General features: G+C 45.5%; 1 protein-coding gene across 1 annotated transcript; it reads right to left on the bottom strand.

The window, feature by feature from the left end:
- Positions 1 to 42,828: 42,828 nt before the first annotated feature.
- On the bottom strand, positions 42,829 to 67,406 carry HAPSTR1 (HUWE1 associated protein modifying stress responses). Its single transcript, XM_060031729.1, has 4 exons — positions 66,629 to 67,406; positions 65,948 to 66,028; positions 55,966 to 56,241; positions 42,829 to 43,737 (listed from the first exon to the last, which is right to left on the bottom strand). The coding sequence occupies exons 1-4, from the start codon at positions 66,852 to 66,854 to the stop codon at positions 43,493 to 43,495; spliced, it is 828 nt and encodes a 275-aa protein (XP_059887712.1). The 5' UTR covers positions 66,855 to 67,406; the 3' UTR covers positions 42,829 to 43,492.
- Positions 67,407 to 72,089: the final 4,683 nt, after the last annotated feature.

Raw genomic sequence — 72,089 nt, 5'->3', positions numbered from 1 at the left:
ACACAGGATCTTAGTTGTGGCATGCAGCCTTCTTAGTTGTGGCATGCGGACACTAAGCTGCGGCATGCAGACTCTTAGTTGTGGCATGCATGCGGGATCTAGTTCCCCCACCAGGGATCGAACCCCGGCCCCCCTGCATTGGGAGCGCAGAGTTTTACCCACTGGACAACCAGGGAAATCCCGGCAATTCCTTTTTTAACTTTTTCATATTTATCTAATGGTCAAAAGGTTTACAAATATGTGTTTTAATTGTTTGCCCCCCTTTTTATGGGTATTTTGTCACACACACACAAAGACAGAAACTCATAGAAAAGCCAAGGGGTAAAAAGTAAACTGTCAAATGTTTCTAAACCATTGTATTTATTTTTACACTTAATGTTTATTTATTGTTTGTGATGTTGGGTTTCCATTTACAATAGTGTTATAAAGTTTCCTGTTTAAAATTGAATTGATGTGTTCCTTTAATTGATATATATTAGATATGTTATAAAGGTTCTTGTATAAATTAAATTAAGATATTAATTTCATTTTTTAAAAGAGTCGGATTCATATTAAGGAAATCATAGCATATGGATATGGCAAAAACTACACAGGTGGTAAGTGAATGACTCAATTTCATGCAAGACTGGGAAGCTTAATTCATTTTTTAACATTTGGCTTCTTGAATTTTAACTTTTGGAAACAAGAGCCACATTCCCCTCTCAGGACAGGAGGCCCCAAAGGCAGCTGTGGCTGGCGTGGAGCTGGAAGGGGTGCCGGGTGAGCAGAGCTGCAGAGGACAGCAGAATGCATTGCCACAAGACTCCCAAGTAAGTTTCTAGCACCTTGGAGTCAGCAGCCAGCTTGTCAAGGTCCCTCCCCTTGGCTAATAAGCCGGGAACAGATGGAGAGCTATTGTATAGACCAAGATGGGATATTTTAAAGGAGGCTGTTTAACGAGCAGTGGTTTGAATTGAGACCAATTTTAATGTCTTTTTTGTTTTCCACCAACCGTCATAGAAATTGCCACAAATGATGTGTTAATTCTGTTCCCTAGTGGGTCTCTGATATGGCGAAGGATGAATTTTAAATTGTTTGATCAGAATTAGCAACATTAGTCACTGCAAATAGCCTTTTAATTTCCACAGAGCTGCCAAGGGGAGCAAAAATAGAATTGGCGAGGAAGGTTCCAGCAGGCGGATGTGTTGGTGGTGGATGAGGCCACGTGACTTTGCTGCTGGGGGTGGGGGTGGGGGGTCCTGCAGGGCATCTCCAGGTGCCCCGGCTGGGTCTGAGCCCCAGCTTTTGACTTCCTGTGGGTGGGAAGGGGGTGCCCTCCCAGCAGCTCTGGAATCTGACTGTGATGCCCTCATTCCTCCTCGGAGCTGCAGTGGTCCAACCACTCCTGCCCGAAGACCAACCCCCTCCTCCCAGCTCTGGCTGCATCTTCTCAGGTCCCCAGCTCCTAACAGGAATGCTCCATTCCCACCCAGTGCCACCAGAGTGCCACCTTTTAATTCCTAAAACAGACAAAACACTCCTCTGCTTAAAAGTCTCCAAATGGTTCTCCTTGCACTCAGACTAAAAACTAAGTTCCAAAAAAAGTTGTTTTAATTTAAACACTTTTTAAAAATAAGATAAAATAAATAAACAAAAACTAAGCTCCTTGTCTTGGCCCACAAGGCACTCTCCTCCTCGCTCTCTCCACTCCCCCACTCTCTGACCTCCCTGTCCCTTCTAGAACACTCCAAGTCATTCCTGCTAGAAAGACTTTTCTCTGTAGAATACACCCCCTACCTCAAGTTTCCCCAGGCTGGCACTCAGCTCAACAGCCGCCACCTCAGAGAGTCCCCACCACCCGACCTAGAACAGGGACCCTTCACTCCATCTGCCTCGATGTCCCCTCATTTCCTACCTAGAATTCATCATCATATCTAAGCGTTTCTGTGGTTGGTTTGCATGATGGCATAATTGCTGTTTTGTTGTATTTTTTTTGTTTGTCCATCTCCTCCCACTAGATTATAAACTCTACCAGGGGAGTTACAGTACCAAGCCTGGTGCCTAGAACAGCATCAGGCACCGTAGAAATCCTCAGTAAATAACCGTGAAACGAACCAGTGAATGAATGGAGGAAGGAAGGAACAGCCCCATTTTTCCAGGCAACTTGCTTCTTGGTCTGGGTTGCTGTAGCTCCTTCCTCCAGAGCTGGATTCTGCATCAGTTTTGCCTCCAGCCTCGCTGGTCCACTGCAGATTCATCCTCCACCCTGGCCTCAAGTGTCACTCTTACTATGTGCAAATCTCGCCTGTCGCTTCCTTCTTCTTCTTCTTCTTCTTCTTTTTTAATATTTATTTATTTATTTATTTGGCTTAGTTGCGGCACGCGGGATCTTCATTGCCTCATTCAGGATATTTTTGTTGCAGCACGTGGGATCTAGTTCCCTAACCAGGGATCGAACCTGGGGCTCCTGCATTGGGAGCGCAGAGCCTTAGCCACTGGACCACCAGGGAAGTCCCTGTGCTTCCGTCTTAATACCACTCAGTGCTCACCACTGCCTTTAGGGTTAGAACAAGCCCTTGAGCACAACAGGGTTCGGATCTTGTTTATAACTTAGCATCTGTGAACCCGGCTGAACTTCTTAACCTCTCTGTGCCTCTGTTTATTCTTCTGTAAAATGGGGGTAATAATGAAACCTACACTGTGAGGCTGTTGAGAGGATAAAGGGGCTTAGAACAGTGTCTGACACAGTAACCCCAGCCAATGTCAGCTCTAAGAATGATTATGTTATCATTATCATTATTGTCATTATCTGAGCCACACAGAGCAAAGCCCAGCTCCAGCTCAAAGCTACCATGTAATCCCAGGGCCAAGGGCAAGGTCATGGTCTTTGATTTTGATAATGCAGGTTAGTGGTTCTCCACCAGAGGCAATGTCCCCCTCCCCAACCCCAGGGACAACTGGCAATGTCTGAAGACATTTTTGGTTGTCACAACTGTGGGGGGCTGTGCTCCTGGCATGAAAGCTAGGATGCTGCTACACTTCCCGCAGTGCACAGGACACCCTCCCAACAGAGGATGATCCAGCCCCAAGTGTCATACATCAAAACCTTGATGTAAGGACTTCCCTCGTGGTGCAGTGGTTAAGAATCCGCCTGCCAATGCAGCGGACATGGGTTTGAGCCCTGGTCCGGGAAGATCCCACATGCCACGGAGCAACTAAGCCCGTGCGCCACAACTACTGAGCCTGCGCTCTAGAGCCCGTGAGCCACAACTACTGAAGCCCGCGCGCCCCCAGAGCCCATACTCCACAACAAGAGAAGCCACGGCAACGAAAAACCTGCTCACTGCAACAAAGAGTAGGCCCCGCACGCCGCAAATAGAGAAAGCCCGCGTGCAGCAACGAAGACCCAACGCAGCCAAAATAAATAAATAATTTTTAAAAAAAAACAAAAAAACCCGTGATGTATGACAAGAAGAAGGTGCTGGGGAGACCTCAGCACGGAGAATGTGGGACTTAAGACACATTTCTTAATAGTGACGTGTACCTTTTTAAGACCATATATGATAAAATTAAGACCAACCTGTTACTGAAAAGAAAGGAATCGGTACACAATCATCCGATTGATTCCCCCTCTAAAACACGCCTGCATCTTTTTTTAAATAAATTTATTTATTTACTTATTCATTTATTTTTGGCTCTTCCCTCCTTTTCCTGCTTCATCTTACACCCTGTCTCCCCGCTCGCTGCTTTTCATCCATCCCTAGAATAAGCGCATGTCTTCCCAGCCCCAGGACCTTTGCACATGCTGTCTCCATGCCCCCCACTTCCCCATGACTGACTACTTCTCACCCTCCAGGTTTCACCTTAAATCTCCCCTCATGAAAGAGACCTTTCCTGACCATCTTTGCAAAAGTCAGTTCCCACCCCCTAGACTCTAACAGTGCATGTCATGCCCTAGAGAGCACTTTTTGCAATTGAGTGTTTCTCTGTGTTTATTCGCTTTTTCTGTGTTTAGTCTGTCTCCCATGCTAGACCATGAGCTACTTGGCACAGAGCTTCGTCTCACCACAGCATCCCCGCACCTTGTATATCACTAGTCACTTCACACTCGGACTCACAGAGCCCTCTCACGCCCTGTGAGTTGGGTAGTGTCCTCCCTACCCTGCAGATGAGAAGACTGAGGCCCAGAGAGGGTAAGGAAGCTGTGTGGTGCCCTTGGCAAAGCCAGAATTCAAACTCAGGTCTCTTTGACTTCAAAGCCCAAAACTTTTTTCTCTCTGTCTTTTCTCCACCACGCAGCCATACTTTGGTGGGAATGAAAAAGTTGCCAAGGAACCACAGCAGGACAGACAGGTCCTCTGGGGCTCGCCTCCCAGTGTTGGTAAAGAAAACCCCCGATCTGATTTCCAGAGTCCTGCTGACTGCCGGCCTGAAAAAGTTAATACTACAGTATTTCCAGCCTCAGCTCTGGCCCTAGAAAAGAGAGAGATGTAGCAAAGAATTCAAGGGTTAATATCCTTCTGTCTGTTCGTTATTATTGTTATGGTGCATCTGACCAGTGCATTGTGTTTTTTAATCAGACACCTGACAGTTGCCCAGCCTGGGCCCAGTAAAGACAGTTGTCATGTTGGAGATCATACAGGAAGTGATTGCAAGAAGAGAAAGATGCAGAAAGAGAATGAAGGCACACACTCTGGAATGAGGAAATAATTATTCATAGGCAAAAAAAAAAAAAAAAAGAAAAGGTGCATCCTTCTTTGGGTCTCAAGGAACTGTCCTCTGGTCTCTAACCAGGATGAATGGGTGTAGCAGAACAAATGTGGTTTTGTACTCAGAAGAATTGGGATCTGTATTAATCACATCTTTTTATTCTGTATGTTTGATGCTTTGATATCTTAAAGGCTGGCTGCTCCAGGAAGGACTGCCCTTCCCAGGGTTAGCTGACACCTAAAGGAAGCAAACAGCTCCCTGGAAAATACATGTTTCAGATGCAAACCAGCCCAGTCAGAGCCCACACCACAATCACCTCCTGAGTCAGGGTCTTACATGCCCTCTGGGCCACTCTCCCCTTGCCCGAAGAGCCCCAGGGCCAGGCACCGGACTACTAGGGGCTGCAGAGCCCACTGAAAGTATTCCAACTAGCCAACCCTAAGCCTGCTTAGCCTGCCTCGAAACCACAATAAAAGCTCACGCCCACACTCTCCCCTCGCTCCCTCTGCCTCCTGACCAACCCTGGTGCTTCCCTATGTGGCCCTGCATGACATGCCCTGCCTCCAGTTTCTAAGGAGTATAAAAAGATTTTTCCAAGTCATTTCTGTGCCTGTGTATCTTACCATACTGGATTAAAACAAATCCCAGATACCCTTAAAACCGGTTCTAATCCAGTTAAGTGACTGGACAAGCACCTTCTTCTACAGCTGCCTCAATCTCCCCGTCTACAAATTAGAAATAACAGCTCCTTCCTGTTGCTGATGTGCTGAGGTTTAACATGGAAATGAAGTGTTACGCAGTGGGCCTGGCACATGGGGGATTGGGGTGGGTAATTCCCCAGAGCCCCACTAAGGGAAGGGATGTGAGGAGGTGTGGAAGAAAAAAAAAAAGGTGGTAAGAAAAAAATGAAGAGCTTCTTTGACAGGAGGTGCTGACTGGCTGGAAAGAGGTACCTGAAATGTGATGCCAACACAGGAAGTGATCCTCCTGCCAGGGCAGCCCTGGAATGCCCTGAATCTGTGACAAAGAGGGGTCCTCCCTGTGAGCCTAATCTGAGAACCACAATTGACACCTCTTACCACTCTGGAAGAAGGAGCCCCAGGCCCACAGTCAGGGCATGGAAAGGAGGACCCCTGGGCTCACTGCTTGGCTCTGGAGTAAATGCCCCATAGAATCACTTAGAGAAGTCCTAACATTCTACGACATTGCCTCTCTGGGTCTCAGTTTTCTCGTCCCTGGAGTGAATCATAAAATATGCAACTACTTATATTGCAGAGATGCTGCAGGGCTCAAGGGGGGAATGTGCAAAGTCGATGTCTTTGTCATCCTCAAAATGCCATACAAATGGGGGCAAATGCCAGTGCCTGGTTGTCAAACACTCTGCTTCCCCCAGATGATCCTCAGGTTTGAAAAGTTCCAGACACTTGACTCAACACTCCAAATGCAACTATCTTTTCTATGCACTGTCTCAGGCCCATAAATGCTCCAGAAACCATCTACCCATGCTTGGAACTCATTTACTTTCAGGTCATCTGAATCACTTTGCTGTACACCTGAAACTAACAAAACATTGTAAATCAACTATACTTCAATTTTTTTTCTTTTTTTTTTGCGGTACACGGGCCTCTCACTGTTGTGGCCTCACCCGCCGCGGAGCACAGGCTCCGGCCGCACAGGCTCAGCGGCCATGGCTCATGGGCCCAGCCACTCCGCGGCATGTGGGATCTTCCCGGACCGGAGCACGAACCCGTGTCCCCTGCATCGGCAGGCGGACTCTCAACCACCGCGCCACCAGGGAAGCCCCAGAGTCCTTTTTAATATTAAAATTCAATTACTCTGGGGGCAGAAATTGGTTCAACCTTTTTGGAGGGCAGTTGGATAGCACCTCCCCAAATTTGAAATGTGCTTCCGTTTGAACTCAGGAATTCTCCCTCCTACAGAAAGACTTGCACAAATACATAAAGACCTAAGAGTTTGTTAAAATGTGTTTGTTGCAGCATTGTATGGGAAAGCTGGGAAAGAAATGGGAGCGACTTGATTGCCAATTCACAGGGGACTGGCTGAAAAGAATGAGGTGGGTATAAATGTGCTTGGTCCAGAAAACTTTCTAGACCATCATCTAGGGATAAGAGAAAGCCACATAACCACCCAGACAACACAATGGCATTAGTATTTAAAAATACACTCTCTGTATCTATTTATACCTATAGATATGTCTACACCTTTATCTATATCTGTGTCTTTATCCAAATCTGTATCTACATATATAGAGATGTCCACATCTAAGCTATAGCTATCTATCTATATCTACATCTGTTTATATCTATCTGTGTCTAGATCTATATTCACACTTATATAATAGTCTGAGGAAGAAAATACCATCAAGGCACAAAGTGAAAGGAAACGTTCACGGATCACTCCAAATATTTCTGTGTTGTTGGAGTTTTTTCATCTATTTGTATGTTACTGGTGTAATTTTCAAATTCACATGGCCCTGAGTCATGTCCTATACCCCAGTGAGGAGGTCTTTCTTCCTGCCCCAGGGACCCCAAGCCACGATTGCACCAGGAATGCCAGTCCCGGTCAGTGTCACGGGAGAGGAAAATGGGGCCATGCAGTGGCCTGTCCAGGGGCACACTGCCATGAGGCCAGCCACGCGCAGCCCAGGGCCAGCTCCATCTCCTGAAGGAAGATACCCACCAGGGGCACAGAGCGCGTGGTAGCTTTGCTCATGCTCCTGGAAGGAGCTCAGAAGTGGGGGACCCCTTCAGAGAGCAACAGGCCTCTCTGCACCGCGGCGAAGCTGCTGAGGTTGGCCCCTGCAGTGACCAAGACAGAGCTGGACCAGAAAAACGTTGCCACCTTGACTTGCAGGAACCAGACCCAAGGACCAGAAAAACCAGGTCATCTCAGCCCAGAAAGGTGGTGGCACACAGCCGTGACCCCATCAGGCCTCAGCTCACAGAGCCCCCAGTCCCAGGGGGAGGAGCTGGCGAGGACCCCACAGACGAAGGTGATGGCCAGTCTACAAGGCAACAGGCTGAGGGCTCAATTCAGGCATGAAGTTACCTTGCTCACACAGCGGAAATTGTGAGCCGAGATCTTTACACTGCACAATGCGCACACACACACACACACACACGTGCACATGTGCGTGCCAGTGGTCAAGACTCGCTCGCCAAGGCCTGTCTCAGAAGCAGACCCTGAGATGGAAATTCAAGTGCCAGGTGCTTACCTGGGACAGGACCCCAGGAAACACAGGCAGGGGATGAGAAATGAGACCGGGCAGGGCAGCCAGTACAGGATGTGCTTGTCACAGGTGATCACCATGGCAAACCGGGCTCCACCTCACCAGGGCCCTCTGGGAGACAGAGTACCCCACCAGGGAGCCAGGGACTTATCCACCAGCTCCCATCTATCACCGGTGGAAGGATGTTCCCTGCATGTGGGAGTGTGTGTTAGGCCCCTGTGTTAGTTTCCTGTGGCTGCTGAACAAAGTAGCAAACACTGGGCAGTTTCAACAACAGACGCGTACTGTCTCCCAGTCCTGGAGGCTGGAAGTCCAGGGTCAAAGTGTCAGCAGAGTCGGTTGCTTCTGAGGGTCGGGAGGGAGACTGCATGCCATAGTGTCTCCTAGCGTCTGGGGGGTTTGCTGGTGATCACTGGAATTCCTAGGCTTGTAGGTACATCATCTTGATCTCTGCTTTCATCTTCACAAAGTGTTTTTCCCATGTGCATGTCCAAATTTCCCTTTTTCATAAGATCAAAATCGTATTGAATGAGGGCCCACATTAATAACCTCATCTTAACTTGGTTATCTGCAAAGTCCCTATTTCCAACAGTCACAGGTACAGGGATAGGACTTCAACACAATTCAACTCATAACATCTGCCCAGCTCTCCCAGCCATGCAAAGGCCCCCAAGGAAAGCCCTAGGCAGAGTCTCAGGTGTCACAGGTGCTCAAAGACTGAAGATCCTGGGACCAAGGGGACATGGGACACCAAGAGCATCTGCTCCTGCCTCGAAGCTTGTGAGGCATATTCTCCTGGCCGCCTTTACAAAGCAGAGCAAATTGGGTTAGAGCCGAAAAGGCCATCAAAGCCCTCAAGCATGACTAAAAGAGTAAGCGTAGTGCCTTCAAACCAAAACCCAAGTGTTTGTTCATCTCAGCTGCCAAGCGGTTGTCTGCGCAGTGACGGGAAGTGTCTCCTAATGGCCCTTCAAATCATTTTATTAAAAGTTGCAGTGATGCCTACAGCTGAATCCGAGTCGTGCCGGGAAGGCCATTAGGTTAATCAAAGTACGAGGACAGCTCACCATCTACTCTTAATTAACAAATTAGGTCCCACTGCCAACTCAGCAAAACAGAGAGCTGGCCGACGACCCTTGGGGCGGTCAAGATGCTCAGAGCAGCCTCCCATCACTGACAGCCGGTCAGAATGTAAAGGGGGACCTCAGTGCCTGGGTAGGTGAGTTGGAAGACCTCCAAGACAGCTTTTTTACCACCAAATACCTACCATCCTCTAATATTTGTTTATCTGTCTCCCCCATGCTAAAATGCAAGCTCCAGAGGGTGACCACCCATCTTAGTTTGCACAGGACTGGGGAGTTTCCTGCAACAATGGAACTTCACCGCTAAAACCAGGGCACTCCAGGGCACACACCAGGACACTTGGTCACTCCAGCTGCATGAAAGAGCAATTTAGTCTGTTTTGTTCATGGCTGTATCCCCAGGGCTACAATGCCTGACACGCAGCAGACCTTAAATCAATATTAATTGAATGAAAACATGAATGAGCAAATGAATGAATGACATTATGAACAAATGAATGAATGAGTTTCTCCCGCTCACCAATCCCACAAAGAAACCAATTCAAACAGCCTGGAATGTATTCTTTCACGCTTTGCTTTTCTTTATGCACACAGACACAGACACACGCATACACACAGATGGGTACACATATTATAGTGCTAGGGAACTGTTGACCAAAACCACCTGCTGTGGCCAGGCCTGCTTGCCTGAGTTGTCTCACAGCAGGAGGTCCTGATAAGGAATAGGGTGTTGCTGAAAACTAACCAGGAGAATTCAGGAGGGGCCAAAAGAGGGAGGAGACGACCAACCTCCCAGAAGCCCTCACCCTGGAATCCATCTTGGCTGAGAGATGCATGCGCCACCAGGAAGGACCCTGAGTCAGACTATGGGCCAAGCAAGACAACTGGCCAGAGACAACCCAGAAACTAACCCCATCGCCATAAAACCCGAGACTGCGAGCCACGTGGCAGAGCAGGTCTCCTGGGTTCCCTTACCTTGCTGCTCTCCGCCTGCTCGCTCCTTCCCAATAAAGTCTGTCGCTTTGTCAGCACGTGTGTCTCTTCAGACAATTCATTTCCAAGTGTTAGACAACAGCCCACTCTGGGGCCCTGGAAGGGGCCCCCCTTCCTGCAACAATAGGAGGACTTTTTCCTAAAAAGAAAAACAAAAAGAAATCACGTCACAGGCATGAATCAGCAATTTGCTCTTTCACTTAATAATATATAGTACAACTCTCTCCAGATCAATACATATAGATCTACCTAATTCTTTTTAATGGTTTGTGATGCACCATAATACTGAATGCACAATAATTTATTCTATTATTCACCTATTGGAAAAGTTACGTTTCCAATTTTTTCCAGGGCAAACAATGCACCAGTAAACATCTTTGCACCCATATCCTAGCACGCTGGCAATTTTTTTGTATCGGGCTAGAGTCCTAAAGGTCAAGGGGACGGTGCATTTAAACAGACATCAGGGCTGACCTGGGTTAAGACAAAGCAGAGAAAGGTCACCCCAGCCTGGTCCCAGCAAGAGTGTAAGATAAGAAATCCCGTAGCTAAACCTCTCAGATGTTCACTTCCCCAGCCCTCACGCAGTACCGAGGTATACATAAGGGATTGATAATGCCCTGGGGATGCAAATAAAATATAATGTGGGGGCTTCCCTGGTGGCGCAGTGGTTGGGAGTCCGCCTGCCGATGCAGGGGACACGGGTTCGTGCCCCAGTCCGGGAAGATCCCACATGCCGCGGAGCGGCTGGGCCCGTGAGCCATGGCCGCTGAGCCTGCGCGTCTGGAGCCTGTGCTCTGCAATATATATATAATGTGGTCCTTGCTCTAAAAAATTCCACTGTCCAAGAAAAGGGAGCAGGGAAGGAGCGCTATCATGTGCTGAACCTCCACTGGGAGCCAGTGCTTGTTCTAGGTGCTTCTATACACAGGATGCTTACTGCAACATTCATTCCATCTTTAAACAATCCTGCAAGGGAGGGAAGATTATCTCAATTCTACAGACTAGGAACTGTGGGCCAGAGAAGTGATATGCTTTGCCCAGGGACAAACAGCTAGTAAGTGATAAAACTGAGATTTGAACTTGGGTCTGGCTAACCCCAGAACTACTTTAGACTACACCAGTGGGTGCGACCTTGGATATCCTGGAATCACCTGGGGAGTCTTAACAAACCACAGAAGCTGGCTCCAACCCTAAGGGGCCTGATGTCATGGGTCTGGCTGTGGCGCCCACTTAAGGCTTTAAAAAGCCGGGTGAACGGTTCCAATGTGTGGCTGAGGCTGAAAACAGCTACGGACCCCACTGGTCCTCACACTTGGGCGTGCATCACACCCGCCTGGAGGGCTTGTTAGGGGCCAACTGCAACCCCCAACCCCATTGTCTGATTCAGGGGATTGGGGGTGGCTCCCCAGAATATGCATTTCTAAGAAGCTTCCAGGTGATGCTGCTGCTGCTGGTCTGAAGTCCATGCTTTGGAAACACTGCCCTGCACCATGGACCTGTCTGTGATATTTCTCCATCCCGTCTCCACGGATGGAATCATCACCGACCAAGACAACACGGGCAGCCCTTGGGGGCAGTCATTCAGTCTCGCCTCGCAGGTTTCTTTGAGGTTTTAGAGGCTAAGAGAGTGGCATTTGTAGGTCCTTGGTGCCCACTCCCAGCTTAATCTTACCATTTTCTTTCTACCTGGTATCTGTCATGCGCTTAACGGGCCTGCCTTTAATTAAAGAAAGCCCTGGCTTTTTTTTCACCATTAATTCCTCTATAAACACATACGTTTTTTTCTTTATCACTCCTAACCACAAGGAGTGATAAAGGGAACACGCTGAAACTCCAGAATGACAGCCACCGCAACGAGGGGAAGATTTTCATTTTATTTCATCTCCAGGGAAAGGGGGCTGCTCTACCAAGCTCCCGGTTGCTGACTGCTAGTTCCGGGCAGCTCATCCCCGAGTCTCCCTCTGCAAAACAGAGCTGAGATTCACCGGGCAGAAAAGACCCTCGGAAGTCATCTCGTCCATCTCCCCGCAGTCTCCCATCTCCTGGCAGGGCGCAGCTACAACACTTCCCACCACCCAGACGAAAGCGGTCCCCGGCGCCCCCTGCTGGCTGAGTTGGGAATGGCTGCACAGCCGCAATTAACAGGGACTTCCAAGCTCTCAGCTACCCGGGCTCCCAGCTCTCCCTGCCTCCTCTTGAAGGATGCAAATTCCCCTTGGAAGGGGCTTCATTCTTTCCAAAAGCACCTTGAGCACCTGCAATATGCCTGCCTGATCACATACCTATTTACAACTATTTCCCACAATTGTATCTCTAAGACAGAGATAGACATTCATTACCTCACTGGAGGCTACAAAGGTCCAGCCTTCCGTGAGGCACTCAGGATATAAAGGAAATTACACATGTTTTGGAGACATTCACAGTCCAACACAGGGGTTGGCAAACTATGGTCAACTGGCCACATCCAGCCCGTTGTGTTTTTGTGCAACCCACAAGTAAGAATTGTTTTTACATCTTCAATTTGTTTTAAAAATCAAAAGAATATTTTGTGACATAAAAATGATAGGAAATTCAACTCTCCGAGTGCACACTGTTGAATCGGATGAACACAGCACGTTCATTTGTTTGCATACTCTCTGTGGCTGCTTTCCTGCTGTAACAGCAGAGTTGAACAGCTGCAGCAGAGATTGTGTGGCCCGCAGAGTCTAAAATATTTACTCTCTGTCCCTTTCCAGAAAAAGTGTGCCAATCCCTGGCATACTAGAAAGAAAGGAGAGTTAATAGAGAACTGGGTTTAGTTGAGCACCTGCTATATGTCAATTTCTGGGCCAGGCGCTCTACAGACATGATCTTCTGAATCATGATCTTCTGAATCCCCAGTATAACCGAGCAGGACCCTATGAGGTCTTCCCAGAATAGACCTCCACCCATGTCCTCTGCCTGCCTTTTGTCTGTAGAAAAGCTTTAGTCAACGAATAAATTTAATCAGAGAAGTGAGAAAATGCAGAAAGAAAGAAAACAGTCAAGCAAGACAAAATGATACTTTAGCCATTAAACCAAGTCAAGGACCTTTAGTTCCTCCTCAAGGACTACAGATAATATTCTGAGCCATGTCCTTTGAGCTGTTCTGCAGATACTGAAACCCAGGTGGAAGAAGTTAACTGCATGCTGCCCACCAGCACATAGACCCCAGACCGGTTGGAACCAGTAGGTTGATAATTCCTGATTACCTCACTACCAACCAATCAGAAGAATATGCACAAGCAGATCACGCGCTGCTCCTTGAACACTCTAAGACTCCTCACTACCCCCCTCCAGGGCGGAACACACAGGCTTGAGGGCATTAGCCCGCCGTGGCCTCCTTTGCCTGGCAAAGCAATAAGGCTATTTCTTTCTACTTCACCCAAAACTCTGCCTCCGAGATTTAATCTGGCACCAAATTTCGGCAACACCAGGACAACCCTAGAGGCTGCCCTGATTACCCACATGTTACAGGTAAGGAAACTGAGAGAGGGGACTCCAGGTACCCAAGGCCACACAGCTAAGAGGTGGCAGAGCTGAATTCACACTCAGGTCTCTCTGACTCCAAAACTCGTGTTTATTCTACTCCCCTAAGCTGTCTCCCAGCTCACAAATCTTAGCATCGATTCCCGCTTTACAGATGAGAAATCTGTGGCTCACAGAGGTCAGGGGACTAGCTCGCAGGGCACCCAGCTAGTGGTGGAGGAGGGCCTTGAACCCCAGCATCCGACTGCAATCCGACTGCAGCGTTTCATCCTAGACCGAGTCTCCGAACATGTGATTGGGAATCAGTATATCAAGAATGTTACAGATTCTCTGTAATAATGCAACCTTGAAACATAAGAGTAGACACCAAGATGGAAAGAAGTGACAGATTTCACATTATTACTGCCAGCCCCAGACGGACAGTTCTTCTGCAAAATGGGTATAACCCTCCGGTGCCGTGGTTCATAACCTGTGCTCTAGGGAAAGCACCAAGGGCCGACAGGTTAGGTGAAAATAAGGATGTCAAAATAGTGGATGCAGGCAGCTCCTCCCTCCCCTTCAATCAACTGGAATAATCCTGATTTTCTGTTTGGTACACTAAGCTGTCAGATAAGGCTTCATTTGGAAAAGACAGCTGGGTGGTTAAGGAAATAAAGCTTGAAAACGACCCCTTGCACGAGTCATTCCGAGCTGGCTCAGGGGTCCCGGAGCAGAGTGGGAGTGCACATTAGTCCCAGGGGCTGCACAGCAAAGTACTGCTGACTACGGGGCAGCTTCAGCAACAGATATGTATCCTCTCACAGTCCTGGAGGCTGGACGTCCACGATCAAGGTGTTGGCTGGTTGGTTTCTTCTGAGGTCTCTCTCTCTTCGGCTTGCAGGTGGCCGCCTGTGTGTTTACATGGTGTTTTCCCTCTCTCCGTGTCTATGTCCAAATCTCCTCTACTCATAAGGACACCAGTCGTATTAGATTACGGCCCACTCTTAGGACCTCATTTTAGCGTAATTCCCTCTCCACAGACCCCATCTCCAAATAGAGTCACATTCTGAGGTTCCGGGGTGGGGAGGACATTTTAGCTCATAACAGAGTATATTAGGGCAATCAGGGTCACCTGACTCCTCTCTCCCACGGGGTCCATCCAAAGGGACGGGAGGGATTGCAAAGCAGGGGAAAGGCCCAGAGGGTCCACTCAGCGGGCAGGGCTGCTAACGGCCAGAGCAGGGTCCGGCATGGCTGCATCCGATGCTCAGCCTGCCAGGCACCCAGACTTAGGTGAATAGGATTTATCACCACAGTCACCAGGGTAATTAGCGAGAAGGAGGCTGTCAGGGGCAGGTCCCAAGGACAGTACTTCAGCCACGACTCCCTTGCCCAAGCCCCCCCATACTCCATGAGTTATCACTCCGCACCCCCAGGCCTCACCTCCCATCCCAGGCTGTGCAGAGACGGGTATGTGACTTTACGAAGGGCTTTTCAAGGTCGTCTATTTGAGCAGCCTGCCCTGGTCACTCTCTCTGAGGGTGCCCCTACCTGACGGGCCTCCAGCTCAGCTGCACCTCCACAGGTCTGAGTTAATGGATCTGCGGTACAGGGCTAAGAATGACACAGCCCTTCCCTCAGGGCCCCAACTCCAGATCTGAGCAGAGAACTGCCCAAGTTCAGATCCCGCCTAGCTGGCTCCAAGTTCTCTCTCTCTCCGTCTCTCTCTCTCATCGCAAGCAGGAAGCCACATTAAAAAGTGTCTTCGCCTGCCCTGCTGGGCTCCCGTCCTAGCCCTGGAGCCCCTCCCCTTCCCCCAACCTCTCCTTTTTGCATCCCCTCCCCAGGTGAGAGGCCACCTCCCTGGTCCCGTGCACCACAAGACTCAGACAGCCCCTCTGGGAAGGTATCTCATCTGGGCCCTTCGCCCTGATGGATCACCAAGAAGATGTGAGCTGTGAATCAGGAAGAGATGGGGGCCCTCATGTCCACCTGGAACCTCAAAAGGTGACCTTATGTAGAAATAGTGTCTTTACAGATGCAATAGTTAAGATGAGGTCATATTGGATTGGGGGAGGGGAAGGCCCTCAATCAAATGATTGGTTTCTTTATAAGAAATGGGAAATTTGGACGCAGAACACAGGGAGAGCACCATGTGAAAACAGGCAGAGATGGAGCGAGGCCACTACCAGTCCAGGAGCACCCAGGATTGCCGGCACCCCCGGAAGCCGGGAGCGAGCCGGGGGATAGATTCTCCCTTAGAGCCCCCCAGAAGGAACCCACCCTGTGGACACCCCGATTTTGATTTTCTGGCCTCCAGAACTGCAAGAGAATGAATTCCTGTTGTTTGAAGCCCCTCAGTCTGTGGTCTTTTGTTACGGCAGCGCCAGGAAACTGATACAGGGCCCAAGAGGAGGTGCAACCAGAAAACCCCAAACAGACCTGGAACAAAGCTGACCTCAGACTTTGACAGCCAAGGGGTGGGAACAGTCCCAGAGAAACTGGCCTGCGTGGTACCAAGTGAGAGGTGCCAGGGATGCCCCCCCCAACAAAGAGACACACGATTCAGGGGAGTCCTGGTGTCCAGACGTGGGGCTAAGAAGGACGTTGCGGCTGGGAGGTTTGCATGAGATCCGGATGCTCGCTCAGCCTCAGGTCTTCCTCCCCGAATTGGGTGTGAGCATCTGCCCCACCGGCTGTGGCATGGTTGGCAGGCAGCTCAGCGTGTAGTTGATGCCCAGACCTCAAGGATGACGTGAGGCGCAGCTCTGGGACCGGGGAGGAGGGGCTGGGAGGACAGTGTCAGGATTTCATCCGGTATTAAATCACTCTAGGACACAGCTAACACGGGAACCCTCTGCCCCCAGCCCATCTTTAAATACCTGGCAGTTCCGTTACTGTCTGTACCAGGCGGACACCTCATAGGTGGAATTGACTTTGAGGGTTTTAATAAAAAGGGATCTTACGTGAGCTTCAACTAATATCCCCAAAGCAGAAAGCTCAGAGCAACGTGGGTTACCCAGAAAATTACATAGAAAAACATCATGAAGTTCGATTGCTGGACTTCCCTGGTGGTCCAGTGGTTAAGAATCTGCCTGCCAGTGCAGGGGACAAGGGTTCAATCCCTAGTCGGGGAAGATCCCACATGCCATGGAGCAACTAAGCCCGAGCACCACCACTAGTAAGCCCACACGCCGCAACTACTGAAGCCCGCGTGCTCTAGGGCCCACATGCTGCAACAAGAGAAGCCACCGCAATGAGAGGCCGGAGCACAGCAACGAAGAGTAGCCCCCGCTCGCCGCAACTAGAGAAAGCCCGCACGCAGCTACAAAGCCCCAGCACAGCCCAAAATCATAAATAAATAAATAAAAAGTTCGATTGCTGACAATTCCATATTCCTTGGCCTCTTGGAGAAGAGTTTCAGTGGGAACACAGTGATTTATGCCTGAGTGAGAGCCACACCCCAGATTAGAAAAATTCCTAAGTGCGAGGTAGAGACCTGTCAGTGGCAAGAGCAGCATCGGCCTATATCGATCATGATGGGGCATCAGGTAGGTATCAGAGCCCATGACGCAGGATGAGCTGGAGAGCGTGCTGGGTTCCTTTCTGCACCTGAACTCTAAGGCTCATCCACAACCCAGCAGGTCGGGGAGCAGCTGCCCTGATGGAGGCAATAAGAGGCTGTATCTCATCTGTACAGAACTGAAGCCAAGAATGAAATCGACCACAAGTTGGACTGCTTTTTATCCTCATCATCGCAGTACTCTTCCCCCAAAATATCTTCGTTGGCCTAAGTTCAAACAGTTGCTGCCGTTAGTTACCGCTGAGTTTTCATAATATACACATAAACTTCAAAGCAGCACGTTTTTATTACTGATACTTGTCCCTTCATAAACATTGTATTCTAAATAGCAATTCATTCTGAGAACACCCAGCCACACAGCCAGACAGACTCAGCTCCCCACGTTTGTTTTGGGAGTAAATTCCTAGATGCTGGGCATCACCCTCTCCGGGTGCAGGTCGAGTCACTGACGCCCCCCTGGTGTTTAGTACGGCTGCGTGCAAACAGCAGAGTCCATGTAAACGAGGGGGGGGGCCCCAAGATGAGGACGTCAAGCTGGAGTTACCTCCTAAAATCTTGGCATTTTGATTTGTGGGGACAGTTTTGGTTTTGGTTTTGGTTTTGCTTTTTGACCGCGCGGATCGTCATGTGGGATCTAGTTCCCTGACTGGGGATTGAACCCGTGCCCCCTGCATTGGGAGCTCGGAGTCTTAACCACTGGGCCACAAGGGAAGTCCCTGTATGGACAGTTTAGGACAGTGAGACGGGGGAACCCTCGAGGTGTCCTATTTTTGTTTCAATAAGTGCAAATTCTAGTTCACATATGAAACACCTTCCTGAATTCAGATAACATCTTTAAAATGAAACATTTGTTTCTCTTTTAGTTGTTACTCCCTCGTTTTTTGTTTTTTTGGCGGTACGCGGGCCTCTCACTGTTGCAGCCTCTCCCGTTGCGGAGCACAGGCTCCGGACGCGCAGGCCCAGCGGCCATGGCTCACGGGCGCAGCCGCTCCACGGCATGTGGGATCTTCCCGGACCGGGGCACGAACCCGTGTCCCCTGCATCGGCAGGCGGACTCTCAACCACTGCGCCACCAGGGAAGCCCGCTCCCTCGTTTTAAAACCAAAGAACCAATCCAGAAGATGATGATTGTTACCGACATCACAGAAGATCATTTTGTCATAAAGAGGAGGTGCTAATGTCATTAAGGCCACTTAAAAATGGTCAAAACGCTAAATCATGCAATATATATTTCATCACAAGTTTTTTAATTAATATGCCAAAAAACATTGAATTGTACTTTCAATGGGTGAATTATATAGGATGTGGACTATATCTGAAAAAAGCCATTTCTAAAATGGTAGGGGGGAAGGGGTGTTTTTTTTTAATGACCCACTCCAGGCATCATATAAGCTAGATATGCCACTAGGTGGTGGTATTGCTGTTTTATAGAAGAGGAAACAGAGGCTCAGAGAGGTGAAGTGACTTGCTCAAGGTCCCACAGCTGGTAAGTGGCAGAATCTGGATTCCAAGTCAGGTCTGTGTGAGCCCTTTCTGCTCTCCCATCCTGCAGCCTTCTTTTTTTTTTTTTAATTTAATTTTATTTTTTTATACAGCAGGTTCTCATTAGTCATCCCTTTTATACATATTAGTGTATATATGTCAATCCCAATCTCTCAATTCATCCCACCACCACCCGCTCCCTGCCACCTTCCCCCCTTGGTGTCCATACGTTTGTTCTGTGTCGCTATTATCCCGCAGCCTTCTGCACCTGCCGTGGCCCCCTCCCACGGAGACCTTGACAGTGGGGGGGTAGCCAAAGCATCCACTCCACAGCTCACCTGGAGAAGGGAGTCAGGGCCAAGCATGGCGATTGAGGGAACAGGAGGTGATGTGCCGTGGAGATGTGCACCCAGGACAGGGTGTGGGCCCACACTTCAGTTTCTGGGGCAGCACCTGATAGCTTAGAATTTAGACGTGACTGACTCCAGGTACCTCAGCCCCCTTGGCCAGAGCCCAAGCCATGGAGAATTCAGGAGACCCTTGGCACTTAGTTTGGGTTCCAGGGAGAGACAGGAAGGCCGAGGATACGCAGTAGTTACCCATCTGCTGAGGCAGCTTTTGGAAGCTGAGACACAGGCCATAGGCCGCTGTCACTTGTGTTTATCCAAAGCCCAAAAGAAGGGGTCTCAATGAGAGGAACCTCCAGGTTTAACAAGCACCCACCCCGTGATCTTGCAGGTGCTCTGAGACCCACACGGGCAGAACAGGCCAACATTCTTCTTGGCCTCGGTCCCCATTCCCACTCTTCTGCCAGCTCACGGTTCAACCCCATGGAAACTGAGAAGGGGGTGGAGTACAGGCCAGAAGAAATGCGGGTGATGTGGTGCAGCCTGGCTTCCCAGCCCTGGGGACAGTCAGCCCTGATTACTTGCTCGTGTTGGCCAGAGACAGAGAGAGACAGTTGATGAGAGAGAGACTGAGGGATGAAGAAGGGGACAGGCCAGAGGTTCTCCAGGCTACTGTGTCCCCCAGGGGGCAGCTAGCAGTGTTTGGAGACAATCTGTGTTGTCACAACTGGGGAGGGGGTGCTACTGGCATCTAGTGGGTAGAGGCCAGGGTTGCTGCTCAACTTCCCAAAGTGCCCAGGACGGCCCCACAGCAAAGAAGGATGCAGCCCCAAATGTCAATATCGCTGGAGTCAAGACAGGGATAGGGAGACAGAACAGAGAAACAGCAAGTGACACAGAGACACAGACACAGGAACTGGCATCATTTGGGGAGAACAAAACCAGGAAGGAACTCAGGGTTGTGGCGGGGGGAGCGGTGAGGAGGGCAAGAACTGGAGAAGGAGGGATGGGGGAGAGATGGGAGTGAGGAAAAGAATTTGGTCCAAAGGCCCCATCGGATTCAAGTTCCATATTCAACAGACTAATGTTTCAAAGATTTAAATAATACTAAGAATGCCTGCTCTTCAACAGAATATATTATCTGTATCCAACCCAAAGGCTGGCAGAGTTCTGCCAGCAGCAGTGCAGGAGAAGGCAAATGAACTAACTTCAGCCACCGGTGGGCATAGGAGAAAAAGAGACCCAGGCAAACAGTGGGCTTCAATCACCCCTAGGAAAAAAAATTTTAAGTCATGTCTAATAGATAAGACTCTAGATGTTGAAAGGGTGTATTTGTCTGCTTCCAAAACCTTTCAGAGCACCCATTTCTGGTCCCAAACTAAGAAGACCCAGATACAACCCCAAGAACTCCCCAGATCTGGCCCCTTTGCAAAGCCCCAACATCCCCCAAGTACAGGGCTGAGCTCTTCGAGGTCTGGACTGTCCCCAGTACCAGATAGTTCCTGGGACAAGGCAGAGCCCAAAAAATATGAGTGGAATGTTTGCAATGGCTAAACTTGAACTCTTTGTAAGTCCAAGATCCTTCCAGCAGCCTCTGTCCCTCTCTGCCTTCACCTCCGCCTCTCTCTTTTCTCTGCTCCCCTGCTCTCCTCCAGCAACACTGGCTTCCATCCTGTCCCTCAAACCCACCAGGCACCCTCCTGCCCCAGGGCCTTTGCATGTTCTGTGCCCTCATGGCTCACTCCCTCCTCCCCTTCAGGTCTTTAAATTGCCACCCCCTCTCTTTCCCTTTCTACCTCCTTCCCATTCTTTGCTTTGTTTTCCCTGCAGCACTTACATCCTTCCCACTTGCTAAATAAGTCCCTCATTCATTTGTTTAATGTTTATCTCTAGATAGACTCCTGCAGTAAAAGACCGCAATATATATTTGTTGAATGAATAAATGCGCTTTAAGCCTCATAATGACTCTCTGTGATGGGGAATATCATTCACCCCATTTAAAGATGGGAAAACTGTAGCTCAGGGACCTGAAGTTGGTCACCCAAGATCACACATCCAAGAAGTGAAGTCAGGATTCTGACTACAAGCCAAGCCTCGGTGCAGGACAAGGGTCACAGCCACCCTCGGAGGAATGGCCCTGAGATGGACAACAATTGGCTAACCCTTCATGAACACTCGCTGCTCGCCAGGCACAGTGCTGAGCACCCTGTAAATGGCCCTTCTTTTTTTAAAAAAAAATTTTAATAGGATAATTATTTATTTTATTTATTTATTTTGGCTGTACGGCACGGCATGCGGGATCCTAGTTCCCTGACCAGGGATGGAACCCACGCCCCTTGCAGTGGAAGCGCAAAGTCTTAACCACTGGACCGCCAGGGAAGTCCCCAATATGGCCCTTCCTCTGATCCTCGTGATTGTGAGGAAACTGAGGCTCGGAGAGGTCATGCGACCTGCTCAAGGTCACGAAGCTAGCGAGTTCCACAGCCGGGTTCCAGCTTAGGCAGGTGGCCCAAGGTTTTCCTTCACAACCTGTGGCTATGGGGCCTCCCAGGCAAAGCCTTTCCCCAGAGTCCTGTTCTGTCCCTGGACCGGGACCTTGGGCAGGTTCCTTGCCCTGGGCCTGCTCACCTGGAAAGGGGGCCGTCTGGATTCTTCAAAGATCCTTCAATGATTCCCACACTGGAGATTTCGTAAGATTCACGTGCAGTTGGCAGCTCCCTTTCACATGGGTAAATATGGAGCTCTAGAGAGATGTGGTGTGGAATGTGGAAAGTTAGAGAGAGCTGGGTGCCAGTACCCGCTAGCCAGCCATACACTGTGGGACCTCCCTGAGGAGGGTGGACGCTTGGGCCCCCTCCCCAAAAGATGTCAAGGTCCTCTCTCAGGACCTTGGAAGGTGACCATATTTGAAGATATCAGATTAACCGAGATAATCAATTTCAAATAAGGTCATTAGGGTGGGCTCTAATCCAATATGACTTATGTCCTTATAAAAAGGGGAAATTTGGACATAAAGACACAAACAAAGGGAAGACAATGCAAAGACACAAGAAGAAGACGGCCATAAGTCAAGAAACACCTCAGGCCACCAGAAGCTGGGAGCGAGGCCTGGAGCCGTTTCTCCCTCTTTTCCCCCGAAGGGAGCCCCCCTCAGCACCTGGATTTTAGGCTCCCAGCCTCCTGAACTGTGAGAATAAATGTCTTTTCTTCCAGCCAGCCAGTTTGTGGTCATGTGTTACAGCAGCCCTAATCCAGTGGATACCCCAATAAATTTTGGGTTCTGTGGAAAGTGAAGAAAAAGAGAAGGGGGGTCACTGCATACGTGCTGAAATCACACACAGTCAGGGACTTCCCTGGCGGTCCAGGGGTTAGGACTCGGCGCTTCCACTGCAGGGGGTACAGGTTCGATCCCTGGTCGGGAACTAAGATCCCACATGCCACACGGCACAGCCAAAAAAAATAAAATAAAATAGAATTTACAGCATGAGAAAGAAATATTATTCACAAAAAAAAAAAAAAAAAAAAAAAACACAGTCAACTTGACTCAAATTCTTGAGGCAAAGTCCTTGTTCTATTTGAACTTCAATTCTATCCTTGACTCCTGGCTGGATGGTTCCTGCACTCTGTTCTCAGAAATTCTCTTGGCTTTTATCTCTAGATTCACTCTTCTGATTCTTCATGGTTTCCCATTAAGACACAAGGCAGGGACTAACCTGGTGGTGCAGTGGTTAAGAATCCACCTGCCAATGCAGGGACACGGGTTCGAGCCCTGGTCTGGGAAGATCCCACATGCCTCGGAGCAACTAAGCCCGTGAACCACAACTACTGAGCCTGCGCTCTAGAGCCTGCAAGCCACAACTACTGAGCCCATGCACCACAACTACTGAGCCTGCACTCTAGAGCCCACAAGCCACAACTACTGAGCCCACGTGCCACAACTACTGCAGCCCATGTGCCTAGAGCCTGTGCTCTGCAACAAGAGAAGCCACCACAATGAGAAGCCTGCGCACCACAATGAAGAGTAGCCTCCGCTCGACACAACTAGAGAAAGCCCACGCGCAGCAACGAAAACCCAACGCAGCCAAACAAATAAATAAATAAAAATTTTAAATCCCTTAAAAAAAAAAGACATAAGGCAAGGTGTCTGATCACAAGCGACTTATGGAACATGACTTACTCGATTTATTCTTGCCCAGATACTGGAGATGCTTTAATAACAACCAAAAAACTGTTCATAAATAGGGATGGGTGCCTTATCAAGCACATTAAAAGGATTCGGTACCTACCCTTCAGGGAAGGGCAGCTAAAACCTTGATATGGATTGGCCTAAAGAAAAATAATCAGACAAAATACAAGAACAAGAGGGACGACGAATAGGAATTTCACTTCACGCAACTTAATTTTTATTTATTTATTTATTTATTTTGCGGTACGCGGGCCTCTCACTGTTGTGGCCTCTCCCGTTGCAGAGCACAGGCTCCGGACGCGCAGGCTCAGCGGCCACGCCTCACGGGCCCAGCCGCTCCGTGGCATGGGGGATCTTCCCAGACCGGGGCACGAACCCGTGTCTCCTGCATCAGCAGGCGGACTCTCAACCACTGCGCCACCAGGGAAGCCCACACAACTTAATTTTAAGAAAAGCATGGTTATCTCAATAAATGAAGCTAAAGTTTCTCCTGGACCCCAGAACTCGAACCATATTTATAAGTATATAATTCAGCTACCATTTAGTTTAAATGGCCCTGTTGGGCTAGCTTGGGAAATGTTATTATTTTACTATTTTCTGCAGAGAAAATAATTTCCAATTTACCTATCAAACAATTGATGGGCTGTTAAAATACAACCCATTTAAAAATTGAGTTAACATATAAAATACTGCTTTATGCCATAATAAAAATATTAGTACTTTCAGGTTTTTTAAAAATTATATCAATGTAGAGTAGTAATAGGTTTTATCCACCCCCCCAAATGTTACATTTAATATTGTTGATTTTGAAGGTTTTTTTTAAACATTAAAGAGTAACCATCTTGATTTTTATCTTCTCTTTCCTTTCATCCATTGATAACAAATCTTGTTACAATTTTCTTCCTTCAGTTTTACTCTGCCTGTGCTTTTTCCCTTGGGATTCCTTAGGAATCAAGGTTTGCATTCTAAAAACTCACAGTATTTTGCAGAATCAAAATACTGAGACCTTGAGAGCTAAACGGGATCTTAGAAACAGCTGAGTCAAACAAATGTTAATTGGAAACAGTAGATATCACTGAATATTTGATAAATAGACCACCCATAGGTTACAAAGCACAAAGCTGAACTGCTGCCATTGACTCTGGGAAAGCATTCCAACATGTTTTCTAAAACAGAGAAAGCCAAGGAGAAGAATACACCTAAATTGTTTTGAAAGGCTGGGTTTCAAATGTGGAATAATGGAGCTATGTGTTTGTAAACACAGCTATTTAAAAGAATGTAAGCTGCCTGCCAATGCAGGGGACACGGGTTCGAGCCCTGATCCGGGAAGATCCCACATGCCCTGAAGCAACTAAGCCCATGCGCCACAACTACTGAAGCCCGCACCCCTAAAGCCTGTGCTCCACAACAAGAGAAGCCACCGAAGACCCAATGCAGCCCAAAATAAATAAATAAATAATAAAATTTTAAAAATTAAAGAATGTATGACTTATCTTGCCATTAAAATACCATGCAAACTTGGAAAGCTGAGCTTTGTCAGCTAAAACTAGTAAACAGAAGAGCGCAAATGAAATCATTTCTAACTGAATTCGTTGTTTATGATGATGATACTGTTGGGGTTTTTTTGGTTGTTTGTTTTGTTTTGTTTTTGGCCGCACCACATGGCTTGCGGGGTCTTAGTTCCCCGACCAGGGATCGAACCCAGGCCCTTGGCAGTGAAAGCACAGAGTCCTAACCACTAGACCGCCAGGGAATTCCCAGATACTATTTATTGTTTGGAACCAACACAGTCTTGATCATGTTTCTTTCCGGAAGGACTCCCCTCTAGAGCTCTCGTTGGAGATGAGGGACAGCTATTATAATTAGATGCTAGAGAAGTTACAACAAGAAGCTAACATTTACTGAGTGTTGATAATGTGCTAGCTCTTGCAATAAGCAAGTTGTACATAGTCTCTCATTTAATCTTTCCAAGAACTCTATGAGGTCATGCATTTAATAGGCCTAAATTCAGTTACAAGTAACAGAGACCCAAAATGACAGTGGCCTAAATAAGATAGAAGTTTACTTTTCTGTGACATAAAAATCTGTTATGGAGTGGTCCAGGGCTGGTGTGGCAGCTCCACGGTATCAGAGAAACAACTTTCTTCTGTCTTGTCCATCTACTATGCATGCCCTCCACTCTCTATTCCTAAAACGACTTCACGTTCCAGATGGCTGCTCCATCTCCAGCCATTGCACCTGCCATCCAGCTCAGGGGAAGGAGGAAAGGGGAGGAGAATGGCAACAGCGCATCCCAGAAGTTCCCCACATCACTTAGACCCTATTGGTGAACTTGGTCACAAGGCTAAACATAGCTGCAAAGGAAACTGAGAAATGTAGTCTTCATTTGGCATAGCCCCGGCTAAAATTCAGGGGAGAAACGATCTTAGGGGAAAATGAGCAGTCTTTGCCACAGGTAGGATATTCTTGTGAATCCTCTTTCACAGATGAGAAAACTTAGAAGTTAGTAACTTGACCAAGGTCACAGCATTAATAGGTGATGAGCTAGGATTTGCAAAATCCTATTTTGTGACACTTCTTCTCATGTACCTGGCAATGGTAAGGTATTAGTTACTAACTCTACTATGTTGCTCAGAAGAGAGAAGTTAAACAAACACAGTACATTTAGGATTTTACTCTATTACACTCAAATCACTGCTTATTTTATCAATCAGAAATTTTTAAAGTGCAGCTATCCCCATGACAGAGAGTACTGAACAGACTAACAAAAAATAGGGTTTCCCCCTTCTCCAGGGTATGTGGGCGAAAGAGCCAGCCCCACTCATGCCCCAGAGGGTTTATGAGCAGCAGGTCAGCGTTCTCTCTCTCCGGGACTCACTGTGGCTCTGGCTGCAGCATCTTACACCCTTCACAAAAATGAACCCAAATGGATCATACACCTAAAATGTAAAATGTAAAACTCTTAAAACTCCTAGAAGATAACACAGGAGAAAACCTAGATAGGTGATCTTGGGCATAGTAATAACTTTTAAAATATAACACCAAAGGCACAATCCATGAAAGAAATAATTGATAAGCTGGACTTCATTAAAATTAAAAACTTCTGCTCTGCAAAAGACAGTGTCAAGAGAATTAGAAGACAAGCCACAGATTGGAAGAAACTGTTTGCAAATGACACATCTGATAAAGGTCTGTTATCCAAAATACACAGAGAACTCCTAAAACTCAACAATAAGGAAATAAATAACCTTATTAAAAAATGGGCCAGGACTTCCCTGGTGACACAGAGGTTAAGGATCTGCCTGCCACTGCAGGGGACATGGGTTCAATCCCTGGTCCGGGAAGATCCCACATGCCACGGAGCAACTAAACCCGTGTGCCACAACTACTGAGCCTGTGCTCTAGAGCCCGTGAGCCACAACTACTGAGCCCACGTGTCACAACTACTGAAGCTCACGCGCCTAGAGCCCGTGCTCCACAGCAAGAGAAGCCACCGCAATGAGAAGCCCTCGCACCACAATGAAGAGTAGCCCCTGCTTGCCGCATCTAGAGAAAGCCTGCGAGCAGCAACAAAAACCAAATGCGGCCAAAAATAAATAAATAAATTTATATTTAAAAAATGGGCCAAAGACCTTAATAGACACCTCACCAAAGAAGAAACACAGATGGCAAATAAGCATATGAAAAAATACTCCACATCATATGTCATCAGGGAAATGCAAATTACAACAACAGTGAATACCATTACATACTTACTTAAATGGCCAAGATCTGAAATACTGACAACATCAAATGCTGGTGAGGATGTGGAGCAACAGGAACTCTCATACATTGTTGGTGGGAATGCAAAATGGTACAGCTACTTTGTAAGACGGTCTGGTGGTTTCTTACAAAACTGAACATACTCTTACCATACAATATCCAGCAATCTTGCTCCTTGGTATTTACCCAAAGGAGCTAAACACTTAGATCCCCACAAAAACCTGCACGTGCATGTTTACAGTAGCTTTATTCATAAGCTGTGGTACATCCGGACAATAGAATATTATTCAGCACTAAAAAGAAATGAGCTACCAAGCCATGAAAACACATGGAGAAATCTTAAATGCATATTACTAAGTGAAAGGAGCCAGTCTGAAAAGGCTATGTACTATATGATTCTAACTATATGACGTTCTGGAAAAAGCAAAATTAGGGAGACAGTAAAAAGATCAGTGTTTTCCAGGGGTTGTGGTGGAGGGAGGAATGAATAGGTGGAGCACAGGGGATTTGGGGGGCAGCAAAATACTCTGTATGATACTATAATGATGGATACCTGTCATTATTCTTATGTCCAAATCCATAGAATATACACTACCAGATGAACCCTAATGTAAACTATAGACTTTGGACAATTATGATGTGTCAGTCTAAGTTCATAAGATGTACCACTCTGTAGAGGATGTTGATAATGGGAAAGGCTACCTGGTGGGGGGCGGGTATAATATGGGAATCTCTGTACTTCCTCTCAATTTTGCTTACCTAAAACTGCCCTTTAAAAAGTCTTAAAATGGAGTCAAGGAACCTCCTAAAATATATCTATCTATATGTATGTTTCCAGGGTCAAAGGCTCTATGCCAAGCTCTGACCCCCATTAAATTATAAAATATCAATGGTCTATCGATGGCTCTCAAACCTCAATGTGCCACAGACGTAGAGAACAAACGTACAGATACCAAGGCGAAAAGTGGGGATGGGATAAAGTGGGAGATTGAGATTGACGTATATACACTATTGATACTACGTATAAAATAGATAACTAATGAGAACCTACTGTATAGCACGGGCAACTCTACTCACTGCTCTGTGGTGACCTAAATGGGAAGAAAATCCAAAAAAGAGTGGATATATGTATGCGTATAGCTGGTTTACTCTACTGTACAGTAGAAACTACCACAACATTGTAAAGCAACTACACTCTAATAAAAATTAAAAACAAAAACACACTTCAATGTGCATCAGAATCACCCAAGGAGCATGTTAAAATTCTAGCTATTCAGCACCCCTGCCCACCACCTCCCCCCAGCAAGGTCTGATTCAGGGGGATTGGGATGTACCCTGGATCTTTACTATTAAGTCTCCCACCAGCTGACACCGATGCAGGTTCAAGGGCCACATTTTAAGAAATACGGCCCCAAATGCTTCCTTGATCCTTGTAAGGATCTTGACCTAAGGGTCTTTCTAGCATTGACCAAGCAGACCTCCCGTGGGGCAGGGTGCAGGGTCGACCGCGCCCTCTCCACCCCTGGGGCTGGAGCCCAGTGTCAGCGGGAGGGGCTGCAAGGGACAGCTGCCATGTGGGCCAGAGGCCTCTAGATGGCAGTGCTTAGCCAGAAACAGAGCCAGCTGATGGTCCAGGGACTCCCCGCAGGGGGAAGGAGCCTGGGGCCACTGCTCTACAATCTTCCCCAAATAGCTCACACAGGGTGGACCAGGCAAGGAGCCTGAACACTGATATGTATGCAACTGAGCGATGAATGAATGAATGATAATTTGAGGGTCTGACATCATCAATAATGATAGTAGCTCACATTTACTGAAAACTAGCTACCAGGCACCGTTCTAGCCAAATTAAGATCATGCTGCATACATTTCCCATTATATTATGAGCATTTCCCCACTTCTTGAAATAGTCAAGAGCATGCTTTATAAAGACTTCATAATTTTCCACCTAGTGAAACTAATAAGATGTGTTTATCAGTCCCCTATCACTAGGTTTTTATATTATTTCTTTGTGTCTTCTATTCCAAATAATACTACACTTCATATTGTTGCATAAGAAGCAGTTTCCACAACTCTGATTATTCCCCTCTTGGGGTAAATGTTTAGAAGTGGAATTATAGGATCAAAAGCTAGGACCGGGCTTCCCTGGTGGCGCAGTGGTTGGGAGTCCGCCTGCCAATGCAGGGGACACGGGTTCGGGCCCTGGTCTGGGAAGATCCCACATGCCGCGGAGCAACGAAGCCCGTGCGCCACAACTACTGAAGCCCGCGTGCCTACAGCCCACAAGTCGCAGCTGGAGAAAGCCCGTGTGCAGCAACAGGGACACAATGCAGCCTAAAATAAATAATAAATTTTAAAAAATTTAAAAAAAAAAAAGCTAGGACCATTTTTAAAGATCTTGATACAGATGGCCAACTAATTTTTTGGAATATTGGAAGTTTGCCTTCTCAGGAACAACATGTATGAAGGTACATCATCCCGGACTTCCCAGTGCTGAGTAATATCCACTTACCATTTCAAAACTGTATTCAAAACTCAGTATCTCAAAAAGAAAAAAAAAAAAACCCTCAGTATCTCTTTTTAAAATTTGGACTTCACAAAGTAAGGTTGAACTTTCTATTCATATATTGATTTGTCATTTGCATTTCTGCCTGTGAATTCCCTGTCCCTATTTTTCCTTTTTGGTGTATTACATGTCACAGTCCCATTTTCCTTTCAATTTTGTTCATATTGGTGATGAACAAGAGTTTAAATTTATGCTCACAATTTTTTATTTTTAAAAAATATTGTCCATTTCTTTACGCTTATAAGGTTAAGCATTCACAAACATTTTCCTTGTTTATGTTTTACATTTAACTTTTTAATCTCTCAAAATATCTGGGAGCATGAGATGATGCGCTAACAATTTTTCCCCCAAATATTGTTTTCCCTGACACCACTTGTTGGCTAATCCATCCCTTCCATCATTTGTGCTATTTTCTGATGGAATACCAAGTATATTTTCTGGAGTATCTATCCTGTTTCATTGTGCCAACACCTAACTTTTTTTTTTTTTTTTTTTTTTTTTGCCGTGCCCCCAGTGCCTCCCAGCTTGCTGGATCTTAGTTCCCCAACCAGGGATCGAACCCACGCCCTCAGCAGTGAAAGTGCAGAGTCCTAACCACTGGACCACCAGGGAATTCCCAACACCTAACTTTTAATTATTACCATTTTGTAAGTTTTAAATTCTTTATTTCAAAATTTCCTTAGCTAATCTCAGTTGTGAATTCTTTCAGCTGAACTTAAATAGCAATATTTCTGATGCGTTTCCAAAAATCCCTTCAGGCTTTTATGAGAACTATAAATTCAACTTTGTACCATAAATTCAAAGTTAATTTGGCAAGGTTCAACCTTCAAGTGTGGAGACAATATGGGAAAATGGGTGCTTGCAGACACTGCTGGGGGTAGTATAAAATGGGCTTTTAAAAAAATCTTTATTGGAGTACAATTGCTTTACAACGTTGTGTTAGTTTCTGCTGTACAACGAAGTGAATCAGCTAGACGTATACATACATCCCCATATCCCCTCCCTCTTGCGTCTCCCTCCCACCCTCCCTTTCTCACCCCTCTAGGTGGTCACAAAGCATCAAGCTGATCTCCCTGTGCTATGCAGCAGCTTCCCACTAGCCATCCATTTTACATTTGGTAGTGTATATATGTCAATGCTACTCTCTCACTTTGTCCCAGCTTCCCCTTCCCCCCTGTGTCCTCAAGTCTGCTCTCTATGTCTGCATCTTTATTCCTGCCCTGCCCCTAGGTTCATTAGTACCGTTTTTTTAGATTCCATATATGTGCATTAGTATACGGTATTTGTTTTTCTGTTTCTGACTTACTTCACTCTGTATGACAGACTCTAGGTCCATCCACCTCATTACAAATAACTCAATTTTGTTCATTTTTATGGCTGACTAATATTCCATTGTATACGCGTGCCACATCTTCTTTATCCATTCATCTGTTGATGGACACTTAGGTTGCTTCCATGTCCTGGCTATTGTAAATAATGCTGCAGTGAACACTGTGGTACATGTATCTTTTTGAATTATGGTAAACTGGCCTTTTGAGAAGAAGATTTGATAGTCTCCATCCAACTCTTAAACGTATGTATGCTTTGACCCAGAATTTCTATTTCTTGGTATCTAGAAATCTCACACATATACACAAAAGAATCACTGCAGCACTTTTTGCAATAGACTACAGGGAAATAAACTAAATGACATCACAGAGATGGGCTAATAAATTATGGGATGGCCAAACTCTGAAATACTAGCAGCAGGCTGGTCTGCGTGTGGAGAGATCTTTTTTTTCCTTCCTTTTTTTTTTTTGGCCATGCCACGCGGCTTGAGGGATCTTAGTTCCCCAACCAGGGATTGAACCCAGGCCCTCTGCAGTGAATGCACGAGTCCCAACCACTGGACCACCAGGGAATTCCCAAGGAGGTCCTTGATTTAATATTAAGTGAAGAAAAGCAAGCTGCTAAACAAATGCCTACAATATAATTCCTTTTTTTTTTATAATGATAAATGGTCTAGAGCAGAGGTCAGCTTTCTGTAAAGGACCAGAGAGTAAACATTTTGGGCTTTGTGAACCATAAGGTCACAACTATTCAACTCTGCAAATGCAGCCCTAGACCATATGTAAGCAAACGAATGTAAATAACACTTTATTCACAAAACCAGGCGGGGGTAGAATTTGGCCCTGAGGCTATATACAGGCTGTAGTTACTGATTCCTGGTCCAGAAAGATAGGTACCAAAATAATGTCAAAACTATTGCCTCTGCGATAAAAGTGGGAGGGGGTAGAGGGGGGTTCTTAGGGAAAAAGAGGACTGCAGGATCTGGTGGCAGACTCCCTGGAGCCAAATCCTGACTCCAGGGTCCCTGGGCCCATTCATCAGCACCCCTCACCACCAGGAATCCCCAAGACAAGCCTGCCCTAGGGGTTTGAGGGACCAAGGGGGCTACTAACTCTATCTGCTATGGGTGAGGACCCTTCCTTTTTGGGGGGGGCTATGCCACGCGGCTTGTGGGATCTTAGTTCCCTGCCCAGGATCGAACCTGTCCCCGCCCCCGGCAGTGCTAATGTGAAGCCTCAACCACTGGACCGCCAGGGAATTCCACCTTCCATAGTATATTTACCTTCCATAATATATTTATCCATTCTATCACAGTAAAAAAAAAAAAACACTTCTATAGTGCTTACTAAATGGCAAATGCTACTATAAGAACTTTCGATTATTAAGTCATTAACTCCATTTAAGCCTCATAACAACAACTTATCCACATTTTAGATGAGGAAACTGAGGCACAGAGCAGTTAAGTGGGTTTGCTCAAGGTCACACAGCTCATCAGTGGTGGAGCCAGGATATTCAAATCCTGTGTCCAGAGATTGTACATCAGCATTACTTTTTTTAGTCCTGCTGTGTTATTCTGTTTCTTTAAATAGTGTGCCAGCCATTCTAATAAAGAATTCCATTTTTATACTGAAGAAAAGGCATGATTGAGTGGAAAAGAAGCTATTCTCTCTCTTTATGCTGAGACCACGAAACATCACCATTTAACTGGAGTGAATATAAAACAAAGTTAAACACATAATGATCCGGAATGACACACTCCCCACCAGATCACAAGTTCCATGGCAACAAGGATTGTGCCTTGATCAGGTAAAGGAAAATCACACAGACGGAGTCTGGACTAGAGAGATGAAATTCCAAGTTTGAGTGCCAGCTGGGTATCCTCAGACAAGTCACTCAGGCTTTCTGAGCAGCAGCTTCTCCATTGGCAAAACAGACACATACACATGCCTTAGGGGTTGCAATAACCTTGCAGTGGGATATACGCACGTAAAGCACCCAAGAGACAGTGGAGAAATGGGGTTACCAGCACAACTGGCCTTTCATCTCCCTGTGGGCACAGCACAAATTCCTGCAGGATTGGTGGACTTCCTGTTTGTTTTGGCCAAAAAGCCCAAGCCTGCTTTGCTCACAGCCATGTGTTTGTCTCCTGCACAAGCTAATGGAAGGATTACAGCCACAGCTGGGACTAGGAAGGACTTCTGAGGCAAAGCCCTGGAGGGCAGACCCGAGACACCACCAGAACCCTGGCACAGTCTGGGGATGGGAGGGAGTTTGCGGGGGCGGGGTTGGGGGGGAGGCAGGTGGTCCAGGAGCAGGGACTAAACCCCGAGAATAAGTAAGTGCGAGTTACAGTTCATGGATTCCTGAGTATCCCAAGCCAGGACCCCAAATCCAGGGCCGGTGAGAGAGCCCATTTTAGAGGTGGGCAAGGTGAGGAGCCTGAAGGAGCCTGGAAAGGCATCCACCCATTCTCCCAGGTGCCCTGATCCAAGGAAGGCCAAAGCCATCCCCACCCACAGAAGGTGCTCAGTTGAGCCAACAGCCTGTGTTGAACTCAAACTTCCTTAAACCGTTGTGCACTCTGCAATTCACCTTCGTCCTGGGGATGCCAGCTTCACGCATGGATCTGACCCCGTCAGCATCTGAGTGGACCACCCCCAACAAACAGGACTTCATGGAATTTTCAGTCAGCCTAGGGTACTGTTACCCAGTTTGACAATGAAGGCCCAGACCAAAGTTCAACAGAATTAGGGAGTGAGGTCCTGGCAGTGTGGGTCCCTCCAAAATAGTCCGGCAGTTGGACTGGGCACTGGGAGGTGGTGCAAGGTGGGAGGGGGCTTGGGGCTGTGTCCTTAGGGGAAAAGAGGAGCACTGCGGGATCTGGCAGCAGGCTCCCTGGGCTCAAATCCGGACACCAGGGTCGCTGGGCCCATTCATCAGCACCCACTCAGCGCCAGGAATCCCCGGTACAAGCCCTGCCCTAGGAGGACTGTCCCTTTAAGGCTCTGGTGTGCGGGCCCAGCCATTTTCAAGGAGCTGACCCTGGCTGTTTTTCAACCTTCCAAACTCCAGGCCCAAACAGGAAGTGAGTCCCTGCAGGAGAATGCCAGGCTCCCAGCCTTAAGGGGATATTCACGGACGACCCTAGGTGCCCCCGGGGGAGGGGTGGGGGCCCAGGACTTTGCGGGGTGCATGGCTCTGCGGGTGAGGGAAAACGATTTCAGCATCTGCTTGCATCACTGAATGGTGTGTCTGAAGGAAGTTCTCAAACTCAATCCAAGTTCGTCCAGTTGACCAGGTCATGCAGCTCACATGGGCATCCTCCAGTCCCTGGCCAGGTCCCCAAAACAAGAAATTGTTGCCTACAACCCCAGGAGGTAGTTAACCAGCGTCATCCCTATTTTGAACGAGGAAACTGAGGCTCAGGTTAAGGTAACCTGCTCAAGGTCCCAATCCTCTTGAATTTGAACCCGAGCTTCAGCTAGACAAGGAATGCTCACAAGTACATTCTAGACAGGGCAGATGCAGACAGATATGGGTTCAGCTCCTGGTTTGGGCACCCCCTTAACCTTTCAGTGCCTCTGTCTTCTCATATGTAAAATGGGGATCCCCTCATCCCATCAAATATGGTTAAGGATGTCCACCCGGTGACAGACACAATGACAGTGAATAACACACATAGCCTCCAGGAAAAGCAGACACAACGCAAAAGTAAACCAGTAAATAAAATCACGACAGGATGAGAAACAAGGGGCACAGAGGATGATGGGGGAGGGGAGGGTCCTATGAGATGACATAGAAGACAAACCAAAAAGAATAAAGTGACAGCCTTCTCAACAGTGGGTGAAAGGGCACCCCAGGGGGCAGACATAAATCAAAAGAATTCCAGTATTTGCACAACTTGGAGCAAATGTTCACAAGGAGAGGCCTCTGGGGAAGGTTCCAGTGGGGTGGCCCCCGAGCCCTGCTAGGTCATGCCCAAGAAGGGAAACCCTCATCGCTGGCACCTGCTGAGAACACCAGCTGGGGTGACAGCTGACCCCAGCCTCAGACGGGGCCACCTCGGCGCCCAGGGCCTGGAAATAACTCCCTCGGCCTTCAGACACCCCACCCCTGCCTGCCGTGAGCCTGTACCAGCGGTGACCCCGCTGGTCGCCCACCTAAGCCGGGACATCTGGAGGGGCGCCCACTATGTGGGTTCGCGGGCAGCCGCTAGGCGCGCAGAGCCAGCCGATTTAAAACGAGTTTCATTGGGCAGCTTAGTGTCCGGGACGTCATGTCCCAGGACGTCGAGTCCCAGGCGGCTCTGCGGAGCCCACCTGCCGCGCTCGTGCTGTCCTTGGGTGGAGGCCCAGGCCTTCCCTTCGAGGCGGGTCCGTCGTCCCGGTGCCTCTCCCCGACGACCTCGGCGGCCCCTCCTCCCCCAGAGCGCCCTCCTCTGGCCCGGGTGCCTCAGCGTCCCCCGCTGTCACCACTTTCCATCCTCAGGACAGCCGCTCTGGCTCCCCTGGAGAAAGGGACAACGCTCTCTTGCGGCCCCGGTACCAGGATTAAGAACTCGGTGCTCACCGTGAGGCGGGTATCCTTCCGTGTGAGGCGAGTATCCTTCCGTGTGAGGCGAGTATCCTTCCGTGTGAGGCGGATAGCCTTCCGTGTGAGGCGGATATGCTTCCGTGTGAGGCGGATATGCTTCCGTGTGAGGCATCACACCATTTCATCCTCCCTTACAGACGGGGAGAGCAAGGCAGAGTGGCCAACACTTGCCCAGGGGGGTGGGTGACTATACCCACAAGGCTCCATGTCGTCCGAGCACAGTGGCCAGCGCAGCCCCGAGGGCTCCCCAGGAGCCCGCTGCGCACCCAGCCCTGCACAGGGCAGTGGCCACAATGCCAGGCACCCAAGCTCCACTCTCATCCGGAAAATGGAGCTGGCAGGTATCTTCACCCTTTTTCATTACAATATTCATTACTAATACAAGGTACAGGTCTGTACAGGCTGGCAAAGGAAGAGCTCCAACTTATTTTTTTATAAATTTATTTATTTATGGCTGCATTGGGTCTTCGTTTCTGTGTGTGGGCTTTTCTCTAGTTGCAAGGAGCAAGGGCTACTCTTCCTTGCACTGTGTGGGCTTCTCATTGCGGTGGCTTCTCTTGTCGCGGAACACGGGCTCTAGGCGCGCAGGCTCAGTAGTTGTGGCTCACGGGCTCTATAGAGCGCAGGCTCAGTAGTTGTGGCGCACGGGCTTAGTTGCTCCACGGCACGTGGGATCTTCCTGGACCATAGATCGAACCCATGTCCCCGTGCATTGGCAGGCGGATTCTTAACCACTGCACCACCAGGGAAGCCCTCCAACTTATTTTAACTGAAAACAAAAAGTGCAGTTGAGAGTGTATGTGACCCTTTTTGTATAGTTTTTCAGGAATACGTATATTTAAGTACATGTACAGAAATTCTTTCTAAAGTGCGCCCAGTAACTCTTGACAAGGTAGGGAGACGGGGGGTCTGCACCCCACCCTGATTTCCTGCAACGGGGAACTGCTCCTTGAAACAGGATTCCAAGCTGAGTAAATGCAATGGCTGGCACGCTCTGGGACCAAGGTCCTTCATTTCCTGCTGTGCCCATCAGCCCCGGCCTTGGCCCAGCTTCCCTCAGGGGCAGAAGGCCACACAACTCCAAGCTCAACTCCACACACGACAACATCCCAGAGGAGACAGCTCAGGAAGACTTGCCACCTTGAACTTTTCCGTACTATTTTCCCAAGTGCATGTGTTACCAATAAAATTTTTAAAATGTAGAGATAACCAGGTAGTAGGACTTAGGACCCACTTTTATTTAATTTGCCTTCTTTTAAAAACAGAAACCCTGTCCCCACCCCAGACCTTTGGATTCTGTATGTAGGTGGGGAGTCCAGGAATCTGTATTTTTAAACCTTTCCCAAGGTGACAGTCCCGCCAGGTGCAGGAGAGTCATCTCCTGGGGCAAGACTGCTGGGTCACTCCTGGTGAGTCATGATTCACAGCGCCCTGGGGCCTTGTGGGTGCAAACTTCCCCCTGCCACGCCCAGTAAAACAGCCTGCCCTAGAAGAATGTCCAGACTTTCTGAAGGCCTAAGGGACTGAAGGTGGCTGGGCAGGCAGCTAAGGGGAGCGGCGGGGTACAGGACCAGCTGCCCTCAGCCTCAGGGCTGGCCTGAGAGCCCGGTGCCACTGGCCACCTGCCCAATAAACAATCTGGAAAGGGCCAAAGCACCATTCCCCTCTGGATTCTCTGAAGAACCCACCAGAGGTCCTTGGACAGTTGTCTGTCACTAGAGGAGCTTGAAAAATGCTAGTGCCTGGGTCCCACCCCAAGGAGTCTCATCTAGTGTGTCTGGGGTACACCTGACCATGGCTGATTCTAATGTGCAGGTAAGTTGAGAACCACGGAATTGGAGAGGAGACGAAATAGCGAAAGGAGCTGGAGTCGAGCATAGAACCCAGGAGAGATCCTTCTCACACTCTAAGGGGATTTTATCCAGCCAGATGGACAATGGAGGGGACCATATTGAGCAGCTCCTGGGTGTGCTTCCCACGTGCAGCTGTCGTCCCAGGCATCTTCACCTCACCTCGGACAGGAGACAGCGCTCACCTCACTGACCACCATACCCTGGTTCTTGACAGACTGTGAAGGTCCACAGGGAAAAAGAGGGACTTTTCATGAAAATCTAGAAAACTTCAAGCCACCTTTATCTACTCACTCATTCAAGAAATGTCCAAGTTCCTACACTTTGTGCCAGGCGCTGATATCCAGAGCTCCCAGGTTTTCAAACTGGGTGGGAAATCAGTGTAGTAGTTCACAGACAGCATACTGTTAGAGAAATAGCAAGAAACCATAAAGTCAAGTGCACCACACACAAAAAGGTAACAATTCTCTACAACTTGTTTCAGTTGTGGGGGGTGTGTGTGTGCATGTGTGTCCACACTAGGTCTTCAAGGGAAAGGTGTTTCTTACTGTGGATCACAGTCCAAATGCTCGAGAAACACTGAGATGGGCAAGAGACAAGCCTTAACGTACCAAATATAATTGTGTAAGCAAACACAGTTCTGTAGACATTTATGTTAACCCAAGAAGCCCCAAACAGCACATCAGAACTTCGTGGTAGTTACAAACTTCTAGATACACCTTGAAATCAACACTGCCTTTGTGGTCGTGAGACTCACTGTAGAAGAGATGGGTGAAAAAAGCAATCAGCCTCCTCCATGATTTGATCAATGGTCTCCTCTCCCCCAGGAATTTCAGCCCAGCATCACCACCACCCCTAAGGAACAGATACCAATGGCCTGAGAATCCTTCCACAAATCCCAAAGGTACAGTGGCACATACCTTGGTGGACTTACGGGGGTCATCTGGATTAGGAGCCCACCGGGGCCCGGGGGGCTGAAAGCACCCCAGGGAAACCAGTGGGGGCGGGCTGCCCCAGCACCCCCAGCCCTTCTTCCTCAGGCTGCACACCTGCTGAGCCTTCCTCATTGCTGCAGCTGGATAAAGCCTAGGACTCCTGGCGCTCTCAATGACAGCTCCATGAACGATCGGAACCCTAAACACTTCAGGTAGCTCAAAGCACACACCCACCAGATCCGCAGCAGAGGACTACCCCAGCCCTACCAAGCGCCGCTGTGCTGCAACAAAGCACAACCGGGACCCGCACTGAACTCAGAGTGGACACGCCCACCCAGCACCCAGTCCCCTGGGTTCTGAAGGCCTGGCTCCCCAACTCGAGGATTAAGGACTCATAAAGGAAGGTCACCTGTACTTGCTGGCCTGTGGCATCCTAGGTAGGCGTTCAACTTCATTCTTGAAAGTAGGATCTCACGAACATGTAGACAAACTTTTGCCCTAAAAACTAATCATCACACAGACCCGCAAGCTTCACCTTGTGCTTGGTACCTACCCCTCTGTTCTCAAACTGTCCCAGGACATGGTGAAATCAGCCCATTTTCAAGCCTGGAGCTTCCACGTTCCAGTCTCTCACATCACTCAGGTGTGTGATCCAGCACTAACTCCTACACAGGAGTCAACCAGCACAGCTGAGTGGCCACACGCATGAAGGACTTAGAAATCTACAGAAAATTGCTTGGAAGGTTACTCTCCAAAACTATCCAGTTTTTACCTTTGGAGAGGGCTGAAAAGCCTTTACGCTAATGTTTGACATTTTAATTTTCTTTATAAAAACGAGTATGTTAATCTTTTCAATGGCACATTAAAAAAAAAAAACTATCAGCCACATTCCAGAGTTAATAAGGGCTCCACTGATGGAAGGCAGATTATAAATGCAGATGTAAATGTATCCACAGAATTCAAGTCACTAAGCTTCGCATCATTGTTTTCTATTTCACAGATGATGAAACCGAGCCCAGAGAGGCAAACTTACCCAGGCTCCCACACCTAGTGAGTGGAGGGGTCAGCATTCAAATCCACATGATTTCAAGCAAAGGTTCCTCCTTCATACAAGGGGGCAAAAGGCAAATGGAAATCGTGAGATCATTTCTCTCTGCAAGTAGTACAGCTACCCAACACTGGCTAAGATGTAGGGGGAAAGGCACTCTTATAACCATGTTGATGGAAGTATTAGCCGATCCTCCTTATTAAATATTAAAGTATATTAAATATTATATACATTATATATATACAACACTAAAGTATATCAATATTTTAATATTGAATTTTAATATGAAATTTAATATGAATTCCTTTGAACCAACAACTTTACCTGCAGAAATTTATCCCATAGGAACCTAAAAAAAACTTGAGTGTTCACTGTTACTAACTGGAAAAAACTGGGACCCACCATGAAGGCCCAGACATACCATGGAATTCTATTTAGTCACAAAATATCACCATATACATTCTTATGCAGAAAGACCTGCATATACTATAAGCTGCTGTGTGGCTGGATTTTTCCTGTTAAAAAAATTTTTTTTAAGCATTAACTCAACACAAATAAAATGAGGGGCCATCAGAAATTTGCAATAACATCAATGAAACTTCCCAGTTTTGCCGAGGGCCACAAAATTTGTGCTGGACTCTCAAAATCCTCTTGCATCACAGGCTACTCTGTGCTGGACTCCACAGAGAACATGCAGGGCCCACCACAAGAAGTAAAACCTTGTCAAGTGCATCAGTACAACACAAAGTGACCCCACTAAAACATCACACACCTCACAAACATTCCAGCGTGGGGTGTGGAAGCAAGACATACCAGGTGAGGTCATCTGAATTGATCAAAGTTGTAACAGCTTTCAAGGAGGGAGCAGGTACTATAACAACATCTGATCAGAATAACCTCCTAAACTTAACTAAATTAAACATATGAATCTTAAGTTTAAAATAAACAAGGGTTTCTTCTGGCGGAAGCTTTCACGTAACTGCACTCCAAGAGTCCAGAACCTACCTATGAAAGATTCCCAACCTCCTAACTAGACACCTAAATAATCAATCTAATGGATGAAGTGGCAGGTAGTAGCAAGCTATACAAAATAAAATGTAATGAGATTAATCTGCTAACAGTCACTATACCTCTCAAAAAGTTCAGGTAGTAATGGTGCCAAAAACTACTGATCCACTCATAATCATTTTCTGAAATTAACTGTGCTGCCTGTGTCCCCAGCTAAAGGCCCATTTCCAAATCATCTCTTGGCATCTTTCACCTTCATTGCACTGAGGCTAGCTCACCCTCTTGGCCAGGCCTTGGCGACCCCCCTTACTGTTCAGCAAATTAGCCCAGCTTTCACTGCTGTACGGCAACCTTAAGGCCCAAAAGCCACAGTAACTCAAGTTTAATGAGTTCCACCAGCCCTTGGGAAAAATATTTCGGCTAGTTATTTTTTAAGCCTGAACTTCATCTGATTATGTCAAAGTTGTTCAGATGTGATGACCAAAACAAAACTGCAGACAAGCCCCATAGTTGTTTTTTTTTTTTTAATTATTTATTCATTGAATGATTTAAGGTGTGTACCACTACTCCAGTTGGGTAAACCACATTGAAGAATTTGACTGCAGGTCTTTAGATTCAGCCAAATGCTTTCCATTAATTTTGCTCTATAAAATACCAAACATTATATACTTAAGTTTTTAATGCTTCAGCCATGCTCAGAACACTGCAGCTTAAGGATAACTCAACCCACTCATGCCAAGTTAGGGTAACAGGAACAGAACTCATGAGCTATGACGTCTAAAAGAATCAGAGAATCTAGCTTAAGATGAAAAGAGGTTCTGTTCCCCCAAAGTAAACTGTCAGCCTACACTGTTCTCAAAAGACTGAAGGAAAAAAAAAAAAAACCCAACATTAAAAAGTATCACACAAATATGCAATCTTCCATGATTTGTTTTGCATCTAAAATGGCACAAAGAAAGGCTGCAAAAATCTAGCAGTCAGAACTAAGTTTTCCTAAGAGAAATCATTTCCCTTTCTACTCCTAGGTCTTGGTTTATTCTGTGCTCGGGTGGCACAGGAGAGCAACGGGACGGAGATGGGGGGAAGAGTTACTGCTGGGTGACAGAGCATTTAGAATTAAATGCAATGGAAAAAAGTAACAAATGCTAAAGTTTTCAAAAAGTTTAATGGAGCCAATAAGATATATAAATTGTGTTCTGGCAGACATGAAGACCTGCTTTCTTTTACCAAAGAAAATGGCACATGTTTTATCAAAATTTGACAATCGAGAGTAAAGGGTATTGAGATTAAGCTTCAGAGCACCAACTAAAACAAAAACCACCAAAAAAAATTTTTTTGTTGTTACTAACTTGGAAAGAGGAACTAGAACCAAGGCATAAAGGGGAGATTAAATATGTGTTCCTCAGCCTCAAAATCCTTTAGGAAGAGGAGTTCTGGCTGCTTGTGAGCAATGCTTCACACCACCAAACCCAATTCCAGAATCTAAATTTACGATAGAAAAACAAAGATAACTCCAGATTCATTTCTTGATATATTCCAAAGGGAAGCCTGAAAGTATTCATAATACATAGGCTCACCCGTTTCCGGTAAAATGATACATTGCTATAATTCTTCCTATCATATTCAAACAAAAAAAATGATCCACTTTTGCAAAAATTTAGAAATGCCTCACTTTCATTCCTAGGTTTAGTATGGAATTGACTTTTTTTTAAATAAGGGCTGTATCTATAGTGAATACAGAACTTCTTCAGTTCACACATTACATTCACATCCCACCCAATGAATATTATGGTTAACTTAGCAAAGTTTCTTCACAGAAAGATTATTAAATGGCTGAAGAAATTGCAAACTTTAACAAAGTGCTGTGAGTAATTACTGGAAAAACCCTTACACTGATTTGTAATGGTCTTTTAAGGATAAAAACAAAGTAACTGATACTGAGCTACAAGTTTGCAAGGAAACATTTTCACTGTCCTACTTGATACATTTATAATAATATGATAGAATAAATTACAGTACCTGGCAGGCTGACATCAGTTCTTCATCTAAAAAAAGACTACCATTCAGTTCAAGATATTAAAAATGAAGATGAAACATGCTCTAAAACATTGTAGGTACAAGAGGTCTTATGTTTACTCAAAAGAGGAATCTATTGAGAACTTTTATTTAAGTCTACCTAACATCTAGAGAACCTCCATGCGATTCCATCTTTTCCAGAATGAGATTCCAAACTGCACTTTATAGGAGAGGGATTGGAGAGTTGGGTTTTGCTATTTAAGGTGTGATCACATTATTAGCAGATAAAAGACCTTTATCTTCCACCCATTCCAATGGAAACTGCACAAAGTAGAACATTCATGAAAAATGTTAAACAGAATATAACAGACTAGAATACCTACCCTCCCACCATCCATCTCGCTCTAATACTGAACCAAAAAGGAAGCCCATGAAGTTCATGACCTCTCTACTTCAGGTCACCATGAATGCAGTCTACATGTTTACATTTACCATAAGGACAGTACCCTGCATGGGAAGTAGTACTTGTCTTAAAAATGAGTATTTCAATCCTACAAGGTTAATCTGGGGGCAATTTAATAATATTGCTACTTTTAGAGCACTAACACACACAAAGTGAATCCAATAAAGTTGTGTATTGATTTGATATTAAGTATTAATTGCATGACCATCATAGCACCTCTTTACATCACACAATCACCAGAATTAGAAACTGCTTTGAAAACTAAAAATAGGGCACAGTTCAATAATCAGAAGTTGCACACTGTTACTAGAGAGAAACCAGGTGCATGGTACAGTGCTGCTGCAAAAATGGAAGCCTGGCGATTTGACGAGGAAGCCAAATCACGTGTTTTAGACAATTTTAGGAACCTGGCAATACTGTTGAAGCAAAATACTCAACACACAGGAAATGGAGCCCCCCCTCCCCCAAAAAAAGCGTTCTATAACCAAATAAACATCTGATACTTCCTTTCCCTTTGAGAATAAATACAGTTAAGGTCACTTTTAGCCTTGAAACGGATATATGTTTGCCTATGATGATCTTGCTAACGACTACACGATATCTGATGTCCTCTGCTAGGACTATAGTTTTAAGAAAGCCATAGTTACAAGAGGCATCTACTGTAAATACCTAGAACTTCCTTTTATGGCAACCACTATAGAATTCACTTGTCTTAAACAGTGAACAAGGGAAGATGGCCTCATGTTTCCTTTGCAATAATAGTATATGTTGAGGATCAAGTGGCTTTCAAGCAGCATGGTGGGTGTGAAAATGTTTGCAGTTTAGATCATTCTGTTGCGTTTATGGGTTGGTGAGTCTGTAATGACATCGCCACACTGGGCTGAGGTACGCTTTCTAGTTCCACCATTGTCCAAGTGGAGTGCCATTTCTTCTGATATGAAAGTGTTCAAATCGACATCATGGAGTCCATTTCTCCTTCGACTAGCATTCGATCCACTGCTTACATGTGTAGGAGAGCCTGGGGTACTCGAACGCACGCTTATACTAGCCATTGCACCACTAAGACCTAGGAAGAAGAAAAAAGGTTTTAGAGTTGCTCGATTATTTAACCCTCTTGAAAGCAACCCAACTTTACTTTCAACGTCGTCATAGTGTCAAAGGATGTCTGCCTATTTTCCTTGCAAGGGGGTCACCGGGCAGCAGTTTTTTCCTGGAAGAACGAATCATCTGGCTTTGACATAGGAAATGTTCACTGGTAATACTACCAATATTTACAATATCGGTTACTACCAATTACTGGAAGCTTATGCGGCAGGCACCATGCTAGGTGTACAACTCCATTATGAAATCCTGCCATCTACTCTACTAGGTACGGACTATAGGTAACTTAGAGCTGAGGAAGGAGGTGCTTGCTTTAAACAGGAGAAGATTTTGGTTATACAAAGTCACCGTTCCAATAGATCCCTGTGCTGTGTGTGTGTGCAAACAGGGGAGCATGCAGTCACTTGCAGGCCTGAGTGGGCTTATTCTGACATTTCTATAGATAAGGCGACTTTTTAATTTAGCATCTAAAACAGTACACTACTGAACATGAAAAAGGGTCACTATTAAAAATGATCCTGGGACATCAAATACAAAGTGATTCTGCCCTGGACAAATCAGGCAATATGATCACCCCAAGGTCTGGACTATACTATACTTGGTATAAACCCCTTAGGGCAGCCACACTCAGCATCATCTCTAATCCTTCGGGGGGGCGGGAGAACAAGGGTGGTATAAAAAATCCTGCTGCCTTGCCTTCAAGGTTAAGAGTTACTAAATCCAGAGTATTCCAGCACTCATGGTCAGACACTCATTCCTTAGACCCCTGAACAGTTAAAGGAGGCCATTGTATGTTCTGCTTCTAAATGTTCAGGATACACCTGTGAAAGGCATGAGAGGCCTGAAAACAAACCACAGCATTTAATTTAATAACCTGACATCACCGCCTGTAGATTTTCCTTCTTACGGACTCCCCCTTGGGCTATCCTAGCCTCATATATGGATTTTGTTAGTGCTTGACTAAACTGATATGATCTAGTATAATCAGTGTTTCCCAAGAATAGGACCTGTACCTTAAAGTAAGCTTAGAGGTTGGTTTCGTAGGGGCCCATTCTCATTTACTCCATAAATGTACTTTAAATTTGAACATTAAGTTGAAAAAGGATTCTCTGCTTCCTACCACACCAAAGCTATTAAATTCCCTTTGACATTGTTCTCACTCTACAAATACTGTGAACATTCCCAAACCCTTGGCCTCAACCACCTCCCATACATGCTGATCAAGTTCTGCAGTCCACACCTCCTTTCTAAACTGCTCTCAACTCCCTACGCTAGGAACCAACCAGTCCCCTCACTGCTCTCCCTGTAGAAGATGCATCCTCTCTCCCTTCCCCTGGTGGCCAGAGGAAATCTGATCTCACTCATTTCCAAGGCTAGTGCCTATTAAAAATAAATAAAAGCACTAATACTGGAATACTTCCTATGTCAGGCACTGTATTAATAAGCACTTTTTAATTTCATCCTCAAACTCAGCCTATATTTGTGCTATCTTTTTTGCCGATGAAAAGCCGAGGTTAAAAGGCTGAGCAAGGCACTCAAGGTCACAGAGCTAGTAAGCAAGAGCTGGGACCCAAGACAAACAGAATCTAAATTCCTACTCATGTTATGCTACCCACCTCTTCGAGCCTAAATTATTTCAGCCTCAGGACCTAGGGCCCGGCCTGCCTCGCAGGTCTGTCTCTGAGCAGCTAAAGCTAACTCTCCCTTCTGCCCTCTTCACTCCCATCCTAAGGCTTAATAATCATGCACTGCCAATATCAACTTATCTGCAGTTCCTAAAAATGGCCCAGGCTGCACCTGCCTCCCAACATCTGCTCCCCACTGCCTGAGGCCCAAGTTCCTCCAGCACCGCCTCCCAGTCTGGGGCTACTTTCCTGGTTCTCCTCCCTCTCCTTAGAAACTCTCCTCTTTGCTGTTCTCCAGCCTGCCTGCTCCTTCCTCACTGGCCTTTGCAGGCTTCTCTTCTGCCCCTCACAGGCTGATGTCACCCAGGTGAGAGCCTTGGCCTCTTAGCTTACCCACAGGCATCATTTTCCACATCCGTGCCACAGGAGCAGACATTTTTCCTGAGATCAAGGGCCCATCCATATTTCTAACTGCCTGTTGGCCCTCTCAAACCGAACATCTTCAGAAAAAAACCACGCTGCTTCTTCCCCGGCCCACACAACTTTATTAAAAGTTAAAGAGAAGGGAAAGAAACGCCTCGGGCTGATTTCACATAGCATAGCACCATTGCTCATCTCTTCCTATAGACACTGTGTCTTTACATCTGTATCTCATGAACACAGTGCTTGGCACATAACAGAATGCTTCAGAGCCCTACCCGTCACTCTGAAATCCAAAGCTGTTGATGTTTATTCACCTCTCCAATGCCAGGAAATATATACCCAGGTGGCTCTCTTCACTTAAATCTTTGCCATGAAGTTAAAACTCAATTATTCTCAACTTGCTGGGTTTGGTTTTTTCTTTTTGTTTTTAAGTTCTCCACCAAGACTGTAAACTCCTTGAGGGGAGAGCTGTGCCTTTTTTCCTAATCTCGCAGCCTCTAACACACTGAAAGGTGTCTGTGTACTTGAGACCACCTTTTCATACCTGTTTCATAATGCAGGAGATTCTACGGTAATTATGCTGCAAAATGTGGGCCCTCAGCAATAAACCGGGCTACTTCAGTAATTAAACTCAGGATCCCCTAAGCATTCAATACCCAAAAAAGAACTCAACAAACCCTGCTCCAATGCCCCTCTTGTTAATGTAGGAGCCACGTAGCTGTATGTTTAACACCCAAGGCTCAAAACGCTCCATCAGAAGTGAAGAGGCACCTCAAGCAAATCCTTCAACTGCTATCCTCCATGAAAAAAGAAGAGAGATTAAACATCAATTTGGTCAATTTGAAAATTCCCCAGTAACTTCCAGAAAACCATAATCTTTTTTCTGTTGGGTGTATGACTCTGGGCTTAGTTTGACAGCTAAAGCAAAATCACAATGTGCAACATTACCTATTTATTATTATCTACTCTCAGCAGTGAAAATTCTTTTCAAAGTTTAACTATCTAATCTTCCCCCAAAAGACTTTTCACAAGTGTCAAAAAAAAATTAAGATTAACAACCAAAAAATATATATTTTAAACAACCCAAATTTTATTTTATAAACCAATGACAGCTACTAGAAGATGCTTTAGGAAACCTTAGCTAAGCCACATGAACAATCAGGCCTATACAAGTACAGAGAATCTAAACATGCTTCAGAACTAAAAACTAAGTTGTATGGCCCAAGGGCATACAACTTAATTTCTACCAAAAACACACTTTTTCAAAAGGGCTATGGGAATATCAATTGACAAAAAGCAGTAGAACAAGTAGTATGATTAGACAGAGAAGTCTCCATTGCTTAATACAAGATAAACTTATCAGTTTTAAAAGTTTCTGCATTCATTTTAAAGGATTAGTGCAGGGGTGGAAAAAAGATCAAGAGGATTTAATCATACTTTGAAAAGAAAGCTCCCACATGAGCTAAAACAAAGTTACAGTCCAAGTTATAGGAATCTAGGTTACATGGCAAATTGTTAAAAAGTAGCACAGAACTATTATTTTCATACCAAGGTCATGCTTAGGGTCATAAGAAAATCCTGTTTTCAGAATTAATTACATATAATTCCAGTTTACCAGCACATAGTTAGGTCACACAGAAAGAGCAAATGCAGAGCCCAGCCAGCCTCCCTTCCTCCATCCGGCAGCCCTGGAAGTGGCCTAGAGGCTGCCTCTACCCTTTCTGCTGGCCTCCCAGCCCCCTTCAGCACCTGCGAGCCTCGAGACTCGCCCTGGAGGAGACAAGGCAGACTGTTTACTGTGGTTCCACTCAGCACAGGTCCAGGACCCTCTGCAGGTCTGCGCCACCAGCTCTCTCATCTCCGGCAGAAGGGGGATGTGAAATCCCCACAACTTGGACAAAGTGATTAACATTCTGACTGGGAACCCTAAGAAACAGGCATTCTTGCATTTGAAATGAAATGCACTAATCAAATGGACATACACTCCCTTTGCACAAAGTTGTATTCTGAGGTTTTAAGCAAGCAAGCACTTGTGTGTAAATGTCGTGTTTTAAGTGCACCAGGGGAGGAGTTCAATCCTGGAAAAGTGAATTCTACTAGGAAGATTTGGGTAATTTGAAGTAGATACCACTCCCCACCCCAATCTGTAAATTGTAATACTGAACTTTTATTGAAGTAAAGCACACTAAATCAAACCAATTACAAAGATACATGTGTCACACCAAGAAAACATTTTCAGTTATGCTGACAGCCCAAAATGCTTTCAATTTTTCAAAGACAGTTTTAATGCCATGGGAAAAATGCTCACGACGTTAAAATGAAAAAAGCAAGATACAGTACCATATACGCAGCATGATCTCAACTATGAAATAATTTTAATATTTATACATTGAAAAAAAAGACTGGAAGAAAATGCACCAAACATTTAACTGCAGTTATCTCTGTATAGTTGGAAAACAAGATACTGGATTTTTTACTTTTTGGAAATTTTCAAATTTTCCAAGAAATTAATATTTATAAATCAGAAAACTAGTGAAAAAAAATAAAACTTAAATGTTAAACTACCAATGGATTATTAAGGAAGTACTAGGTGAGTAAACTGGCTTTGAGGCATGGCTACATGGACTTCACCTCAATGAAAAAAATGTCCAAGAAAATTTTACTGCAAATTCATAACAGTTTTGTATTATTAATGTTGGAAGCTTTAGTTAAGTCCTACCCACAGAAACTTCAGTAGCTAATATCTAATCTTAATATACAGAAAATGCCAACTTTTCATCAAAAATTTAATGCTATCTTAATTGCCTTAATTGTTCTTGTTCTCAGAGGCTGGTCTGAACAAAGGGTATAATTTAAAAATTCCAGCCTTCACAAGAGTTTCCATTAAAGAAGGTTACTTGAAATAATCAATCTTAAGCAATTAAGAGATGAGATTTGCTTTTGGTGCATTAATCTCTTACATCTTAATTTCCAAATAAGTTTTTAAAACATTTTACTGTTAAATGACTATTGACAGTTCTGTTATTTCAAGAAGATGCAGAATGCAACATTCAACAAGCATTTATTAAGAATCTACTGTGTTCCACACATTGTGCTAGGAGTGTGGGCAAGAGGAGGAAAAGGGATTTTGAAAGGTGGTTGGATATAAATCCCCCACAGGTCAGTTCTAATTAATTCTCTACAACAGAAAATTGCCAAGAACTTTCTTTCATACTGTACCATTGGTTTAAAAGCACTTAACCTAAGTATCTGTGTGGCTGTCAATGTTTGTTTCTATATATTTAGCTTTATCAACAGAAGGAATGAAGAGTGATAGAAAAGGGGAGAGACACAGAACCAAGCATAAATAATCAAATTTCTTCTTAAATGTACAGATCTCAATTTTATCAGGAAGATTTGTTCTCACCGAAATTTGGTAACTTCTCTACTACACACAGGCCAAAGAATGTTCTGAAAAAATAACAAAAGCTACAAAACCTGTGGCTCGAAGGAGCAAGAAAATCCTATTGGTCCATGCTGCCTAAATTCACAGCTTTCCAAAACTCTAGAAGAAGGGATCCACTTTATGACAAATTCAGAATCTGCCTTACATTTTTTTCTAAAGTAAAAATTCCTACCTGACCTTACACCCCTGAATATGGTATCAAATGAATGCATTTTTCTTATATGGCCCTATACCCAGTCTCTCCAGATCCAAGAATCTTTTCAAGCAATTTAATGATTTAAGAGACTAAGGATCACCACATATGCCAGAAAAAGACTTTGTTAGACAAAAGAGAGGCCAGATATAGAGCCTAGTAACTCCTAAAGTGATGGCACTGTGCCTCAATCTGATTGCCTGGGATTATGTTTCAAACTAATAGTACAATTCTATTAGGCTAGAAACTCCTTGAGAGATTATGTGATTCATCTTTGTATTACCTGACCCTATCACTAGCCTCTAATAAATAGAATGCTTGGCTGTTTACTGTGTCCAGTAAATGTTGGGCAATAGGAAAGGCTACAGAATGACAAGATACACTTGCATTTTTAAATGACCGCACCTTCCACAGAAGGATTTTAATTGCAGAAATCAGAACTCATAACACCACAGCCAGACACACACACACACACACACACACACACACACACAGTTTCCAGACTAAAAAGCTTCAGATTTTAACCCTCGCTAAAAAAGCTATCTTTTAACACACACAGTGTTTTCTCAAAAACAGACAAACAAAACAAAAACCTTTTCTTTTGTTACTTTCCTTTTTCGGGGGAAATTCTCCAATATCATATTAAAGGCTAGACTACCTGCATTTGCCTAAGACCCTTTCAGTACTTACAAATGTAGCAGCCCACTGTCTTTTTTAAACTTTTGTTGTTTAAACACAAAAGGAACTTGAACTTGAGCAAGGAGATATCTTAAAGCCAAATGCCAATGACAGCAACGGCTCCCACCAGTGACTAGTTTTAACACCCAGACCCTGTGTGAACTGATGAATTTTACAGAGGGTCAACCCAGTCCCAATGGGGTTTTAGTTCCCTGTACTACAGTCAAGAGAATGCCATCAAAATGACTTTTAGAACTACCAACAAAACCAAGTGTCTCCAATTTTTATGGAACAGTCTGAACCAGGGCCAAAAACCTACAAAGTCCACCTATGAAATGACTGAGAGCAGGTTTTTAATAAAGTTAGCAAATGAGTGAAGTCTGACTTGGCACCCAGCTTACTTTCCCATCCAGGTCTCTATCTTCCACATATATGCCCCATTCTAGCTCTGGACCCTTTTTACCTAATCCCTATGATGACAAACAGAACCCAAAATGAGGAAACCAGATTTCAATCTAAGGCTTTCTAGACACAGCACTAGCTTGGGCAAGTCAGCTCAGAATCTCTTCATCCAGTAGACAGAGAGAACATTCAACTTCACCAGTTTATACCAACATAAAAGAAGCTCAAGATCTCAGCAAGTAATATAAGTAGGTAGTTAACACTAAGTTTTAAATTATCCCTTCCTCTGCAATGATTATCTGCAATTTAAAAAGCCACCCTTCCTGAAAAGGGAGAAAAAGTATCCTCAAAGGCCACCTGACCTCCAGGTCTGTTTTTGCAGTAATGCTATCCAGAGGCAAAGAAAGCACTCAGGACTTAGAACTAAGCAGAAGTCCTCCTTCTCTCAAGGCAAAGAACACTTTGTTTAAGGGTGGGTACTCTGCTTCTCACTTTATGTATCTCCTTTTCAGAGGAGACTGCCTTGGAGACATTAGCCATCTTGCCCAAGGTCATGCTGGGAATGCAGCCTATGTACAAAGCCTAAATACTCTTCCTGCTAAAATGAACCAGAAATACAGGTTAAAGCCATTCATCTTCAAGCCTACTTATCCAGATTCACTTATGGGGAGAAACCCCAGCAAGAAATACCAAACTTATGTATATAGTCTGATGTCTTTAGGGAAGAAAAACAAGCCTAGAGACCTTTCCCATGCCATCCACCAGCCCTACTAAGGGGGGTGGGGGGGAAGAAACCCCAAATGTACACATGTAGAGGTACTGAATTGGGGAACCAGACAGATCTGGAATATCTGTTCTACCATTTACTGACCTGGTCTATTTTATTTAGCCAAATAAGCCTTCTTCATCAATAAAACGGCATTAATCCAGGGGAAGTATTAGTTTTAAATGAGACCCTCCTCAGCAGGACGCTGACGTGAAGTAAACACTGAAAGAACCGCTCTAAAGGTACATCACCCTCAGGTCCCACTCCAAGACTCAGTTGTTCAGTGTGAAGAGCTGACTTTGCAGCACTAAGATACACCCGGCTCTGTTCTCCATTCTCCTCACCCTCCTCATACTGCAGTCACCTGGGGATCTATAAGCCTCAACTCTTTGGAAAGGTTCTCTGCCCCCACTACGTTGACTTAGCAGACCTCTGAATCCCTGTGTTAAGCTCAGAACACATCTATGCCAGGTTCTGTTAAAGCCAGAAGCTCCAAGACACGGTCCCTGCACCACTGTAGCCCCAGTCTATGGGAAGGGATAGCTATGGAAGCAAAGCAAAAGGGGAGAGCAGACACACAGCTCAGGGAAGGTTGGAGAAAATCGGGGGAACTGAAGGAAAGCTTCGTCACAGATGTTCGATCTGTCTGAAGAGATGAACAGGCAGAAGAAAACCTTAGAAAAGAGCATGAAGGTATTCAAAAGATTACACGGTATAGCTAAGATATCTGACCCAAGGTCAGATCAAACCACAAGGGTCTTACAATGTTGTGCTCAGTTCAGACTTCACCCTAGAGGACACAGGGATACAAAGGTTATTTTTCAGTGAAGCAACAAGATCAAAAAGATCACTCCAGTGGTCCCAGGAAAGAGGGACTGGTGAATGGGTCAACTCAGGACTGGGAAGCAAGAGCAGGAAGGAGATTATTCCAAGCGCCCAGAACTCACCTCCTCCAGAATAGCCTTCTCTGAACCCATGGCCAGGCCGCACTGTGAAATGTCCTTTTCTGACCCCAGAACACCTTACATATAACATCAAAATAAATCATCCAAGTATGCATTGGCCTCAACAGAAAAGGAAGCACCCTATTCAATCATATATTCCCTAGAAACTGCACAGACTCTGCTACGTACGCATCTGCTGAGTGGCAAGGTCACAAAAACAGAAAAGACCTGTTTTTGCTGTTGTTGAGGCTAGATGAGTCCGCTCTGAACACCTACAGGACACCCTGGTGAAGATGTCCACCAGGGGACAATGGGGCATACATCTTTAGCAGTCAGGAGAGAGGGTCTAAACTATAAGGACCAATTTTGTAAATTAAGACTGAAATGGCCCTTAAAGGGATTGCAGGAGAAGGTGGCTAAAGGCTAAACCCTGGGGAATGTAACCTAAGTCACTGAAAGGTCAGAGGTCAAAGTAGCCTAAAGAGAAGACAATAAAAGTCTCTAGAAGAGAAAGGATGACTAAGAGAGGAATAATCAGAAAGGCAGGCAGGGAACCACAAAATGGTCCAGATGATTTCTGGTCTATCTGAAATTTGTTTACATAAAAACAAGGTGCCAGCTATTAATTCAGTTCTCAGTAAATTTTTGATAATGTTATTTTAAGACAAGGATGAATAAGGAAAGGACAGAGATCAATTTAGCACATGCATATACATTTCCTTGATTTCTCTGGTGAGTTTAGCATCCAGATAAGGAGATACCATGTTACACAGAAAATAAACAACATATGTTGCAAACAAGTGCCAAAATAAAGCACTGGATTATATTCCTTAAACCTCCATAACCATTAGTTGACAGTTTTGATTGAAACTGTTTGATAATCATTAATTGATGTACTTTTAATTGCAATACTTAAATGTAAGGCTCATGAGGGTACTGATCAAAGGATCTTATCATCACACCCTCACTGTCTACATGAAAAACTCTACAATTATCTTATATCTTGGCCATCTGTCTTCATATAAAGAACATATAGCACATATGGGTGGCATTTGTTGGAAGTGAGCCGATAAAGAAAAAAAGAAAAAATTACAGGGGTAACTGTCCTCTTTTTTTTTTTTTTTTGCTGTACACAGGCCTTTCACTGTTGTGGCCTCTCCCGTTGCGGAGCACAGGCTCCAGACACACAGGCTCAGCGACCATGGCTCACGGGCCCAGCCGCTCCGCGACATGTGGGATCCTCCCAGACCGGGGCACAAACCTGTGTCCCCTGCATCGGCAGGCGGACTCTCAACCACTGCACCACCAGGGAAGCCCTGTCCTCTCTTTTAAGGACATGAGGTTGCTTATGGATAAGAATAAATCAATATGACTCCTACACTAATGTTTGCTTTGATTATAAATTTAAGTCAGCCTCAGTATACCAATTCTTTTCCTGTCTCCCCCGGCACCCCAAAACTTCATGAATTTAGACTCTCCCTCCAACGTAGAACCCCAAGAACTTCAATTTGACCTCACATTTCATAGATCTGGCTAAGCAAATTCTATGCAAAACCAAATTCTGACCAGTATGTACCCTAATTAAGATGAATTTCCAAACATATTTTAAAAGATCTAAACAGTTTTGACTTCAATTTACAGCTATTCAATAAATCAGATCATGAGGATACCTGGTTACAAAGTTAGTCATTAATCTGCTTTACAATTTAGTTAACAATGCCCTATTAGAAATCATTCAAATTACTAAAAATACTCAAGTCAGACTAGCATTCCCAACACAGCTACGTCCTCTAAAACCAATATAACACAAAACTCAGTATATAATGTTCTGTGTACTCTTTTCAAGGGGCCCTATTACTGCATAGCAACTTCATGTTTTAACTACATGAATTCAGTTTATGAACCCTAGGAATCCAATGTACTCTGGATTGGCACTACTTCGTAAGTTTATTGAAGGGAAAGGTTATTTTTCTATAGCTTTATAATTAAACTTTTTTAAACCCTCACAATTTAAACATAAGTCAAAATTATAAATAGTACCTTCCAAAATCTACATCACCACTAAAACTCCCAAAGTTCAGTAAAATAATAAATCACAAGTTGAATAAACTCAATTTAAGAAAATGTAATGGGATGTGGAGAATATAGTAGTTGCAGGGGGGAGGGCTGCTAGCTTGCCCTTTTTACAATGTGTACAACTGCATTAAGATTTTATAACAAGAGTGGCATTTATGTTTCTTAAAACTACCTTCTACAGTAGAGTATAATACAGAAAAAAAGACACTTCAACAAGAGAAATATGGAATGAATCATAAATCCACTTGATGACAAAGGAAATCAAAATGCTTAAGGAAAACACAACTACATCAAATACTACCATGCACTAAAATTAATCTGACAAACTATGTACACTTGTAGTAATTTTTTTCAAACAATGGTAAAAGATGTGAAACTAATTCAGTAGGAACAGATCAATCTCTATTATGCCTGAGTTTCAAACTTTCTGACAGCATCAACTATTCCACTACATTAGAAACAGCAAGCAGTCTTATGTACTGCATCCATACATCATGGACTTCCTTGCAATAAAATGTTTTTGTGTTTTTAACTTATCGTAAACAAATTCACAATCAGGAGGGGAAAAAAACAACACTTTTTCCAACTCCCATGTTCTGAATGGCGTTTTAGATAAAGAATCAATGTTTGCCAAAGAGAACAAGAATCTCTGTAAGCATTAAAGCTTCGATGATATAGAAGCCCTTTGTATACATCCCACTTTTTATCACCAGGTTATTTTATTTTAGATGACCTACACTATGGCTCAGAAATATGTTAACTTTTAACAGGACTCATGAGCTAACTCACTAATTACTTCTGTTTAGTCACTTGTACAATCCATGTTTTCATCTTGGCTTCAACCAAGTCTTATTATTTTGTTGTTTTATTTTTACAGCAGTATTGAATGTCCTATAAGTACCTCTCCCAGTTCTATCTGGAAGCCTGTATTAGAGAACAAGCAACAACAAACTTACTGACTACATACCCCAGGCTTCTCCAATAATACTTAAACCCCTCAGCCAAGAATGTCTTTTTATGGCAGGTCTGGCCTGGGGAGATGGTGATGGACCTGTTCTCTAACACTCCTATCAAAGCAAGGCCCTAAGGGACAACAGACATAAGGAAAGTCAATTTAATTATTCTTACATCTGTCCACTCCCTCTTGGGTCATCAACGCTCAGGTTCTACAGGCACACTCAATAACCTAAGGTGTCAAAGGGAGTTCCCATGAGAACTAGCCCAACAGTTATCTGCCTTACTTGCCCGTAACTGACTAGGCTCTCCAGGTAATTATAAATGCAACAGTATTCTTAAGACACAAGAACTTCCTCTTTGACTCAGAAGAGTAAGGAAACATGTACAATATCAGTGTGTAAAGCAATAAATTCTAATCAATGTTGCAAAAAATGCTGTTATTGTAACACCAATCAGCTCAAACTAACTTTCTAAAAACATTTTTTTTAGGATAGGCTGGCTAACATTCAAAAATTGCCCATGTAAGTTCTTAGCTTACATTCTATTTAAACATTTCTAGAGCAAGTAGTAACTAGAATAGACAAAAAACAGACAATATATCTGGACCTAAACCTAAATGTGTAATTGGGTCCACAGGCACACTCTTAACCATTTTTCCAAAGAAATATGTTTAAACGGCTTTACCATGCAGAGCTATGGCTTCCCGGAAGGGTTGCAAATCAGTCTCTACAGATGAGCTAGTTTCCGTTGAAGTAGCTCGGTTAGGGGACACTACAGTCAGTCTTGGGGGAGCTCTAGAGTTTCGCGGTGGAGGAACTTTTCCACACAGGAAGCTGATCAAATCTTCTCTACGAATAGTTCTTCTGCGCTTTTTAACCCAAGCCAACACATCCTTATTGCGTCGCTGATAGCCAATCTGAATTCCAATATCAAAACTTCGCTGATGGGTATCCACGCTTTCTGTTAGGAAAAAAGAATAAGAAGAAGATACATGATGATCAGTAGAGCCAAGCTGCATTCTCTCCTAAAGAAAACCACGATTTTACAAGTTCACCAAAATGAATATCATTAAGTATGGGGCTCTTTAAGTCTATCAGTAATCTATTAAACTGAACTTCATTCATGTTTAAAATATCATACCTGACACCTAATCATAATGTTCTAAATTCAGTAAACACATCACATAATCCTAGAGCTTCTGTCTTGTTCTTTAAAAAAAAACTCAACAGATAAAAACAGAGACTACTTATTGTTAAACGAATTACCATTTTAATAATGTTATTTCCTTAAAAAAGCTTACTTAATCTAATCAAGCTAGTTTATTTAGTAATGCTAACAATAGGTGAATTGGGCTTCCCTGGTGGCACAGTGGTTAAGAGTCCGCCTGCTGATGCAGGGTACGCGGGTTCATGCCTTGGTCCGGGAGGATCCCACATGCCACGGAGCGGCTGGACCCGTGGGCCATGGCCGCTGAGCCTGAGCGTCCGGAGCCCGTGCTCCGCAACGGGAGAGGCCACAACAGTGAGAGGCCCACGTACCGCCAAAAAAAAAAAAATTTTTAAATAGGTGAATTATTAAATGCTTATTGGTACTATACCCAGCTTCCCCTGAGAAGAAAGGGACACGAATACCTTGAGAGCAGTACTACTGTCCCCTCATTGCAACTGAGCAAACAGACTCTACCACAGTATTCAAGAGCTGGAATTTTTGTTCCAGAGTCTGTGGTTCTTAACCACTAAGCTTTGAGAAAAGAAGGAATTCTTAGGAGTTCTAACTAAACAGGAGCGTTCACATCATTCACCAGATGACTATACACCACAACAAATCACTCAGGCGGTGCTCACCTTGCATGTACCATGTCATTTCGGAGGTGTACTCCTACTGACAGGTTCAGCACCAAGAACTGGAAACACACTAAAAGCAGTAGCAAACATTTTAGAAATAATAAGGGAAAATTAATTCTGATTGACTGCTCAACAAAGCCAAACAGCACTGTGGAAACAAGAAGCTTCATTCATTTCCCAGGAACGTTTTCAATCTGCTTCCAGCTCCCAACAGTTTTCTGTAACTTATAACCACTTCCAAAAGACCCTGTCTTAAAATCTCTCAGACTGGTCTCCTATTCTCCCTGTAGATACTGCCCGCTCCCTGTACATACCGAACCCAGATTTTCAATAAAATGATGCCTGCCCCTTTAGTGGCTTTACACAGTTGAAAACAATATTAATACTTGCAAACTTAAGTCACTGCAATTTATTTTTAGTTGATCTGCTGTGCTAGCAGGAAAATCACCAATATATCTTCATTCCTCTTACTTTTCCTGACCTGGATTTTAATTCTGTCTGCGACATCTAAAGTAGATGCTGAAAGGATAAGCAAACCAGTGAATGAAGACCTGTGTCCCAGAAAGACAATAATCCAGACATCACAGAGGCTCCCAAGCTGCATGAATTTGCATTATTAAAAAAGATGGCAAGAGGGCAGCACAAACAGAACTTTATAACAAGGCCTATTCCTTAGATGATCAGTTCTTATTGCTAAAAAGTTAAAAAGAAAAATGAAAGAAGTTACCCACAGGAGTACTCTTTAAATATTAAACTCCATCACAACTTTCTAATTTTACAAATATAAAAAAAGCTACTCGTGGGACTTCCCTGGTGGCACAGTGGTTAATAAGACTCCGCCTTCCAATGCAGGGGGCCCGGGTTTGATCCCTCATCAGGGAACTAGATCCCACGTACATTCCTCAACTAACAGTTTCGCATGCCACAGCTAAGGAGCCCGCCTGCCACAACTAAGACCCAGTGCAACCAAAATAAATAAATAAATAAAAAACGCGTCTAAAAGAAAAAGCTACTCATGAATGAAGTAATTTCTCCAGTGTCTCACTACTAGAATGCCCAAGTTACAATGTGAATCAACGTGTTCTGATTTCTCATTTCATCATAAACAAAACAAGCACGAACCCCATTTCAAAGGTAAATAGCATTTAAGAGGCTAATACAGTGCTTTCCCATCTCTTAGTCTTAAAGACTTAGATGAAGCCAACCTTAAAGGATGCATAATCTCTAAGATGACCTTGTAAAGTTATATGTAGACCTTAAGTGATTCTGAAAGAGCTAGAAACATTTTAAGAGAAATCAAATCATTGAGTAAACTAAGCCCATCCCATGGGACCACAGAAAGGAGGATAACCGTCCACTGTTATGGATCTACAAGCAACTAGATTTCTACAAAGCTGCCCTACCGAAGAGAGCTGTTAAAATCAAGCTCTTAACCAGAGAAGTTTGTTTCCAAAAAGAATGACTCAGGAAATTTTATTTTTCGAGAACCAAATGGAGGCAGGTCCAGAATTGGAAGTATAGAGGGACAAAAAGTTGAAAGGGGTACAAGAAACAAGTTCGAAGCAAGCATGGATAGTGCAAAGTAAGATGAAGCAGGCATGTAAATGTACACCTAGCAAACCAGACAGCAAATAAGAAAAGCTGAACTTGATACAAAACTCAAGAGCCAAAGGGAAGGAACCAGATGAGGCAGTTTAAAAAAAAAAAAAAAAAACCCTGACAATCCTGGGAGGAAGAGCTTTGATTCGTTTTGATTGAGGACACAAGGAAAGCCCAAAAGTCAGATCGGCAACAGGCTGATGCTTTAATCACAGAGTTGAACAAAGTTGGAAAACTCAATATTCATACTTTTGAAGGAAGGCAGTTATATAAGTAGTTGTGAACCTCTTTTAAAATGTATGCAACTGACCAATCACTTCACCTCAAAAATTCTGCCCAAGTCTCAACAACACAACCAACCAAGAACACGCTAAAAATCAAGTATTTTGTAAACAGACTTTTACAGACTAAGAAGTACAGGAGGAGAAAAGCAGATTTAACATTTAAGGTCTTCGGGTACATACATGCTTTTGCACTGTCTGGGCATAATTTGGTCTTATACCATTAACATATCCTGAAAGCCAAATCCAATTACTTTACTGCCCAGATTAATCCAATCTCAGTTATTTCCTTAAACAGAGAATCTCATATTGACACTAAAACATAGTTTAAAATATAGTTCTTATGTTTGAGAACTTTAAAGAGTTACTTGGTTGAAAATTAAACCCTCCTATCACATCTTGCACTAAGTAGAAGAGATCTAAATGCTCATTGGAGAATCTTAGGAATGACCAGACTAGATTTTAATCACTGGTTAATTTAGTGTCCAGTAAAATAATAAACGTACACACAAAGATGGCCTCCAGAAGGCTCTCAGCCAAAGACTGCTTTGAATACTCGTGAACCTTCCAATTAGACACCCAAATTCTAGAAATGCAGAGCAAAGAAAACTGTGGGGACAGTCTTGTGTTCAACACTTTTACTGATGCCAAAGCCACTGTGGAAAAAGGCCATGATCTCGAAGGTTAGGCAAAGCCCAAGGGCATCAAAATGTCAATCTAACCTTTAATCACAACACATTCATTTCCTTATTCAAGAAACAAACTAAAAAAAAAATAAAAAAATAAAAAAAAAAAAAAAAAAAAAAGAAACAAACTGATTCATACAACTCACAGTAGACATCTTTGTTTCATATTTTTTTAAACTGTTCTTATATAAATAGCTGAAATTGAATTCAAGGGATTTTTATTAGTCTCATTTTCCCACTGCTGGCAAGGGGCAGTAGGCAAAGAATCATATTGATTTCTGAAATGAAGACCAAATGCACAACTTTCTTACATGAAACATAAACACAATCAGATTTCACTATCTATAATTTTTTGATACTTACTAACCTTATGTTGAGTTAGCCAAAGCAGATACCTCAATTTCATAAACAAGGAATTGGAACTGAGGCTCAAAGGGCCTTGCCCTAAAAAGTTACTAAATAGCAAAAGTTCTTTCTACAATCGATTTTTCCCTCAACAATAGAGAAGTCATCTCCCATTCTCCTTAGAGGATCTACAAACCAGAAAAATCACACTGCTAGATCAGGGTACATTTCCAAGGAATACTAGTAACTACAAAACATTTAAACTTAGAACTCAATCTGCACTAACCAACTCGTCTGCTGTAGGAAAAAATATGTATTTTAACTGTTTCATTAGAAACAAATATCTAGGGACTTCCCTGGTGGCACAGTGGTTAAGAATAGGACTACCAATGCAGGAGACACGGGTTCGAGCCCTGGTCCGGGAAAATCCCACATGTCGCAGAACAACTAAGCCCGTCCGCCACAACTACTGAGCCCACATGCCACAACTACTGAAGCCCGCGCGCCTAGAGCCTGTGCTCCGCAACAAGAGAAGCCACCACAACGAGAAGCCCACGCACCGCAACGAAGAGTAGCCCCCGCTCGCTGCAACCAGAGAAAGCCTGCACACAGCAACGAAGACCCAACGCAACCAAAAATAAATAATAATAAATTTTTAAAAAAGGAAAAGATATGAGTCATGACCAAAATAAAACTGCTTTTCAATTGTTTTTTTTTTTAAATATTTACTTATTTATTTATATTTTATTTGGCCGTGTCAGATCTTAGTTGAGGCACGTGGGATTTTCATTGTGGCATGCAGGATCTTTAGTTGCAGCAGGTGGGATCTAATTCCCTGACCAGGGATTGAACCGGGATCCCCTGCATTGGGAGTGCAGAGTCTTAGCCAGTGGACCACCAGGGAAGCTCTTTTTTCAATTGATTTAAGGAAACAATTTCTAAGTTCCCTAACAAAGTGGTATCCAAAGATAAACACGAACTTCTAGGTAACTTACATACTGACTTAAATCTTCACCTAGCACATACAAACAGCAGGAACCAGGGAAGGATCAGAGTGGCCACGGTTCCCTACCATCCAGTCCTCGTCCTCCCTTTCCTAAAGGTACTCACAAGTTTTTGTTTGGATAGCTCTGAATAAAGGCTTCTTCCACATTTGCTCAATTGATGATGAAACTTGTGGTATAGTCCCAAACAAATCTGCATAACCCCAAAACTGTGGCTATGATACTGGTTCTGAATAACCATGTGACCCAATTCTGTCCCAGAGACATAAGTCATTTACTGGTAGCTCCTGGGAAAGAAGCTTCTGGGCTCTTCTAACCTTCCAGTGAGTAACCCTAAGCTGTGAGGTATGAGCTGCCAACACTGAAACTAGCCTAATGACAAAGCTGGTATGCGCAGGCCCACACATGGACTACAGAGAGCTACAGAGCAGGGAGGCCTGAGCCACTGGATTCAATCAATCCCACCTTCAGGCTTCAAGGCAGAGAGCAGCCAATCCATGTCCAGCCTGACTTGTCTTTTCTGCTATTTGCAGCTAAAACATCCTTTTACAGAGAAGTTACACATCAGAAACTGACAGTCTTCTATAAAAATTCACAAAAAAATCTATAAATGGTATTAATAATGACTGAGGCTGCTGCTTAGTAAAATAAAACAGGGTATTCAACTGCAATCCATACTAAGGTTTTTTGAACACTCTCAAAGTTCAATAGTTTTCTGCAGCAGGAGAGTCACAAACCAACTCCAGAAAGTCAAAACATAAGCTGAAATTTCATTATTTGCCTCCAGGTAGAACATGCTTTCTCTGACCAGTTGTTTATACACCAATCACTCATCCAAAAATTTTCAGTACGTTCCGTTCACTTTCAGTTCACAGAGAAGCCCAAGAAGGGCACAATGAAGTGACTACACACTATAAACAGGATCTGGAATCAAGATGTCTCAAAAATAAGGACTTTAAAGGGCATCACACTATTTTTCTCCTGTCAATTCTATTTACTTTCAGCCCTTTCAGGGAAAAATGAAGACACACCACAAAGGTTATTCTGACAGAAATAAAAATAAATAAATAAATAAGAATTTCTTCCCTTCATCTTAAGCACTGCCCATAGCGAAAAACATCATCTGAAAAACAGAACCTGACCACCAACACAGTCCATGCTTGAAGACTCATTGCATGACACACTAAGAGCCTGCACTCTAAGTTGTGCATACTTACTCCTACTCACAATTGAGAAAATGAAGGCTTACAATAGTGAAATATTTTTTGTTCCATTATCTGTCTCCAGGACCATACGACTAAGTAAAAGTAACAGTCTAAAATCTGAACTAGAACAATCTAGCAGAAGACTCCATGATAATGATGCTGCTGGCCTTCTCCAAGTACCGCTAGTCACACCTTGGGGCAAATGCTGTTCAAGGAGAAAACCAAAAACATCTTTAACATAAACAGTATCAAGAGAAAGCTCTTAACGTATGTGGGAGAAGTCGGTATACAACTAAAGTTTCAGACAGTTTTAAAATGCGGAGGAGCTTATCATTAAACAACAACAACAAAAAAAATGGAGCTTAACATAAAACAAAAATCGAAAAAGAAAAATATTACAAAGTTGAGGGAAATGACAATAAGAAGCAGCGAGAAGTGGCTCTGGGGGATGTGGGTGAGCACTGGCTCCCAGGCAGCTGCTGCAGAGCAAGCAGGGCCCCAGCGCCCACCTCCGCTGACCACGAGGCTCCAAAGGACGGCCAGCCTCTACTGAGCAAGTAACCCCACACCGTAGAAGGAATTTAGAATTCATTATTTTCCTAATGAGGAGTCAGGAAAGAGGTTGCAACCAGTCACCCAAGGAAATGGGAGGTGTATTTAAGAGGCAGAAAGAGATGAGCTTGACAAAGCATTTTTCAGATAAGCATCAACCAGGCTAGTTAAAACCACCTCAGTAACTTCACTCCCTTTGCTGCAGACAACAGAAAACGTACTAAGCCAGGGGACACAACACCACTGAATATTTAACAAACATTACTTCCTTTAGATTTATCAAAGCAAAGTAAAAACAAAAACCAGCCATCAGAATTTTCTTCCCTTCCAAAAAAGGATGCCAATGTCTGACTCAACTTACTATGTGGAGCAAAAGAAACTCCATTTTGCCAAATTCTGTGCACACTGAGGACACCCCAATTCACTCTCCTCCAAGTCTCCAGCCACATTCAACCAAACCAACTGCATCGTTCAATGTTTCAAAACGCCACATCAAAAGGCGCCCTCTGCTAGACTTTTACCTCAATTCTGACCTTCCTATGTGCTCATCTTAGGTGCTATCAGGAAGCTGGTAGAAGTACCAACCTCTCCCCAGGCTGGGTGAGGCAAAATGAGCCATCTTTAGCTTGTCAGATAAGCGCTTAATCATACAAACTGCAAGAGCATTGCCCATTTACAAGGATCCTCCAAAATCTCCCCCCATCCCCGCCCCCATAAATTACATTTAGATATTGAATAAGAACTGTGAACACTCTAAATTTACCACTACTTACAGCTGCATGCACTGTGACACTACCTTGCTAATTTTATTGGTTCTATTTAAGGTACCCAATTATTCCTACAGCTGCATTCTTGTTCTCTGAAGACCACACCCTGAAAAGGAGGAAGAATGTGAGGATCTGCAGAACTTATCCACACTTTCCTTGAGTCAGCTAGGAACAGAATAATGTTGCTATACTACCAAATTCCACAAACCACAATTAACCATTCCTCAGGTAAAAGGGGATATATTTCATTTTACAGAAATAGGACACAAAATAAAGCTAAGGTTGGACTGACAATCCAGCATTTGCCATAATGCAAGAACTTCATGTTTATTTAAAAAGAAATTTAATGTCTTCCATTACATTTTCTGAACAAAGGAAACTAATACATTATAAGAAGCATTTTCAAATCAAGAAATCAAATTAGGGATTATTTCAGAGTTCAGCTTCTGAGCCCACTTTTTTACATGAAGAATTAACACTAAAGAAAACCGTCAGCTACAGTCCTAAAGAGATGCATTCCAGGAGCACACAACAGCACCAAAAACTGAGAAGTCAGAGAACATTCATATTTTTCTACGGCCTAGTCCAAGAGCGTGGCACACAGATGCACTAAAACTATGTGTTGCTTTCCCCTTAAAGCAAAAAATAATTGCAAAACCTGAAATGGATAAACCGTGATACCTCCACACACAACACTAGTCAGAAAAACAAAAAGCACTTAACAATTTATTAATACCTGCAATGTGAACTGAATAGATCAATCTCAAAAACATTATGAAAAGTGGATAGAAGATACCAAACAGAAAAGGCTACCTACTATAAGGTTCTATTTATTACATTATGAAAACACAAAAACCATATATACAGAATTCAGATCAGCGGTTGCCTGGGGTGGGGGGAATAGATATATTCCATTTACTAACAATGTATGTTTGTCAAATTCATGCCATACACCTTAAAACGGTGATTTTACTATATGTAAATTATACTCCAAGAAAGCAAAGTTTTCCAAAAATATGAGTTTGAAGTATTATTTCAAAATTCCCTGTCTGGGTGAAACCAAGAGCCATTCCAGAGAATGTTAAAAACCCTCAAGCAGTAATGAATGTTAGAGTCAAAATTTAAGGAACTCAGCTATATAAAATCAAAGCTGACCACTGGGGCACCACTTCTTTAGGTTTCCTTTTCTCAGTAAGCCTAGATTATTAGCTCCTCATTCCCTGAAATTAACATTCTATTCACCAGGTTCAGTTTACATTCTCAAATTATCATCCCAAAAAACTGCAAGGTTTAAAAGGAAATCCAAAATAAGGGATTTTTTTGCCTAAAGAATGTTATCTTAATTGGCTTATTCTTATGCAGATAAGAATCTGAGAATCAAATCACTCCACAGCCTGTTTCAACCTTATTTAGATAATTCTGAAAAACACAAAGCTCTACTGCAATTATCAACAGCTTCTGGCAGTTTAAAAGCATTTATTTAAATTACATTTTTACTAAAATTAACACTCAAATTCAAATCCTTTTCCCACAGAAACCTTGCCAAATATCAAACCCAAATTTCCAAATCTTCAAAACAAATCTAAACCCACTGTTGCTGAGAGAACACGATGGGCAAGAACATTTACTCACATATCTTCACGTGGGGGGCGGGGATTAACTGCAGAAAAGCACTGCCATGAAACACAAATCTTGATATCAACTCAAACTGATCAGATTTCCTGCCAACAATGTACCGTCAGGCAAAAAGCAGCTTGGAAGGCAAATATTTGATGGAGTTGCTAGGGAAGAGCAACTCCATCAAATATCTGCATGTTAATGTGCGTACAGATTACTCCAATTAGCTAGTTTTCGACGCACTTAAATTATGCTGTGCCACCATCATGCTCGAAATTGCCTAACTCAAGAAAAACTATTCCAGGAGGTGCTTTTCCACAAACAAGTTGTCCCTCCCACCTCTGTGCGAGACACACTCCTCTTCCCTGGGTGCCTAAGAAGCACATCTCAGTCTGGAGCTCTGGGCCTCTCAACCTCGGCACTACTGCCATTTGGGGGGTGGAGAAGCTGTCTCGTGCACCGAGGACAGTTAGCGGCCTCCTCTCAGTGATGACACTCTGGAGTGCCCCAGACATTGTCAAAAATATCGCCATGGGGTGAGAGGACCAAACGCCCCCGGCTGAGAACCCGTTATCTAGATATAACATCACACCGCCAGAATTCTCAAGTTGCAAGATACTGAGAGTTAGTGGCTGGATTCAGAAGCAGAAAACACTCGGGAGATACCTCCAGGTCAAGGTGGCCAATGCACTAAGGAACGCAGGACTTAAACCCTGACGCAGACCGCCCTTCCCCTTAGCCAGCAATGCAGCAAAGTTGTCCTTACCTTTGTAAAGGTTGGTGACGGCAGTGGCTGCATTTTGGAAGGGAACCCAAAGAGAAAGTCCTGGCTGCTGACACACTCGGTCTGAAAAACGACGAAACGAAAGAGAAAAAACAAAAAAACACACAAAGACAAAAAAAGAAAAAGCAATGTTATTTGGGCGTCAATCACTCCGGAACGGCCATATTAGGTTTCGCCATTTTGTTCAAGGGTTCCGGGATCCCGCGCTAGGTGGGGAGCGGGCAAGAAAGGGGTCGCGGCGGGGCTGGAGGGGGAGCCGCGGGGCCCCCGGGCGCAGCCGGGACAGATGCGCGGCAGAGGGAGGCACCCCTTCGCAGTCCCCGCCCCGAGGCCGGCTCCAGCACAATAGGGGCCCCGCGCCGCCTCCCTTCGCCATTTTGTGACCGGGGGCTCCTCCCCTGCCCTCCCCGGCCCGGGGGCACCCAGCGGCCCGGCCCCAGAAGCGGGAGGGCCCCACAGGCGGCCCCAAGCCCGGCCGCCCCCCACGCCGGCCCCCGGCCGCCTCCCGAGGGCCCGCCTCCCGCGGCGCCATCTTGCGAGGAGGGGGCGGTGGGGCCGCGTTGCGACGGCCGGAGCCCAGCCAACCGCTCCCCGGGCTCTCCGCCGACGGCCGGGCGCGAGGCGGGGGCGGCGGCGCAAAATGGCGGCGGCGGCGGCCCTCACCTTTGTAGAGCTGGGCCACGGCGGTGGCCGAGTTCTGGAAGAGGTGCCACAGCTTCTGCTGCTTGTGCTCGGGCTGCGCGGCGGCCGCCGCCTCCTCCTGCAGCTCAGGGGGCAACTGCTCGTCCTGCTCGGCCTCGGCCAGGCACTGCCGCTCCCACTTGGAGAACCAGTGCTCGGGCCCGTGCTCCTGGATCTCGGCCTCGCCCTCCTCCTTCCGCTCCTCCATCCTCCGCGGCCTCCCGCGGCCTCGCAGCCGCCGCGGCCGCGTCCTGCTCAGGCGGGGCCCCCGCGGGAGCGTCGTCGTCGAGCGGCCCGGCGGCGGGGCCCAGCGGCCTGCGGCGGCTCCTCGCGGCGGCCCAGGCCTCCTGCACCCCGACGGCCTGCGAGCCCCGCCCCGCGGCCCCGCGCTGCCCGGGACAACCCCCGACCCAGTCTTCCCCACCCCCGGCCCCTGCCGAAGGGCGCTGCGGACCGGATGAACACCGCCGCCTCTCGCCTCGCCGGCCTGAGCACGTCTACCGCCCCGCCATGGCGCCGCGGCCTCCCTAGGGCCACCGCCGACCGCTCCGCGTAGCCCTACCGGCGCCGCCGAGCCTACCCCGAAGACTGAGGAACGTCGTCGTTGCTGCCGCCGTCGTCGACGCCTCTGCGGTTGCTGGTCCCCGCCCACATGCTGACGGGGAAGCACCGCCCACTCGGCCCCGGCTCCCCTGCCCGGTTGGGGCGCGCCGGATCCGAGGGCTTCTATTGGTCCAATCCGACCGGTTCCGCTTGCCGGCCTCTAAACACAGCGCCGTGATTGGCTCATCGGCGTGTCCGCCTGACGTAACCAAAGGGCGAGGGGAAGGGAGTGAAAGGAAGGGTGAAGACGGAGAAGGAGGGGGAGGAGCTGACAGTGGTTGCGTCCGAGCCAACCTAAGGGGGAGGGGGGAGGGAGAGAGAGAGGGAGGGAGGGAGGGGGGGAGAGAGAGAGAGAGAGAGAGAGGAAGGCAGGGGGAGGCAGGAAGAGAAAGAGGGGGAGGGAGGGAGAGAAAGACGGGGAGGGAAGGAGAGAAAGAGGGGGAGGGAGGGAGAGAGGAAGGGAGGGAGAGAGGAAGGGAGGGAGAGAGGGAGGGGAGGGAGAGAGTGGGACGGAGGGAGGGAGAGAGAGGGAGAAGTAAAGAGCGAGAGAGGAAGGGAGGGGGAGGGAGAGAGAGAGAGGGGAGGGAAAGAGAGAGGAAAGACAGGGAGGGGGAGGGGAGAGAGGAGAGGGGAGAGAGAGGGGGAGAGGGGGAGGGGGAGGGAGGGGGAGAGAGAGGGAGGGAGGGGGAGAGAGAGAGAGAGAGAGAGAGAGAGAGAGAGAGAGAGGAGAGAGAGAATGAATTGCGCATGCGCACTTGCTCGCTGGCCAGAGGCAGCGGGCAGGAGTCACGTGACCCGGGGCTCCGAGACCGCACCCCACAGGAGGGCTGATCCGGTGCCTCCAGGCCGTAGGGGACGCAAAATCAACTCCCGTGACCGCTCTGCGGGGACGGAAGGGTGTGGTGGGTGGCATCCCGCTACTCCAGCCCCTTGGGCTTCCAAAGGGAGGAGGGAATCGAAGAAAGTGAATTAAACGCCCAACTTGAATCCAAGTTGGCAAAGTGCTTCGCCAGCTGTTTACTTCAGACCCATTTCTTAGATGGGCAAGTTGAGCCTCAGAGTCCAAAGAAAAACTTCCGAGCTGCGAGGCCCGCGGGCTCCCACCAGCCTGCTGGGCAGACAGCAGGCACGCGGCTCGCTGCGCGTTGTGCGTGGGGGACCCTCTGGCCCGCCCCACTAAGACGCTCTGGCGTTCTCCGAGGACACCTTCCCTTGACCAGACCGCAGCGGCCACGAATCTGAAAATAAACCTGAGTGGGAGACGGGGTGCCGAGGCCCGGCTGCGTCTGCGCCTTCGCGAACTTGGCGGCCCCCGCACCTGTCCCGAAAAAAGCACACTCCTGGGCCACGTGCGGCCGCCTGCCTCACGTGCCAGCCCCCGCCCCCCCCCTCCTACTACCGGAATCCGCGTGGCCGCGCCGAGTGGGAGGCCCCGCTTCCAGGGGGAAAGTTCTGCGCCGACTTCTTGTTCAGCCTCCGTGCGCAATCGCCCGGTCAGCCTCCGCCGACCCGGGCTGCGCGACTGCTGTGGGCCAGGCGCGGGGCTGCGCGCTGCGGTCACCCAGCCGGGGGCGTCCTCAGGGGCTCAGGGTCTGAGGAGTAAGCCGCCACTTAAAGGGGCGATGACCGCACAGAGGCAAAACTGGCCCTCACAGTTTGGCGGCGGAGGCATGAGCCACTGGGGCTTGGAGAAGTCCCACGAGCTGCAAGAAAACCCTTCTACAAAGCAATTTGGCTGTAAAGCCATCACCTTGGGAATAAAATCTGACCTCCTCTCTGTGGGCTACAAGTCCCTGCAGGACCTGGCCCCGCCTCCTCTGTGTTCATCTCAACGCCAGTCTCTGCTTGGCTTGGGCTGCCCAGCCACACTGGCCTTCTTTCTGTTTTCTCGGAAACTGCCTTTGCCCTCGCAGTTCCCTCTCTCTCTGGAATCTTTTCCTTCTCGTCGTCATTCCTCAAGGTTCCTCTCAAATGGCCCGCGAGCAGAGAGCCTTTGTCAGACCAGCCTCGTTAAAGCACCACCCTCCACACTCTCCTATTGCCTGGTTTTGTTTTTTCATAGCCTGTATCAGTATCTGAAATGATTACTTATGTGTCTCCTTTCAACAAAAAGTAAGTTCTTAGAGGGCAGGGAGCTTGGCAGTCTTGCTCCTGGTTGAATCTTAAAAAGATAAGGTTTAGAAAGAAAGGGGGATGGAGGCCATGGCAGGAAGGACATGCCAGGCAAAAGTAAGGCTTGTAGAGGAATCCCAAGTTCTTTAGGTCGACCAGAATGGGAGGGAGCGGCAGGCAGGGTACTTGTCCACTCAGTATTAGAGGAACACAGCCTAGGGTCTGTTTTGTACAGGCACTACAAAAACAATTTATTGATTCTATAATATGAAAATGTTTTTCAATTTTTTTTTACAATAGGAAAAATCTTCAGTTATTTTTACAGCAAATAATTATCGTTATCATCATCATCTGAATGCATTGTAACGTTTTCTGTGATAAGTGAGATTCTTCTGGGAGCTACCAAGGTCTTAGATGAATCTCTCTCTCTCTCTTTTTCTCTGTCCCACACAAACACATACACACAAAATGACTGGAGACCAGGCTACTGGCTACTGGCAAATGAGTTTATTTTTTTTCATTCTAAACTGCCTTTTTTAAAACCTAAGCAACATTATTACACATCAACACCTGGTGGGTGCTCATAGCCAACCTGCAAAAGCTGTGGGGTGAGTCTCACAAGTGGCCACTGTGAAAAGCAGCATGAGCATGTGCCAAATGCTATTTCCCAGTGATGAGAATCAGGGAGGGCTTCCTGGGGGAGGAAGCGTTGTAGCTAAGCCATGAAGCACAGGCAAGGCTCCCTGAAGGGAGAGGCCCCTCAGAGTGGAGGGACCCATAGATTCAAAGGCACAGAAGCAGAAAGGGCTCCAGGAACCAGGAATGATCTGGTTTGACTTGAACTACATTCTCTTTCTGATGATGGTGAGATGGTGCCATGTCATCTGGCTTTCTAAATAATTGTACAGGCACTTCCTAGCTGAGTGTCCTTGGGCTAATTACTAAGTCTCTCTGAGCATAATAAATGGAGATGATGTTAGAAAGTCATAGGGTTAAAAAAGGGGTTAAAAGTCTCAGGATTAAATGATAAGTGAGGAGAGAACAAACTCCTACAATCCCAGCACACAAAATCATTCAACAAAGACTAGCACTCAAGGGGCCTGGGAAAATGCTTCTGGATTAGCCTCCAGCCTTGGAATTGGGAGGCTGTATGAGCCACAGTGAATATAACACCTTTCAGCTAAGATCTGGAAACTTCAATCCATTTAAAGTAACCAGAAGGAATTCCCTGGCGGTGCAGTGGTTAGGACTCGGTGCTTTCACTGCTGAGGGCCCGGGTTCAATCCCTGGTCAGGTAACTAAGATCCTGCAAGCCTCAAGGTGTGGCCAAAAAAAATTTTTTTTAATAAATAAAGCTTCTGAGTTTTGCATCAAGCTTAAAAAGGCCTTCCCCACTCCAAGATTCTTAATGTGATTGAACTAAAACCACAATGGCAACAACAAAAAACCCACAATGGCAGCCCATCTTTTTCCTCACCTTTTTTTTTTGTGTGTGGTACGCGGGCCTCTCTCTGTTGTGGCCTCTCCCGTTACGGAGCACAGGCTCCAGACGCGCAGGCTCAGCGGCCATGGCTCACGGGCCCAGCCACTCCGCGGCATGTGGGATCTTCCCAAACCGGGGCACGAACTCGTGTCCCCTGCATCGGCAGGCGGACTCTCAACCACTGCGCCACCAGGGAAGCCCTTCCTCACCTATTTGACTACCGAGCAGAAATGTCAAGAGAATAAAGGATACAAATAGCTTCTCACGATACATAATGCATGCATTCATCACAGTGGGCAGCAAAAGTGGTCTCATGGATTAATTACTGCTAGAAAGGTCAAAGTTAGACTCAAGGACATGAGACAAAAGACATAAGAAAAGTCAAAGAAAAGTCAAAGAAAAAAAAGAAAAGTCAAATCATATTCAAAAGGCAATACTAATAACAAGATAAAATAAAACATCTTTTATTTAACATTTAACAGCATACAGGGACTTCCCTGGTGGTCCAGTGGCTAAGACTCCTTGCTTCCACTGCAGGAGGCATGGGTTCGATCCCTCGTCGGGGAACTAAGATCCCACTTGGCACAGCCAAAAAAATAAATAAATAAAAAATTTTAAACAGTAAATAAATAAAAAATAAAGTGAGTTAAAATTCACATCACATGAAATTAGCCATCTTGCATACATTTAAAAAAATAATTTTGTCACAAAAATGCAAACAGCATCTTAAAAAAAAAACACCTAGCAAAAACGTTGCTGAAATCTAATATTGTTGCAATCAGAAGAGAGAAAAATAATCATGATGATCATTTCTCGAGTGCTGACTAAGCACCATGCACAGAAATAAATGACTTAGGTCAGCAGTTCTCAACTGGGGGTCATATTGCCCCCTCACGGGACATTTGCTAATGTCTAGAAACATTTTGGTTGTTGTAACTGGGATAGGGGAGACATTGTTACTGGCATCTAGTGGGTAGAGACCAGGGATGCTGCTAAACATCCTACAGGATAGCCCCACAACAAAGAATTATCTGGCCCAAATGTCAGTAATGCTGAGGTTGAGAAACCCTGATGTGTATCCATCGATTGTCCCCTTTTACAGATGAGGAGACTGAGGCTTACAGAGGTTAAATAACTCATATAAAACCACCCAGCTCGGACATCCCTGGTGGTGCAGTGGTTAAGAATCTGCCTGCCAATACAGGAGACAGGGTTCAAGCCCTGGTCTGGGAAGATCCCACATGC

The sequence above is a fragment of the Delphinus delphis genome, chromosome 15 (assembly GCF_949987515.2).
Source record: "Delphinus delphis chromosome 15, mDelDel1.2, whole genome shotgun sequence".
In the NCBI taxonomy this organism is placed as follows: domain Eukaryota; kingdom Metazoa; phylum Chordata; class Mammalia; order Artiodactyla; family Delphinidae; genus Delphinus; species Delphinus delphis.
This window is presented reverse-complemented; position numbering and strand designations above follow the sequence as displayed.

Bases quoted from the DNA above. Each gene is read 5' to 3' on its own strand.
- HAPSTR1 (XM_060031729.1), bottom strand. From the start codon at position 66,854: ATGGAGGAGCGGAAGGAGGAGGGCGAGGCCGAGATCCAGGAGCACGGG. The intron at 56,242-65,947 runs GTAAGGACAACT...TTTTCCTAACAG, and splicing joins CGTCACCAACCTTTACAAAG to AAAGCGTGGATACCCATCAG. The intron at 43,738-55,965 runs GTAAAGCCGTTT...TCTTCTTCCTAG, and splicing joins GGAAGCCATAGCTCTGCATG to GTCTTAGTGGTGCAATGGCT.